The 63,553-nt window shown below is 45.5% G+C and overlaps 2 protein-coding genes across 2 annotated transcripts; both read left to right on the forward strand.

Moving 5' to 3' along the window:
* The first annotated feature begins 24,687 nt into the window (after positions 1-24,687).
* Positions 24,688-32,119, forward strand: LOC137357158 (uncharacterized). The gene is made up of 5 exons (XM_068023259.1): positions 24,688-24,737; positions 27,017-27,149; positions 28,475-28,604; positions 31,531-31,748; positions 31,841-32,119. The coding sequence occupies exons 1-5, from the start codon at positions 24,730-24,732 to the stop codon at positions 32,117-32,119; spliced, it is 768 nt and encodes a 255-aa protein (XP_067879360.1). The 5' UTR covers positions 24,688-24,729.
* Positions 32,120-37,326: 5,207 nt separating this feature from the next.
* On the forward strand, positions 37,327-41,985 carry LOC137357159 (lysine-specific demethylase 3A-B-like). Its single transcript, XM_068023260.1, has 5 exons — positions 37,327-37,405; positions 37,518-37,701; positions 39,591-39,802; positions 41,345-41,488; positions 41,942-41,985. Exons 1-5 carry the CDS (start codon positions 37,327-37,329, stop codon positions 41,983-41,985), a joined length of 663 nt encoding a protein of 220 aa, XP_067879361.1.
* Positions 41,986-63,553: the final 21,568 nt, after the last annotated feature.

Consider the following 63,553-nt stretch of genomic DNA (forward strand, 5'->3'; position numbering starts at 1 on the left):
CATTTTAGATTTTCATCATCCACACAGTGTTCATGGAGTGTGAAACCATTCAGAACATCCTGATCAAGAAGCTTGGGACTGATCGAGCAACAGTCTAACATGCCATGGCATCTGACTGTAGCCTGCCAATAACCAGCCATTTAAACATTCAACACCTACATTTTGAAGGTTTCTCATGTTGGCATGACAGTGGACAGGGACCATGTGCTGTAACTGAATGATGGTGAATCAGCATGACTCACTTGGTGTTGCTGCCTTTTGAGTTTGAGGCTTGTACCACTGAAGGTGTGCTTCTAAAGTCTAGCCTGACCCCTCCAGTGCAGGACCAAGGGAGTGCTGCACTGTTGGAGATCCTGTCCTTGTTGGATCAGGAATAGGCCATTCAGCCCCTCGAGCCAGTTTTGCCATTCAGAGCGATTGTTGCCTGTCAACTCAGGGATTCAAATAGAAAATCATCCAGCAGGACAGCACAGGAGGAGGCCAATCGGCCCATCAAGTTTCAAAGAGCAATTTCTTCTGTCCATTCTTCCTAGAATATTTTCTCCGACAAGCATTTATCCATTTCCCTTTTGAAAGCGACTGGTGACTCTCTTTCTACCGCCCCATCAAGGTGTTGAAGATCATATTGCCCACAGTAAACTCCCATAAACAGCAGTATGATTCTGACCAGGTAATCTTGTTGGTGATTGTTGATTGCAGGATAAGTGTTGGTCTGGACACCAGGGTTAACTGCTGTTCTCTTCAAACAGTGCCATGGGACCTTGTACGCCCACGTGACAGAGCAGGCAGGGCTTGGCTTTAACGTCACATCCTAAGGATGGTCCCTCTATCAGTCCAACACTACCTCAGTGCTGCAATGGGAAAGTCAGCCAAGATTATTTTGCTTATGACGGGGGTGTGATTTGAACCCGCAAGCTTCTGGCTCAGATGCGAGACTTCTACCAACTCAGCAGCTGACAGTGACCTCATGGAAAAAAGTGAGATTGTTGAAAAGGCAAATACTGCCTTTTTTGAAATGGCTACATGGCAGGAATTGGCTGAGTATTTTCTGTCATTCTGTCATTACCATGACAATGTGTGTCACTGTTTAACTTTATTTTTAGAAACCTGTATCTCTGGGCCATCCCTCAGTGCAGGACACTAACAGAGCTGCTAAGAGTTGTGGCATTGTGCAGTGACCCCCAAGCTTCGGTTCTCGATCTGCGGAGAAAGGGGGCGCTGAGGTCTATGGTGGCTTTGAGGGTCTGGCAAATCATGATTTGGGGCAGATGGTATTGTCATGTTTCTAGGTTTCAATATGGTGAGGATAAACTGTGGTATATTTACAGGTCAATTGAAAAGAATAAGTTCTGGTCCTGTGCTCATCCAAAACTTGGTATTTCAAGATTATTCTTTGGTTATCATCCAACTGTACGTTAATTTTGTTGTATCCCCAATGATCTGCTTTTCTTGTGGTGGCATTGCTCAGGAACAAAATAGTACCTCACTGAGTACACCTCTGATCGAAACTTTTTCTGATGTGATGTTGCCACAGCCAAATAGCATGCAGGCGATAGCTGTTTCGTACCAGAGGCTGGCAGATCTCCTGACAGTCCACTGGGGTGCCAGCACTTGTCACAGCAAGTCATTTCATCAGCTAAAAGCTTCCAAGTCTACAAGCAGTCTGTTGGTTAAAACTGGAAAACATCAAACGTAAGTGTATCTTGGTTGTTCATGTTAGTAGGTTGAGATTTACCACAATGGGACCTGACTGATTAATGTCAACTTCTCGTTTTATTGTTAGTGCCATAGAACTTAGTTATTTATGGATCTGTTACACTGCATGGTTTGGGTCATTAGAAATGGCTTGAACTTAGCCCAGAATAAAACATGTTGTGTGACTCAGTGTGGTGTCGGCCGGCTCAAATCTCACTCACACAATCTTTTGATTACCAGTGTTTAACAGTGATCAAAACGTCTGTCTCTGTCTCTGTCTCTCCATGTTTCTGTGTGTCTCTGTCCGATTGTCTCTCTGTTCAAAATGTACTGTCCAATTGGAGGAACATAACCAGTGGGATTAAAGCTGAAGGTGTAAGGTCACAGCCCCTGATAACTGACACCAGAAAGGTGGACAGAGATGAGTGAGATCAGGAAGCATTGATTGGGCCATGCCAAGCATGGGATTTACAAACCTGTAGAGTCGAGGAGCAAGGGAGGATTGTATGAGTTTCGAGAATGTTTAGTTTAGTTTAGAGATACAGCACTGAAACAGGCCCTTCGGCCCACCGAGTCTGTGCCGACCATCAACCACCCATTTATACTAATCCTACACTAATTCCATATTCCTACCACATCCCCAACTGTCCCTATATTCCCCTACCACCTACTTATACTCGGGGCAATTTATAATGGCCAATTTACCTACCAACCTGCAAGTCTTTTGGCTGTGGGAGGAAACTGGAGCACCCGGAGGAAACCCACGCAGACACAGGGAGAACTTGCAAACTCCACACAGGCAGTACCCGGAATTGAACCCGGGTCGCTGGAGCTGTGAGTTTGGACTGATATGTGGGAATTGCAGAGGTTGTGAAAGAGGGAGGTGGAAGATGAAAATGGAGTGAGGGAGGAAGGAAGGGAAGGATAGAGTTAAGGATGTTTAGTTCTGTATGTTGCTTTCAGGGACATTAATGGAAGGCGATTAATGACTTCATCGTCTGATTGTAGGTGTAAAATTGTCAATAGCGGAAGCAGAGCGCAGCTGGTTGCTGGGGATCAAGTTTGTGCTGATAATGAAATAAAAAATGCAACAAGAGTTTGTGGGCACTGCTAATTTGTAGTCACTGTTCATGCATGCACACTCAAGCCTTGTGTTTGTGTTGAGTGCAAGACATTGACAGCTGAGCACAGACACGATAAGTGCCATTTGTGACTAAAGGCACACGGTTGGTGTGTGCCTGGTTTTTGCAAGGCATTTTTATTTTAAATTAAGTATCTGTGCCATTCCTCTCACCGAGTAAAACATCCCAGTGAGCTTCACAGGAACATAATTAAACAAAAATTGACACGAAACCGCATAATGAGAGATCAGGTCAGGTGACCAAAACCGTTGGATCATAAGAAATAGGAGCAGGAGTATACCTTTTGGCCTGTCGAGCCTGCACCCCCATTCAAAGAGATGACGGCTGATGATCTATCTCTACACCATTTTCTGCACTATCCCCATATCCCTTGATGTCATTCGTATTTTGAAATCTATCAATTTCTATCTTGAAGATGCTCAATGATTGAACTTCTACAGCCCTCTGGGGTAGAGAATTCCACAGATTCTCCATCCTCTGAGTGAAGTAATTTCTCCTCATCTCAGTCTTAAATGGCCTGCCCCTTATTTTGAGGCTGTGTTCCCTGGTTCTAGGCTGAACAGCCAGAGGAAACATCCTCGCCACATCTACCCTGTCATGCCCGCTAAGACTTTTGTAGGTTTCTGTGAGATCACCTCTCATTCTTTGAAACTCGAGAGAAGACAGGTCCAGTTGCAGCAATCTCTCCTCATAAGACAATCCCGCCATCCCAGGGATTAGTCTGGTGAACCTCTGTTGCACTCCCTCAATGGCAAGTATGTCTTTTCTGAGATAAGGAGACTAAAAACTGCACACAATACTGCAGGTGCGGTCTCGCCAAGGCTTTATACAATTGAAGCAATACATCTTTACTCCTGTACTCAAATCCCCTTGCAATGAAGTCCAGCGTACCATTTGCTGCCTTATTGCATGTGCATGTTTGCTTTTCATGTATCATGAACATGGCCAGCCAGGTCTCTTGGGACATCATCACTTCCCAACCTCTCGCCATTTAACAAATATTCTTCCTTTCTATTTTTTTTCCCAGCAAAGTGGATAACCTCTCATTTTTCCACATTATATTCCATCTGCCATGTTCTTGCCCATTCACTTCGCCTGTCCAAATCCCCTTGAAGCCTCCTTGCATCCTCCTCACAACTTACATTCCCTCCGAGTTTTGTGTCATCCGCAAATGTGGAATTATTCGAATTGGTCCCCATATCCAGGTCATTTATATAGATTGCAAACAGCTCTGGTCCCCGCTCTGTTCCATTAATTACAGCGTGTAATTTTGAGAATGACCCATTTTTTCCGAATGTCTGTTGACCAATTCTGAATCCATCGCAGTATATTGTCCCCAATCCCATGTGATCTAATTTTGTTTAATAATTTGTGTGGGACATTATCAAAAGCCTTCTGAAAATCACCACATCCACTGGTTCTCCTTTATCTATGCTGCAAGTAACGTCCTCAAAAAAACTGCAACAGGTTTGTCAAACGTCATTGCCCTTTCACAAATCCATCTGGTCTCTGCCTAATCATATCATTATTTTCCAATTGTCTAGTTATCTTATCCTTTATAATAGATTCCAACATTTTCCCTACCAGTGATGTCAAGCTAACAGGTCTGGAGTTGTCTGTTATGCCTCTCGCTCCCTTCTTAAATAGTGGGTCACATTTGCTACTTTCCAGTCTGCAGGAACCCTTCCAGAATCGATAACATTTTGAAAGATAACCACCAGTGCGACTACTAATCTGAGAGCCACCTCCTTCAAGACTCTGGGTTGCAGCTCATCTGGTCCAGGAGATTTATCAACTTTCAATCCAATTAATATTTTGAGTATTACCTCTTTATTGATACTTAGTACTTTCAGTTCCTCATTTTTCCCAGTCCCTTGGTTCCCTAATAATACTGGGATATTTTCTGTGTCTTCTCACTGCATAATACTTTAAACTAGCCCTGTCCCGAGTCGGTTCTTCCACATACTGCTCCAAAAACCCATTTTATATGCACTCCAGGAACTCACCCTCTGAAGCATTAGTGCTAATTAGGTTTGCCCAATCCACATGTCAGTTGAAGTCACCCATTATTACTGTATTGACCATGCTACACGCAGCTCTAATTTCCTGATTTATACCGTGCCCAACAATACTTCTGCTGTTTGGCCTCGAAACAACTCCCACCAATGTTTTCTGCCCCTTGCTGTTCCTCAGCTCCACCCAATGTCTTGCTCCTTCAATCTAAGATTCTGTCTCACTAATGTGTTGATTTTGTCCCTTATTGACAGCGCTACCCCAACTCCTTTTCCCCTCCACCTCGCCCTCCTAAGTGACGAATATCCTTGAATATTCAGTTCCCAGTCATGGTCACCCTGTAACCACGTTTCCAGAATGGCAATTAAATCATACCCATCTCCCTCAATTTGTACCTCTTGCTGCATTCCTCTGAGGAGCCTTCACCAGTATCCAAAATGTGCAAAGAGTTAGGTTTTAAGTAGTGCTTTGAAGGAGGGGAGAGAGCAGAGATTTAGGGAGGGAACTCCAGAACATAGGGGACTCAGGCAGTTGAAAGCATGGTTACCAGTCGTGTGGCATGAATATTGGCCATGTGCAAGAGGCCAGACTTGGAGAAATGGAGGGTTCTGGGGCTGGAGGAAGTGACGGAGATTGGTAGGTGGGTGTGAGGTTTTGGAGTGATTTGAAAACAAGGATGAGATCCTTCAAATGAAGATGTGACCTCACTGGGAGTCGATGTCGGTTAGCAAGTGTAGGGGCGATGGCTGAACAGGACTTGACACCAGTTAGGATAAGAGCAGCAGAAGTTTGGATGAGCTCAACTTGTTGGAGGGTGGAAAATTGGAGGCCGTCCAGGAGAATATTGGAATAGTTGAGTGTAGAGATCATGAGGTTAGTTGGTGTAATTGTGAAAGGCTATGTAGATTACCCCTCCTCCTTGTACCTTGCTTCCCTCCACAGAGCTGCCATTAGAACTTAAATCTCTTGCCAGGCACCATGATTGCAATGACCATCATGTCAGCTGTAGCTCAGTTGTAAGCATTCCTGCAGCCTCGCAGCCCAACTCCAGAAACCCGAGCACATCAGTTCGCTATTGAGGGAATGCTGCAGCATCAGAGGTGCTGTCTTTTGAATGAAATATGAAAGAGGAGTGCAGTTCTCCCTGTTGTCCTGACCAATATTTATTCCTCAATCAGCAGCATGAAAACAGATGATCTGATCATTACTATTTGTGAGATCTTGCTGTGTTAGCCTATAGTGACGACAGTTGAAAAAGAAATTCCTTGATTGGCTAAGAGTTTTGGCACATGCTGAAGTCATGAAAGGTGCCATGTCAATGCAAGTCTGTCTGACTTGGCTCTGATGTGGGTTCGTAGCTGGAATGATGGTACTGTATGACAAAAATGACCAGTGTTACATAGATAAGAACATCGGAATTAAGAGCAGGAGTAGACCCCTCGAGCCTGCTCCACTGTTCAAGAAGATCATGGCTGATCTGATTGTAACCTCAACTCCACATTCCCGCCTACCCCAATAACCTTTCATCCCGTTGCTTATCAAAAATCTATTGAACTCTGCCTTAAAATTATTCAAGGACTCTGCTTCCACCGCCTTTTGAGGAAGAGAGTTCCAAAGACTCACGACCCACTGAGATAAAAAAAATCTCCTCATCTCTGTGTTAAATGGGCGACCCCCTATTTTGACACAGTGACCCCCCTAGATCTAGATTCTCCCACAAGAGGAAACATCCTTTCCACATCCCCCGCCCCCTGTCTCGACCCTTCAGGATCTGATAGGTTTCATCAAGTCGCCTCTTACTGTTATAAACTCCAGCAGATGCAAACCTAGCCTGTCCAGTCTTTAATCATAAGACAACCCACACATTCCTGGTATTAGTCTAGTAAACTTCTCTGAACTGCTTCCAACACATTTATATCCTTTCTTAAATAAGGAGACCAGTACTGTGCACAGTGCTCCAGATGTGGTCTCAACAATGCACTGTATAACTGTAGCATTGCCTCCCTATTTTTGCATTCAATTCCCCTCTCAAGAAACAATAACATTCTATTAGCTTTCCTAATTACGTGCTGTACCTGCATACTAACCTTTTGCAATTCATGCACTAGGACACCCAGATCCCTCTGCATCTCAGAGCTCTGCAATCTCTCACCATTTAGATAATATGCTTCTTTTTTATTCTTCCTGCCCAAGTGGCCACTTTCCCACATTATGCTCCATTTGCCAGGTCTTTGCCCACTCACTTAACCTATCGATATCCCTTTGTAGCCCTATTATGCCCTCTTCACAAGTTACTTTCCTACCTATCTTTGTGTCATCAGCAAATTTAGCAACCATACCTTCGGTCCCTTCATCCAAGTCATTTATATAAATTGTAAAAAGTTGAGGCCCCAGCACGGATCCCTGTGGCACACCACTCGTTACATACTGCCAACCAGAAAATGACCCATTTATGCCTACTCTCTGTTTCCTGTTAGCTAGCCAATCTTCTATCCATGCCAAGATGTTAACACCTACACCATTTTCCGCAATAACCTTTCATGTGGCACCTTATCAAATGCCTTCCAGAAATCCAAGTACAATACATCCACCGGTTCCCCTTCATCCACAGCACAAGTAACTCCCTCAAAGAACTCCAATAAATTGGTTAAACATGATTTCCCTTTCACAAAACTATGTTGACACTGCCTGATTACCTTGAATTTTTCTAAGTGCCATGCGATAACATCTTTAACAAAAGCTTCTGACATTTTCCCTATTAAGCTAACTGGCCTGTAGTTTTCTGCTTTCTGTCTCCCTTTTTGAATAAAGGAGTTAAATTGGCTATTTTCCAATCTCATGGAACCTTCTTCGAATCTCGGGAACAGTGTTTCTGCACCCTCCCCCTGCCCTTTCCCCAGATCAACTTGTCAGTGGATATCAGGTGGGAGTAAGTGAGGGTTTAACCCTCAGCGTGTGTGTATGGCTGCTTGGCAACTCGAGAGGCTCTGCAGTCACTGGTGTGGATTGGCAGAGTGCCAACGAACAACGCAGAGTATATGTACAACTTAAAACTCTGCAAAAGGTCATCTCCCCTTCACCATTTTCAAAGATCCCTTTGCTGTTGTGTAACCTTGGCTGATCAGAACAAGAGCATCTGACTGGTTGCACAACACCTTGCCAGACATGAATCAGAAATCCGGTGTGTCAGACTGTTCACACATCGAGACGTTAGCACTGGTTGCCAAGCACAAGATAGCAGTGGGGAAACAGGCACTCAGGAACCTGTGCCAGCGACACAGTTCCCTTCCGTCTGCTCGCTCCAGTTGTTGCTCGTGCGGCTTTAAGTTTCAATAAGATCATTCTGTCCCGCAGCTGCCTAATAATCTTGTTGACCCACATTTCTGAAGGTGCTGTCTGGAGGACCTGGGGCACAAAGCAGACACACGACAGGTCAGTGGAGTTCAGTCCAGTTAATGTTTAAGCCTGAGCCGTGTCTGCCGTTGAAAGCAAGAAGGGAAGGAATACAACACTTCGGCCCTTTTCTCTGGGAAACTAATCCCTTGTACCTTGTTTGAGCTTGTTTTCAGATTTACGAAGCAGCTTCTTTGAGGCGCAAGGGAGAAGTTTAGAAATGTTGTGAGTTAATTTTTCTGATTGATGCGGTAGTTTAGTATTTGGATCATTTGTCATTCTGTTACAGCTACATGAGCTCAGTCAGCCTACAATAACAGCAGTGTGTCTTAGTGCAGTCCTTAAGAGGGCAAACAGATTCTTTGCTCTCTTAATTTCTCCTCCTCCTCCTCCTCATGCTGTGGTTTGGCACCGTGAATGTTGTTCATGCTCCAATATCTCACCCGACTGTCTAATCCTTAATTGGCCCAGACCACATAAGCTGGCTGTTTGACTGTGAGGAGCATCACAGCCAAACATCTCCAGCTGCACAGCAATTATTGGATCGCAATCTGGAGCAGCAAGCTTGGCGAATTTTGAGCTGACTCTAGTTGGGGGAGGAAGTGAAGCTGAGGCCAATTTGTCATCCAATTGGCTTGACCTTGTTGAGATGAGTTCATTGAGCTTGATTCAGGGAAGGCATGTTGAGCACTTTAGGCTGAGAGAATCAAGGCCACACTGGCTGCTCTATTTACCCAGTCAGCCACTGTGTGATCTTGAACCACAATTGAAATTGGAGAGTAATCTAACATGTTAATATTGTCCCCTATTCAAGGCAAACTGCTTCCCCACATTGCAGTACCCTGACATGCAGGGGGTGTACACTCATGACGATAGACACGCACCTCAGACTTCGAAAAGTAAACTATCTCATTCATGGATTGTGAACCCTTCCATTTGCCTCTCTTGACAGTCAAAGACAAGGCAAACTGAGTCTATTCCTGATAGCCAGTGTCCACCTGCCAACACATCCAACACTTGATTGTTGCTTTGAGCCAAAATTCAATTTTCAGGGCACAAGTTTGAATAAAAGAACAAACTAGGGATAAGGTGTTTCAGTTGGGAGGATTTTGTGTCACCGAAATGATTTCTTGGCATCAGAAGCTATTCGGAAATGGGTTTAATCAGCATCTGTTTGAGTGGAGATCAGAGATTAGGAGATGTGGCCGAGGTCAGTTTCATCTATGAACTGGACTTTTTCTTGTTGCTAAAACTTCTCATGTTCTTTCTTGTTGCTTTGAACTGCTGAGTGGGTGGGTGGATGGCTTTGTGACTGAGTACGCACACAGCAGACGAGTTGATTGAATGGAGCAGGATGAGGAGGAGTAATTGGAGCTTTTAATCAAATAAAGACACAGGCTAAGCATTGGCGTGTGCAATTCCTTTGTTGGAACATTTGTTGAGCATGAAGACTGGATTTGAAGACAGGAGCTTGACAACAGACACCCTTCTGAGCATGCAGTGTGCTCGTTGTGTCCAACCCTTCCCCAGTCCCAAGTGATTCTAAAATTCTAACAGGACTTGACAGTGTAGATGCAGGAAGCATGTTCCCGATGGTGGGGGAGTCCAGAACCAGAGGTCATAATCTTAAGGATTCGGGATAAACCTTTCAGGACTGAGATGAGGAGAAATATCTTCACCCAGAGAGTGGTGAGCCTGTGGAATTCGCTACCACAGAAAGCAGTTGAGGTCAAAACATTGTCTGTTTTCAAGAAGGAGTTAGATATAGCTCTTGGATCTGAAGAGATTAAAGGGTATGGGGCGAAAGCGGGAACAGGTTACTGAGTTGGATGATCAGCCATGATCGTCATGAAGGGCGGAGCAGATTCGAAGGGCTGAATGGCCTACTCCTGCTCCTATTTTCTATGTTTCTATGATTGGTGTCAGAGCTCTGGGAATCCCCAGCACTCTTTCTGTTCAGCATGCCATATGAGGGTAGGGAGAGTTGTATTGCAAGGAGCTGATTCCTGTTAATCATTCTTGTCCACTCTCAGGGTGAGCAAGTGTTGCATTGTACTTGTGCCTTTTGCAACCTTAGGAATTGCCAAAGCAATTTGTGGCCAATGATAATGGTTCCCAATCTGTGAAGTGCAGAAGGCACACTTTTTGGAGTGTACTCGCCCTTGTAATGTAGTAAAAGCGGCAGCCAATTTGCACACAGCAAGCTCCCACAACCAGCAGTGTGATAAATTTGTTTGTGCTGTAGGTTGAGGGATTAATATTGGCCAGGGTGCCAGGCTGAATGTCCCCCCTCTTCTCCAAAATAGTGGCATGGCTTGTTCAGTGAAAGAAGGTACCTCCAACATTGCAGCCCTCCCTCAGTACTGTGCAGCGCCAGCCTACGTTTTGTGTTCTGGTCTCCAGCGAAGTTAACCCGCAGCCTTCTGACTCGAAAGCAAGCGTGTTAGATCCCGAGCGACGACTCTACCAATAAGACTGGCACAGTGCACCAAGGCATTGTTGAGTGTCTTGGTGATGACACATCAGAAATGGTTACCAGATTTAAAAAAAATAGAAAGTGCTGGAAACACTGAGCAAGTCTCGCAGCATCCATGAAGAAAGGAGCAAGGGTTAACTTTTGACCTCAAAGATTAGCAACTTGAAATGTTAACTCTTTCTCTCTCCACAGATGCTACCTGACCTTGGCAGCATTTTCTGTTTTTATTTGCAGCATGAGCATTATTTTGTTTTCGTGTTGTAGTTCTGGGGATTACTCATCCTCTCATGAACCCAGGCTGTCGGATGGAGCTGCAGTGTCTGAGACACGGTGAGATGTGGCTGCATGCACCTTGGTTTGGCACCATTGTGTTCTGCTGGCTTGTAGCCTCATTCAGTGTAGAGCAAAGTGTGTTTTGCTGTGCTGACAGCGGCTCACTGGGAAAGATATTTTCGTGCTTCCTTTCATGTCCTAGATCCGAGAGAGGTTGACATGGTGTGAGGCTGAGAGAGCCGCCTCTTCACGTTGCAAGGCTGATGGCACTGCTGCTAGGTGTTTAAAAGGCCTCGGTCAGTCTCGTTGCTGGCTGGGTCAAGTGGCCAGCTGAAAGGTGAAGATTGATGACAGCTCATACACAGACTGATGGTATGTACATGCCACTGGGTAGGGAGGAAGAACTAGCCTTCAGTATTCCTCTGTAGTTTATGGTGCACAAACTGTCAATGAAGATAGACATGTCATGTTGAACGGATGAAGCTATACCTCATTTAAGTCACTGTTTAAAACTAACATCTAATCAGAGTAAACAGGAGCATGAGCACTTCCATGTGTGTTAACAACATGGTGTGATACAAAAAGTATTCTAGGATTTTAATGTGACACTGCAATGTGCAAAATTCTTAATATGGTGCTCACCTGGCACTGCTCACAGTGAGCTAAAAAAGTGTGTCTCTTGCCTCTCTGTGATCTTGATTGTTGCTCTCTTTCTCTCTCCGTGACTTGTCTGCGTATGTGTATCTCTGTGACTCTTGTTCTGCTTCTGTCACTTAGTTGTACTTGTTAATTTTCCTCCCATTAGTATGGTTGATGGGTAACTGGTGAGCGTGGTGATGTGTTACAAGAGCCCATGCATTGTGCTCGCCCACCAAACCCTGAGAGACTATTCCTTTGTCAGTCCTGTCCCACTCCTCCACATTGACCCCATTGCCTTGTGTCACCATTGGTTTTGGCACATGGTCACCTGTGTGGAGTGGCCCCTTGTACCCTGAGATTTTCCCTCATCACTGTGCACGCCTATCATCCTCTGCCTTTCTCCTATCAACCCTACATCCCACTCATCTCCTTCATCTGCCTTTGCTGAAGTTCAGGTGAATGTCATTCCAACCTGTGTATTTTTCTTCCTCCTGTCCTCCACTTCTGCTCAATCCCGCATTCCCATCAATCCGTTTACTTTCTCTGCTGCTGCTTTGCCCCTTGGCTCCTTCTCATGCTTTGTTGCAATTCCCACTCCCCGAAACTTGGCAACCTTCTTGTCCTTATGCACACATAGATCCTTAACATTGAAAAATGTACAACACACTTCAGAGAGATGTGAGGGAATTTGGACACCAAGCCAAAGCAGAAGATATTAGGAGGGGTTCGGACTTGAAAGGACTGAAATAGGGGCTGAGAATTTGAGGTATTGGGGGACCAGGAGTCTAACTTAGTGCCAGCTGTGAGTTCTCGAAGTCTTCTGCAAGAGTTCATATCACTGGAGGGCGGAGGATGGAAAGCCAAGCAGGAGAAGATTGCAAGAGTCGTGTCTGGTGATAATTATCTCATGGGTGAGTAACTGAGAAGTGGATATGGTCTGAGGAAAGGAGGAGACTGATGCTGGAGGTGGGCCATGTGATCTTCCTGATGAAGGGCACTTGAGGGTGGAAGCTCAGTTTAGATTCAAGCAGGTTGCCAATGAATGTGCACAGGTTCTGGGAGGGCTTGCTGGATGGAGATCAGGAGCAGGAAGCTTGGTTGAACTGCCACTTGCTGACCTGGTGTGTAGATGAGGGTAGTGCAGTTGATGTAGTTTACATGGATTTCAGCAAAGCCTTTGACAAGGTCCCACATGGGAGCAAGAAAGCAAATGCACATGGGATACAGGATAACTCGATAAGGTGGATTCAAAATTGGCTTAGCTGAAGGAGACGGAGAGTGATGACAGACGCCTGTTTTAGTGACTGGAAGCCAGTGTCCAGTGGCGTACCACAGGGATCTGTGCTGGGTCCCCTATTGTTTGTCATTTATATAAACAACATAGATGACTATGTGGGGGGGTAGGATCAGTAAGTTCGCGGATGACACGAAGATTGGCCGAGTGGTTAACAGTGAGGTTGATTGTCTTGCGTAACAGGAAGATGTAGACGGAATGGTCAAACGGGCAGAAAAGTGGCAGATGGAATTTAACCCTGAAAAGTGTGAGGTGATACACTTTGGAAGGAGTAATGTGACACGGAAGTATTCAATGAATGGCCTGACACTGGGAAGTTCCGAGGAACAAAGGGACCTTGGCGTGTTTGTCCATAGATCTCTGAAGGTGGAAGGGCAGGTTCATAGGGTGGTGAAAAAGGCATATGGGACACTTGCCTTTATCAATCGAGGCATAGATTACAAAAGCAGGGAGGTCATGATGGAGTTGTTTAGAACTTTGGTAAGGCCACAGCTGTAGTACTGTGTGCAATTCTGGTCGCCACATTATAGGAAGGATGTGATTGCAGTGGAGGGGGTGCAGAGGCGATTCACCAGGATGTTGCCTGGGATGGAACATTTAAGCTATGAAGAGAGGTTGGATAGGCTTAGGTTGTTTTCGCTGGAGCAGAGAAGACTGAGGGGTGACCTGATCGAGGTGTACAAGATTATGAGGGGCATGGACAGGGTGGATAGGGAGCAGCTGTTCCCCTTAGTTGAAGGGTCAGTTACAAGGGGACACAAGTTTAAGGTGAGGGGCAGGAGGTTTCGGGGGGATTTGAGGAAGAAGTTTTTTTACCCAGAGGGTGGTGACGGTCTGGAATGCCCTGCCTGGGAGGGTGGTTGAGGCAGGTTGCCTCACATCCTTTAAAAAGTACCTGGATGAGCACTTGGCACGTCATAACATTCAAGGCTATGGGCCAAGTGCTGGCAAATGGAATAGGTAGAGAGGTCAGGTGTCTTTAATGCATCGGTGCAGACTCGATGGGCCGAAGGACCTCTTCTGCACTGTGTTCTTCTGTGATTCTGTGCATTGGTCTTCTGAAGTGCCCTTGATTTTTGACTTCCAAGATGCTATATAGAGGAATGTTGTTCAAATTTTCAGTCATGAGCCTTGGATTAGTGCGAAAATAAAAGGAAAATGCTGCAGATGCTGGAAATCTGAAATAAAAACAAGAAATGCTGGTAATACTCAGCAGGTCAGGCAGCATCTGTGGAAAGAGAAGCAGAGTTAACGTTTCAGGTCAGTGACCCTTCATCAGAACCCGAAACGTTAACTCTTCTTTTTCCACAGATGCTGCCAGACCTGCTGAGTATCCATAAATGATTTGGAGGAAAGTATAGGTGGTCTGATTAGCAAGTTTGCAGACGACACTAAGATTGGTGGAGTAGCAGATAGTGAAGGGGACTGTCAGAGAATACAGCAGAATATAGATAGACTGGAGAGTTGGGCAGAGAAATGGCAGATGGAGTTCAATCAGGGCAAATGCGAGGTGATGCATTTTGGAAGATCCAATTCAAGAGTGAACTATACAGTAAATGGAAAAGTCCTGGGGAAAATTGATGCACAGAGAGATTTGGGTGTTCAGGTCCATTGTTCCCTGAAGGTGGCAACGCAGGTCAATGGAGTGGTCAAGAAGGCATACGGCATGCTTTCCTTCATCGGACGGGGTATTGAGTACAAGAGTTGGCAGGTCATGTTACAGTTGTATAAGACTTTGGTTCGGCCACATTTGGAATACCGCGTGCAGTTCTGGTCGCCACATTACCAAAAGGATGTGGATGCTTTGGAGAGGGTGCAGAGGAGGTTCACCAGGATGTTGCCTGGTATGGAGGGCGCTAGCTATGAAGAGAGGTTGAGTAGATTAGGATTATTTTCATTAGAAAGACGGAGGTTGAGGGGGGACCTGATTGAGGTGCACAAAATCATGAGAGATATAGACAGGGTGGATAGCAAGAAGCTTTTTCCCAGAGTGGGGGATTCAATTACTCGGGGTCACGAGTTCAAAGTGAGAGGGGAAAAGTTTAGGGGGGATATGCGTGGAAAGTTCTTTACGCAGAGGGTGGTGGGTGCCTGGAACGTGTTGCCAGCGGAGGTGGTAGACGCGGGCACGATAGCGTCTTTTAAGACGTATCTGGACAGATACATGAATGGGCAGGAAGCAAAGAGATACAGACCCTTAGAAAATAGGCGACAGGTTTAGATAGAGGATCTGGATCGGCGCAGGCTTGGAGGGCCGAAGGGCCTGTTCCTGTGCTGTAATTTTCTTTGTTCTTTGTTCTTTATTTCTGGGGAATAATAATCCCTTACTCAGTTCCCATCCTTGTGACCTTCTGGCTGGTGTGTGGTTCAGCAAAACTGCCAGGTGGGGCATTTGACGAGTGAGGGAAACATGAAGACAGTGTTAGCCCTCCCTTGTTAATGTCGCCACAAGTCCCTCTCCCTCTCTCTCTAACTTCCATTTCATGTGTCCACCCACAGTTGGAGAATATTGTTGATGGTGAATCAGAGTTACTGTGCCCATTGCTGGAGGGCAGGGGAAGTGGGATTGAATTTGATCAATTTTAACCAGGTTTCGACTGAGACTCCAGACTTGGTGCTGAATGCCATCGCCTTGCTTTGTTTAAGATGCTGGTCGTGTGCAGGCTCCACCTGACGTGGCCCTGAGTTACACGGACCTGGCAGGGCCCAGGTGCCATTCCCAACCAGCCCGCAGGGTACACTGAGCTCGCTAATTGGGGCCTGGCAGTGCTATTACAGCCTGGCTGCACATTATCCTGTGGCCGCTAGCTGGTGGGAAGATCATGTGTGTAGGAAGGATTACATCAGTCTGTGATGACTATCGGGGCCAAACAGTTGCTTGGGTGAGGCGCTGGAGGGCTGTCAGCAACACCCCCACCCCGGCAACCTTGCCCAGAGCACTAACAGCTAGGGCCTTGGGGAAAGTAGGGGTGACTGCTTTTTGATGGGGGCAGGAGGGAACAAAGATGGAACCCAGGATTGAGTGGCATATCATTCATCTGAGGCGGTGTACCTTTAAATGGAACGAAATGTCTGCAAAAACACTTCTCACCTACCCCCATCTCTCTTCCATCTGTCACCCAGCTGCTGGTGTGTTTGTGGCCTCGCCCATTTTCAGTACATTCCCTGCAGAGCTAACTGTGGAGTGGCCTGTATTGCTCCTCTTGTGCTCAGTGTGATAGTCTCCCACGGCAGTAACTGGTGCCAGCAGCAACTGGGAATGGCTGATGTCATTACTTCTCTTGTGAGTCAGTCACTAACTGAGACTGATGGTGTATGTGAGGTTGACTGCACATATCTCTTCACAGGGGACGGGTGTGCAAGAGACGCCATTCAGTGGAGATTCTTTGCCACCACGCCTAGCTGTAGTGAGGGCCGTGTGAGAGCTTCCTTGCCTTTTCTGTCTCCCAGGTGCTGCAAGCAGCAGCTGCAAATGCCTGCTCGACTTGGAGGCGAGACTTTAACTGCCTTGAACACCAGAGTTTCTCCGTAACACTCAGAACAAGACACTGAGGAACTGAGATCCTGGAGAGTAGCCAGATTTGTTTACAAGTCCTTGACTTAGGGGAAAGGATCTTCTAACGCTTGAAGGTGGGTGTCCAGCTGCCTTTGCTTAAGGTTGAAAATCTGTTTTTGGCGATGATGGGCCTGTTAACTTCCTCTTTTCAGTCGAAAAACTGTTTGATTTTCAGACGAGTGTTTTTAAAAGAGCACAAGAGGAGGCAGGAAGGACCTCTGTATTATCTGTCTTATCTGAGCACTGCACTCTCTACACGATGCACTTGGGTCTCCATGTAAAGCTTGAACCGATGACTTTTTGACCTTGGATCCTCCCCCCTCCCCTGCCGCCCCCCACTCCGACAACTCAACCAGACTGGGGACTCTATCTCTGCTGTCATAGTTATCTGGACCTGTTAGCAGCGGCTGCTTGTTTTGACCCGGCTAAATTCAGGTCTGTGCAGCGACTGCTGCCTCAAGTCTCAGTCCTCAAGTGGTCTCCAGTACTACTGGTTCAGTGCTCCTTGGTCAAACTCTCCCAAGGTGAGGAAAGCAAGTGGGAAATTCCACATCTTGTGGGTCCTGCCCGTTTGCTCGTGATCCTCCACAGCCCATTGTGGTCTGAGTTCATCTGTCACAGCTGCATGTTAAGACTTACCAGTGTGAGTACACTGGGGTTGATGTGAGGACCTGAATATTGAGTATGTCACCCTGCTATAGCTTGTGTCCAGGAAGCATGATGCTTTTTGTGTCTGCACAGAGCTAGTACATGACTCCGGGTGAAAGTGGGCCAAGTTATAAAAAGCTGGCAATCGATGAAATCCTGAGAGAGAGGAACACTGTTAATCCAGTTAGTTCCTCATTGTGCAATGCTGTATTAAAATCTCTGACAGTGATGTCACAGGGAGCAGCTGGGCTTGAGTTCTGAGTGTCTGTGGCAGGTGAGTGTGTCTGTTTGCTTGTGGGGTAGGGGGGGACGAATATCTGTGCGGGGGTGTAGGCTGGGTGCTTGTGTGTGAAGAGGGGTGGGGGTGTTTGTTTCGATGGGGGTAGGGGTTGCTGTTCCTTTGAGGGTGAGTAAGCTGGTGAAATCGTCCAAATACAGCAAACACATCCCAGTGTTTCCATTGTGGAAATAGCTTATCTACAAACAATTGGAAAATCATAGAATAATAGCAATTTATAGCAAGGGAGGAGGCCATTCGGCCCATTGTGCCCATGCCAGCCTACTAGGAGCCATCCGGCCTAATCCCACTTTGCAGCTCTTGGTCCATAGTCTTGTCGGTTACAGCACTTCAAGTGCACATGCAAGTACTTTTTAAATGTTGCGGGTTTCTGCCTTGACCATCCTTTCAGGCATTGAGTTCCAGACACCCAGCACCCTCTGAGTGAAAAGATTTCCCCTGTAAACCTCCTACTTCATAGCCTAAATCTATGTCCCCGGGAATAAACCCTTCAGTGTCGGAAAAAGTGTGAGAATATCCTGAGGCAGCACGAGGTTGAGTTACATCTGGGAACCAAGAATTAATCAGCTCCAACTTGTGCAGATTGACCCTTTCTGAGCATTAACACACACAGATCTGAGAAATCCTGTTAACTCCCAGCATAATATACACAACAGTGTTATAACGTAGTGCATGGCATGTTGTGTTGACTATGTGGAATGTAACACATGGTGTTCCTGGGGTATTTGATTTCATGAGTGGACTAACTATGAATGCATAAATATACACATTGCATATATCCCATTAACAACATTGATATATCAAATTCACTGGATGTAATACTGCATATTTTATGCCAGAACATACTGTGGAGGAACAGGTCTCGCTAAAACACTCTGAATGGGACACTGTCTGTCAGAATATTCTGCCCAAGAACATGAGCTTTCTGTGTAATGTATATCCAAATGTCTGAGCTCAACAACACAGCGTCTAATTCCTGATTCAATAACCAGCAATATGTGATATGTTTTCCATTGCTCCAAAAAGTGTGCCACTCGCATACAAGAATCTCTCAGCAACCATCCAAATCCAAGTATTGTATTTCGGACCAGATGCAGAAATTGTCAAAATGAAACATGGATCTGGAGCCTGAAGTGGTGACAATTGGCCAAGTTGTTCATGAAGAATTCCGATTCTCTGGGTCTGCCTCTTTAGATCATTTCTCCACAGGGAGTGCTCGAGCAGTACCTTAAAGGAACAGGTGATTTTTGGAAGCCTGCACCCTCATTGCAGGCTGCTGGTCAGCAATGCAACAGAACTTGGTGAATTCCCCTGGGGTGAGAAGGCAATGCAGAATGTGCACTGGGATTCATTTGGTTGTTCTTTCAAAGTGCTTGCACAGGAACAAAGGGCTGAATGGCCGCCTGTGCTGGATCATTTTATGATTGAATGAAGCTAAGACGCATTGTACCCATTAGCACAGTGTTTGCTATAAAGTGTATATGAAGCAGCATTGAGTTCTGCAAACAACTGTTGGCTGTTGTATTCTATATTGATGATCACTCTCGCAACTCATGTGTTCCATGCTGGAATAGTATGAATTCCTCATTCTTTGCATGTTGGTAATACGAATTCCAAGAGCATTATGGTGATTAACAGTGTTCTTATCCAGTATAGACAGTCATGTTCTTCCAATTAACAGCAGTGTATTTTCGATCAGATGATTCTATTCAGTTAAGGTGCTGTGTGTAATTGTCTCCTGTATACAGTAATGGGACAGCCAGTAGCTGATGGTGTTGGACAGAAACACAGATAGGAGCGTGCCCGAGGTGTCCCTGGTGAGTCGGAGAGCCAATGGCAGGTTCCCGGGTGTTGTGTCTCAGTCCTGTGAACATGAGGAAAGGAAAAGAGGATTAACTGATGTGTTGTATTCATTGACTCTTGTCCCTGCCTTCCTGGCTTTGTTCAGAACCTTTGTCTTCATTGTTTTAGAACTTTGCTGTTGTCCCCAATGCTCCTAATACCCCACCCTTCTCCCTGCCCATGCCCTAACTGTGCTGGTTCAGATTATCACACCATGGCTTCCTCCCCTCCTGGCTGGCCCTCTTCAGTCTACAGGAATTGTTCAAACCCAAGGTTGACCTTACAATTTCCTGGTTTACTGTATCTTCTCTGCAGCTCTCTGAACCTTGTTCCTGCTCCTGCCACACCAGCTTTGGCTGTGATACAATGAGTCACAGACCAGGATTGCTGTTCTACCATGCGACTGCAGCTTTGAGATTGCAGATTGCCAACTTGCCGTTCCTTGTGAGAGGAACAACCACTTGGCATGTAAGGAGCCTGATCAGTCATTTCCAAATCACTTCTGAACATAGTGGGCTGAGCCCTTCCCCCTCTCCTCTCGCCAAGTTCTCCCTGCACTGCTCGATAAGCCTGGAAATCACATCCAACAATTCTTCTACTCCACAGTTAATGGCCACCTCAAACACGCTCCTTTTTTTTTCTCACCCATCAATCGACCTCCCCTACCCATCTGGAACAGGAAGTGGAAGAGTTAGTTTCCTTATCTCTGACATGGACTCCATCCATGCAGTTGCTTCTGCTCCCGAGTCGGCTTTTCCCCTTCAGACACTTCTTGATGCAGCCCAATCCCCTGCCATTCTGTGCTATCAACCTTAACCCTGTAGCCCTGGTCTACTGCCTTTGCCAAGTTGATCGTTTGGCTGAAAATGTGAGCTCCTCCTGCTCCCTCAGCCAGTTCTTGGCCCCAGTGCTGAGCTTTTGATTTTGGGCTGATGGATGGTGATGGTGATCTCCTCAGCCGAGGTCTCCTGGTGTGGGAGGTAGTTTGAGGGGAGGTGGGAGGAAGAGGTTTGAGAAGTTGGTCCGCTGTGGAGAATTGGAGCGATGGCTTGTGTTTCATCAGGATAATGGGAGTCATCAGGGAAGTTTGCAGAGGACCGTAGATTTCCACGTCAAACTGCCATCACTGCACACCTCCGAAGCCTGTCTAATGCTAAACCTATACTTGAAACCTTGCCTTGCGCCTTTCACTTTCTTCAGAGTGGCGTTGTTTCCTGTGGCCTGGGAGAGTCTGTTGCAAAAGCTTCCTTTCACAGCCCCTCTACTGTACCGACCCACCTACCTCCCTCGACCCTCTCACTGTCCATTTGCAGGCTGCCACTCAATAAGATAATCCAGACATGGCCTCCGCTCCCATATGTTTGATGTTGACACCCAGCTGTATGCCTCCGGCACATCAACCTTGACCTCTGGGTGTTGCCGGATGCCTGATTATCAAGATTGCATGAGTCACGTCTTTATGCAACTGTGGAGTGGGAAGCCATGCTTTCTGGTTGCTCGCATTGTGTGTAGCAAGCAGCAGGAGGCCTTGTATTAATGGGCTTCCTCTTTTTCTGTGCCATTGGGTGCTGAGGTGAATTCTCGGACCATCTGCTGTCATTTGGTTCTTTGAAGTAAGCACAGACCTTGCTGCTCTGTCAGTGTCAGTACTTCAAGCGGGTACATGATGTACCCAAATTACATGTAGAATACGGCAGATGCTGGAAATCTGAAATCAAAAGAAATACTCAACAGGTCTGACAGCATCTGTGGAGAGAGAAATCGAGTTCATGTTTCAGGTCTGTGACCTTTGATCAGAACTGACAGCTTGTCTATCCACTAATGTTGCCTGACCTCCTGAATATTTGGAACACTTTGTGTTTTTCTCACAGTATGTACCTCGTCAGCTGTGCAGCAGCTTGAAACAACACACATTTCTGAAATGCTGAAGGATTTGGGTATGTCATAGCCTGTGGCTGCCCTTGTTTGCTGCGTGCAACTCCAGTGCATGTATCTCACCTTTGATTACAGGTTCCAACCTGCTCTCTTGCATTTTCTTTTCCATAATGATGTCTGAAAGGTTTGATGGTGTAAGGTGTGGCTGAGGTTTCAGTTGCTGCCACAATGCAGGTTGTTTTCAAACTACTGCTTCAGTTCACATTGTTGCCAAACATACTGCCCATTTTATATGGCAATAGCTCAGGCTCTGGCTCCTGACATTCTTCAAATCATCTTTAAGCTCATGGGCAGAGTCCAAAGTGCATTCTCTCACCCAGCGCATCAACTGGCGTATTCTCCACTTGCTCATTGATGGGCCTTGCCCCACCCTCCCTCATTAACCCATTCTTCTGCTCCACTCCCAGGGTACAGGCTTCATGAAATTCTTTTAGGAAACCCTTATGTTTCAGTACCTCTCTTTGCATCTTTATGGGGCTCTTAATAACCTACCTCTCAGTTCTTCCCGCACTCTACTGAGTTGCTTTGTGCAAGTCAACTTATCTTCACACAGCTTTCGGATACTAGAGCAGTGTTGGTGGTGGAGAGAGGGCCTCACCCAGATGGGAGAGTTTGGTGCTCCATAAACTTGACTGTTTGTTTCAGCTAATTGTTCTGCTATGAATCTCTCAAAACTGGCCTACGACCAACCATGTGGTTTTCAGCGTTGAAATGTACTCCAAGGTCATGGCGAGAGGGCTCCAGTTTGGAGCCGCTGAAAGGCCATGTTGCATCATTCACATGATCCTTAGTTCCTGGTAAAAGGCCTGTGAGGTTGAGAGAGCTATGTCGAAGACAAAGGGTTGGGAGAGATTGCTTAGTGTTCTGCTTTCTAGGGTCATGGAATTTAACGTAATGCCTCACAAAAACAGGACCGTCAAAGAAAGTGAGCAGAAGAGCAGCTGGAAACAGAACTGTCGCAAAAACGAGTGCTAAAAGGAATACCTGCCTTCCCAGAGAGCAGGCCAGGGGACAGAGGGTGTTGGAAAGCAGGGGCGCAGAAACAGCTTGAAGATTTTCACCAACTCGTCAACTGAACAGATGGCCTAAGTGCTTATTGTCTGAGAGATTCCTTGATCAAGTATATTATTTGAACTTTGCATTTCACCCTCAACCCATGAAGAAAGACTGCAAGTAATGGAGGAAGCCAGGATGGAGCCTGGGGCAAAGGCAGTATGTCCTCCCTCATTGCTGGGTTTAATGTCACAGTAATCAGCAACCTTGTGACGCTGTGTCACAAAGGTCACTAAGAGCAAGAACACAGTCTGACTGTAAATACCTCTTACCCTTGGGCTCACCAGCGATCTAATGATGTCCCACAACGAGAGCAACAAATTGAGTACAGCCTGGGCCTTAATTGCTCAAGTGTGACTCAGTACAATGATGAGGGGAACTGCAAATCATTTTCTGGCAAAAAAAAATGCCATGTAGGGAGAATTCTGTCCAAGTTTCCCCTTCTTAATGTCACTGGAAAAGTTGGTAACGTAACAGTCAATTCTTGCACTCGAATTGGGGCTGACTATAAATCTCAGGAGCTGACGAGCAGTCCAATTGTCTGTCCATTGGAGGACTGTGTCTGAATAAGATGGAACTGGCATTTGATGGTGCTAGAACTGGAAGGGCTGCCAAAACAAATCGACTTTGGGCCGAGAGTTTTCAGGAAGTTGGGTGCCCGCATACTGGTAACTGCTGTCCTCTCATGCCCCTGGACTCCTAGCCTTTCCAGGTACGTATGACAAGCTGCAGAGCATAGACTGTGTGAGAGCGTTTCCTTTATTTGACTGAAAACAAAATGCTGAGCTAAGATGGTTTTATTTTGCCCCTTTGCTTTTGTTTGAAATGAAACTTTGTGCTTAATGTTTGGGATTAAAAATCAAATGACAGGCCAGCACCTTATCTCTCAGCTGGGTAATGTATTTAATGGGGCATGTTTCTCTCATTGTTGTGTGCAGCAGACAATGCAAGAAAATTTCATCCAGGGAAATATGTTTTGAGTGGAGGCCGCTGGGTGCTGCTGTCGGGGTTGAACATATATCAGCACAGCAGTCAACACTCGGCAAATGCCAGGTGTGAGATTCAGCACTAGCTTTTGGACCTTTAATTGTCATTAGACACACACAGTTCAAAAAGACAAGCTGTGCTCACAGCATGGGACACGGGCCTGGAATGAGTGGGAAAAAGTCAGATGCCTCTCCCTATTCTCAGCTCTCGTTCTCTCACTCACACACACTGTCTCAATTTCCCTCTCTTTGTCCACAGTACGTGTGGCAGTCGGATTTCTAAGTGTTTCCTCTTGATGCCCCTCAGTGTGGTGGCTGGTTATAATTTTAGCAGAGGCTTTTGACAATCACTGTGAATACTGGGGTATTGGTTACCTTGAGGAGAGCAATATTGAGTTAGCAGTGTATTAGATCACCATGCTAGAATGGGAGATTGCAAAGTCACGCAAGATTCCCATCGACTTCCACGACTGTTGTGTTAGGCTTCTGAAAGCATGCACTAAGGGCTCTGGTGTTAGCGACAAATTTGGTAGTCTTCAACTCAAAATACAAGTCATGATAAAAGGGTGTTCTTGGCCAAAGAATTTTGTCCATGTTGCCATTTTTCTCATGGGAATTTTCCATGTGTGTGAAGAAGCTGTGCTGTCTTTGAGCTGAACTCCTTAGCAGCAACACCCAATGGGAGGCACAATAATGCAATCATTGCAGGATAAGTGCTGTTTGTTTCAAGTCTTTGCTGCCATGTCCTGGATCAGCTGTGGCTCACTATGTTACTGTCTCATCAAGTGAAGTACTGAGGGAGCACTGCACTGTCACAAGTGCTGTCTTTTGAATAAGACGTTAAACCGAGGCCCCATCAGTTCTCTTCAGGTCCCATGAAAATCATTTGAAGAGCAATGGAGTTTTCCCCAGTGTCAAGGCCAATATTTATCTCTCAATCAAGGTGGCTTGGAGATTATCTGGTTATTATCAAATTGCTGTGTGTTTGCTGCACGACAACAGTAAAGGAAGTAGTTGATGGGCTGTGTAGTACTCTTTTTATGTCCTGAGCTTGTGGTACTATATAAATTCAAGTCTTTGCCTCCTGAAGTTTGATTATTGAGGGTTGGGTTAATGTTGTCAGTACCATGGTGCCAGCTTTTCCCTGGCTGTGGATCTGTTGTTCCAGCCACCGCCACACACCGGTCTTGTTACAGAGTTCATAAGGTCCACTTGACTCAGGTGCAGGGCCCTACTGTCACCACCCTGCCAAGTTAGCCACCTCAGCACAGACGACAAGCTGCGCTGTGTGGTTGAGTCTGTTGGAGGAAGAACCCAGGCCTGTTTGTTGGAGCTGTGTTCATCTTTTCTGTCTGGTCTTTCCACAGGTCTGCACAACTCGAGCTGCTGAATGATCTGCATCAAATCAGGAAGGCAGCCCCATCTAGTGGTGGCTTGGAATACACTGAGCCTGCACCCAGTTCTTCGAGCACCAAGATTGTGATGAATGACAAGGTGAGGGAGTATGATAATTGAGAAGATTGAGTGGGGAGAAGTCTTTCACCTCTGAGTCACATGGTGCTGTTTGTGAGTCATGTTTGAGAGACTTAAACAGAAAATTCCAGGCTGACACTCCCCGTGCACTTCTGTGGGAATGTTCCACTGCCAGAGGTGCTGACTTAAAAATGAGACCTGGAAACAAGGCCCTGTCTGACCCTTCAGGTGGACATAAAAGAACCCACTGTGCCATTTTGAAGAAGAGCAGGGGAGTTTTCCCCAGTCTCCAGGCCAATATTGATCCCTCAATTAACATCATGACAGTAGATTATCTGATGATCACATTGCTGTTTGTGGGTACTTGCTGTGTGCATGTTAGCTGCTGTGTTGCTTAGAATACAAGAGTGACCAACTTCATTCGTTGTACAGCGCTGTGGAACCCAAGATCAAATGCACAATCCAAATGAAAGTTTTTTTTCCTCGTTTGCTTTGTAAATATGTCAGTTGATGAGCTGAATGGCTATCTCAATGTTGTGTGACTGACCAAGCTCTTGTTGAGCACATTGACAATTCGTTTTGTTTGTGGGGTACTGCCCAGGATGTTGTGACAAACAGAGCAACGAATCATCAAAATAAATTAATCAAGTTCACCCCTTTGATTTAGTTTAAGTCAAATTGATCATTCACTTCATGGGGCAGTGCCAAGGAAACGAATGGAAGAGCAGGAGGAGGCCATTCAGTCATTCAATTGGATCAAGGGCAGGCAGCTTGGCAGAGGCCCCAAAAGTTCAGTTTTCTGGGAACAGACCTTTCATTTCTTTGTGCGTGGGCTGTTTCCCAATGGTATTTACTTGCTTTTTCTGTTGTAGAGACAGGAACAGCCCTAACTTACACTTCTGCCAATGTTCTTGTTGGCCAGAGGAGCGATGAAGGCCCAGAGGGGCCAGTAGCAGCTGGTCAGCTGATGGTTATAGTCATGGGGAGGCAGGAAGCACCCGTCCCCTGGTCTCCATAATGCATCTCACTGCAGCTGTGTTGGCAAATGCAGGTACGGAGGAGGACAAAGAACAGTACACAGGAACAGGCCATTCGGCCCTCCAAGCCTGCGCCGATCTTGATGCCTGCCTAAACTAACACCTTCTGCACTTCTGGGGCCCATATCCCTCTATTCCCTTCCTATTCATGTATTTGTCAAGATGTCTCTTAGACGTCGCTATCGTATCTGCTTCCACCACCTCCCCTGGCAGCAAATTCCAGGCACTCACCACCCTCTGTGTAAAAAAAAAACCTGCCTCACACATCCCCTCGCACCTTAAACCTATGTCCCCTCGTAACTGACTCTTCCACCCTGTGAAAAAACTTCTGACTATCCACTCTGTCCATGCCGCTCATAACTTTGTAAACCTCTATCATGTCGCCCCTCCACCTCCGTCATTCCAGTGAAAACAATCCGAGTTTTTCCAACCTCTTCTCATAGTTAATGCCCTCCAGACCAGACAACATCCTGGTAAACCTCTTCTGACCCTCTCCAAAGCCTCCACGTCCTTCTGGTAGTGTGGCGACCAGAATTGCACGCAATATTCTAAGTGTGGCCTAACTAAAGTTCTGTACAGCTGCAGCATGACTTGCCAATTTTTATACTCTATGCCCCGACCGATGAAGGCAAGCATGCCGTATGCCTTCTTGACTACCTTATCCACCTGCATTGTCACTTTCAGTGACCTGTGGACCTGTCCGCCCAGATCTCTCTGCCTGTCAATGCTCCTAAGGGTTCTGCCATTTACTGTATACTTCCCACCTGCATTAGACCTTCCAAAATGCATTACCTCACATTTGTCCGGATTAAACTCAGTCCAGGAGAAAGAGAAAGGACAGTTGACCATCCCAGCCACCTTGCACCAAATGCTGAATGGGAACCTGGAAAGAGCAACGGGCTGGCAGCAGGCTGGCTATTTGTGTGACCAGGCATTTCTGGTACATGAGGTCAAGGGGCAGAGGATATCTACATTAGATAGTCACCAATTGGGAGTTCCGCAGAAATGTCTTCACCAAGAGAGTGGTTAAAAGTTGAGCTCACTACCACATGGATTAGTATCGATGCATTACAGGGGAAAGTAGATAAATGCATGAGGTTGAAAGGAACAGCCAGATATCTTGATGGGGTTAGATGAAGTATGAGTGGGAGGAGGCTCTTGTGGAGCATAAACACCAACATGGATCTGTCTGGTCAAATGGCCTGTATGTGCTATAAATACTGAGTAATCCAGTTGAGAGCTTGCTGTTATCCTTGCCTTCAGATCCCCGATGTTCATAGTGTGGGAGCCCAGTGTCATTCCGCTGGCAGTGCTTGGAGACGAGGGTCCATTGCAGTGTGAGGGATGCAGCACCTGCAGAGCACCTTCTGCTGGATGCAGCCCAGACAACAGCCAGGTAAGTATCTGTCCACCAGCCTCCAGTATTCCTTTTCTGGTTTAGTTTTCAAATCAGGGATTTGAGTCTCTAAGAATAGGGAGCAATGCAATCCGATGTAGAATTTTCTGCTTAGCAAGCCAGCAGGTATCAGGTGGAGTATAAGTGTGTGTGTGTGTGTGTGTGTGTGTGTGTGACTGGAGCAAGGTCATTGGATGCAAGGGCTTTATGCAGTTACAAAAAAACATTGTTATTAGACATGATTGCAATTGCCATAAGTAATGAAAACCTAAATTTCTGTGTGCGCCTGTGTGTATGTGTATATCTGTTTTCAGACCTCCATGGCCCATTCTTACCTACTCTGTCACCTCCTCCAGCCCTGCAACTAAGATGTCTACTCTGCTCTAATTCTGGCTTCTTGCACATCACTGTCATGTTTTTTGAACGGCTCTACCCTTGCTGGCTGTTCCTTGAGCTACCAAGATCCTAATCACAAGATTTCTCTTGCTAAACCTCTCTCTTTCTTTCTCCTTTTAGTCTTCTGCTTAAAACCTTCCTCTTGGACCAAGCTTTTGTGAATCTGTCCTTCTATCACCATCTGTGCCTGTGTGAAATTTATTGTTTCCTCTTCCCTCTCTAGACAGTAACTTTGCATGTGTCTTCTATCTCTTCCTTTTCTGGCTTCTATTCCTTTGCCTCCTCTCTTTGTCTTTCATCTTTTACATATTCATTTTTCGACCTTGTAGCTTTCTCCTCTTGCTGCAGAAACTGTGCCTGAATGCCTTAGCAGGCATTTCTCCGGTGAGTGGAAAATGGGTCCATTTGTGAATTGTAGAGTTTACTTGCCCTTGTCTTCTCAGGGAAACCCCATCTGGGTGGGAATCTGGAAATAGGGACATTTTTAATTGATGCCTCTTTTAGTCTGCATGAACAGTCAGATTGTTGTAACTGGGCTGCTCTCAGAAGAGATTTGACAGGGGTGTTCAAAATTGTCAGTGGGTTTTAGAGTTAATAGGAGAAACTGTTGGCAAGGCAAAAACTTGATTGACTCGAGGACAATAGGTGATCGGCCAAAGAACCAAAGACAATACGAGGAAGCATTTGTTTCACGTAGCGAATTGTCATCTATAATGTACTCCCTTTCAGGGTGCTGGAAGTAAATTCAGTACTAATTTTCAAAGGAGAATTGGAGAAATACTTGAAGGGGAAAACTGACAGGGCTATGAAGAAAGAGCAGATGAGTGGAATGAATTGGGTAGCTTAACCAAAGGGTGAGGCCAGGTGCAATGGGCTGAATGACCTCCTTTGGTGCTGTATTATTGTGATGCTGCATTGTGTATTTTCAGAGACAATTCACAAGTCTGCCCATGAACTGTCGGTCTGCGTTTGCAAGGAGAGCCCAGGACCTGTACAACACTCAGAACAACAGAAAAGGCTTCCTTAACTGTGGTGATTCAGCAGAACACTGCAGCAAGGGTATGTCAAATGGAAATCATGGCCTTGCAAATGGAATTGACAGTCACTTAAGTTTTTAATGAAGAAGAAGAAATCGCACTGGAGCCTGAATAGTTCTGTTGGTTGATGTTAGCCCTGCTGACATTGCTCAAGTCTCGAGAGTCTAAATGCAGTCTGTAGCTCTTTGGCTCCAGGCAGTAAAAATGGTCCATGTTTGCACTTGTCAATCCAGCTCTTGATGGGCATGGAGCAGAGAACCAGACTGAAGGTATTCTGCATTCAATTGGCAATCTCCTTCCAAGGCCACAGTGGCTGGTGTGGAATAGGGGAAATATCTCCCACTGCCACACTTGACTCAGTTCCAAGACTGGCACATGAAGCCTGAGTTCATGGAACTTTACTCTGTCTCTGATGTATGTTCTGTCTGACCTGGAGGTGGCTGATGAGCCGAACGTTCAAGATGAAATGCTTTTGTGGTTAACTTGAGAAGGGATGTTAGTCAGGTAAGGGCTGGTGCTGATCAGACTACAATGCATCTGATGCACTTATTCCATGACAATGGGGAAAAGCAGATATATTGAGTTCGGCAGTTGGGTCTTGCTTTTACTGAGAACTGCTTGGTCACCCAACCCGTGTGTAATTTGACATTTTGTAAGTGTCTTGATGAGACATGAAAAAAAAAGCCATGCAATGAGAAAAGGTTGTATGGGACATCAAGCCTGTTTCTTCCACACGCCAAGTGTAATCTATTCAATCACAACTTCAACCTCACAGGTTTCATGTCCTGAGGAAAGTACCCTATAAATAATCAGTTCCCAAAAGTAATGGATCAAATTCCACGACATGAATCAAAGCTAAGAGCAAGCTCCTGTCCTGTCGGCCATTGCATTTCCCCGACAACAGACCAACCATGCAACCCTTTGATGGGTTGCAGGCATGGCCAGTATTTGTAGCCCATCCTTAATTGCACTTCAAGGTGGCGGTGAGCCGCTGCATTTCACAGCAGTGTTGGCCAATAAAATGTCACTCTGTGCCACAGAAGGAGATGTTGGGATAGGTGACCAAAATCTGAGTAAAAGAGGTTGTGTTAGGGTCTAAAGTTCTGTTACAAGATAATAAATACCTGGTTGTTCAAGATAAGGTGAACAGATGTTGGGTGTTTACGTGTGTGTGTGCCTGTGTGCCAAAGCCCGGACCCCTGCAGTTGCCTCCTTGACCCCACCCCTGTGACGCACCGGGCTTTCACCATGCGCAAGATACTACGTAACGGCAAGTTATTGCTGATTAAGCTGTACAATTGGCACCACTGGCCCACATTCAAGGGGTGTTGGCCAAAAAGGAATCCTGCCCAACCATTAATCGGGGTACCAGCCGCAAAATGGAAATAAGAGGTTAGAATTCTCCTGGGTACAACCACTATGACCATGGAAGGGGAAAAAAATAGGATGAAACAGCTGAATGTGTGGGACTGTCACAGTAACCACATTAGCACATTCTATTGCTGGTACCTGTCAAAATGAAGGATGCATATTTGGAAACATGGTTATTTGCGGCACAAAAACTAGCAAAAGAAGAAAAACCTAAAACATTTTTAAAAACAGCTTTGCTGAATTGCCAGACTGCAGAAGTAGAGCATGTGTTTGCTCCTGATAAAAGTGGAAGCAAGAAGACAAAAGCTCAGCAGGCATGTCAGCTTGGCCCAGAATGACTGTCCAGGAGAACTTAATCTAAATAATATATACACACATATCTATACATAATAGATGAAGAGCTAGTCAGCACTGGCTGGTGTGTTGTTTGGAGACCAGAAGTAAGCTGTGACGAGCAATAAACAATCTGAACCAAAGCATCCTAGTCTTAGTGTCGTTTTCACAAACAGGCTTGCAAGTTTCTTCAACAGGTAGGTTTTAAGGAGTGTGTTAAAGGAGCAAAGAGAGGTCGAGGGAGTGATGGAGGAATTCCGATTCTGAGGGTCCACGTTGCTGAAGGCACAGCTGTCAGTGGTGGAACCATGAAAACTGCGGATGCGCAAGTGGCCAGAATAGGAGCAGTGCAGAGAACTGAGTTGTAGAACTGGAGGAGGTCACAGATGGGGAGGGGGGTGAGGCCATGGAGGGATTTGAACACAAGAATGATGCAGGCAGCAGTGTTTTTGAGGAGCTCATTTCATCCATGGCTACCGAACCAAAACTCATGAACAGAGCAGACTGAATGGAGGCAGACAAATATATGTGGCGTGCCAGCAGTGCATTGACTCTGTGACATGACCCTGTGTCACTCTGTATTGATGAGACATTGTGAATCCAATACTTGGGTTTATGGAAAGTGTGAAATAGTTTTGGTCACAGTGATGCCTCATCGTGCCATGATACGTCTTTAGATATTCATTGTGTGGCAAATAACCATGTTTCCACATATGCATCCTTCATTTTGCCAGGAAGTGAATTAGAATGTGCTAATGTCGCTACTGTGATCATAGTGGTTGTACCCAGTAGAATTCTAACCACCTATTTCCATTTTGCAGCTGGTGCCCGAATTAATGGTTGGGCAGGATTCCTCTTTGGCCAACACCCCTTGAATTTGGGCGAGTGGTGCCAATTGTCGAGCTTAATCAGCAACTATAACTTGCCTTTACGTCGTATCTTGGGCATGGTGAAAGCCAGGTGCTTCACAGGAGCAGGTTCAGAGAGGTAATTTCAGAGGTCTGGGCTTAGGCAGCTGAAGACACAGTTGTGATGAAAATCAGACATGTGCAAGAGGCCAGTAACCTAGCTGAGAGCACATAACCTGTAAGAAATTGAATGAAGCATGGAATCCTGGTTTAGATGGGGGAGTACCACAATTCATTTAGTCTCAAGATATTGAGGGAGTTGAGTGTTAAGTATGAATGTGTTTGAGCAGCTGTTAAGCCACTGCATGTATTCAGGTTAACCTCTTCCTTTTCCAGGCACCATATCCTGTCGAGAAGCACAGGTGAAAAATCACAAGAGGAAATTGAACCATGGTGAAAGAAGTGACATCAACTTAGCCAAGCTACCAAGATGGTGCCATAACTCCGATGTGAAACTAGAAAATGACAACATGCAAATGTCGTTGGGCACTGAGCAACTGGATACAAGGGGAACACCATTGCCTCAAAATCAAGACCACAAAATAATGCAGAAGGTAGGATGGGTAATATGTGCTGACAATACCAGTTGAAAATTTCTCCACAGGAAGAATAACTTGTGGGAAACATGACCTTTGGATCTCAGCAGAATCTAGCAAAACAGAATAATGGCCAAGTGGAAATCATGTCAAGTTGTTGCAGCAGTGAAAGGAGATTAGTGCAAGCTTCCTTGATGGGTGATAACAAAGGCTCCATCAGTGGAAAGCCCATGAAATGTCTGAACCATCTGGAGGGTCCTGAGAAGTCACCAGTGGCATTCCCTGTCAATTCCACTTCTAATCCAAATAACCAGAACTGGAGAGCAATGAATGGACTACTTATGAGCCAAGATGATCAGAAAATGGACATCCTGAAAGGCCCTTTGTAAACTGCATTGCAGGTCAAGGGTCACACAGTTCGAAGTTCAAATCGAAAGGATCAGTGAGTTTCCTGAGTCACTCAGGTTGCAGTGAAGCACCTGCCCAACAACTTTGTCAATTTTCATCAACAACTTTTAACAGTCAGCAGTTGAGTCCGAGTTGGCAGCAGAACTTGCAACTCTCTTTGCCTGAAGCCAACAATGCTGATGCATAAAAGAGGAGCTTGATCTGCAATCTGTTGTCGTCGTACCATCAATCTGCAATGTTGGAGGCCACATGGCATCCATTCTACTCCTCAACTGTCTCCAGTGGGATTTCTGGATCGATGCTTGCTCCTAATGTGAACCCAGGCGTGGGATTAAGCAGCTATTCACATTTGCATGATCATTCTCCACACTTCAGTGGCAATCCATCATCTCTTGCCTCATTTTTGACCATCAAACCGCATTTGGACTCCACAGATGGCAGGGGTCTTAGTATCCAAAGCATCTGCAGGTCTCTCGCCAGGCCCAACTAAGTGCAACATACGGCCAGCTCAATCTGTGTCCCCTGATGTGGCAAAGTGTAAACATGGACATGATGTCAGGACCAAGTATGCTGGTCACTCATCCGGGCGATGCAAATAGGGAAAGCACTTTGACTATGGTTGGTATTTGTACACTGCAAACGTGTACATATAGGGGGGAAAACATACTGGAATTGCACACGTCAGTCAGAATATGAAAGGCAAGTTAGGTTTGTGCTGCGACTTGACATTGCAACCAAAATAAGTAGGGAAAACGAGAGCAACTGCTGGAGGGCAAGAGTTTAGGGATGCAAAATGCTGTCACACTGAGGCCACTAATGGGTTTAGTAGTTGTGGGGGGGTTAGATTTTAGAATGCAGAAGGAAAAGTGAAAGGGATGTGCACTGGGCAGAGGTAATTATCTTAACATTTCCAAATCACACTTTTCCCAACAAAAAGGAAAGTGCAAAAGTGCTTCACAATGAAGTGTAGTCGCTTCATTCAAGTAGAAAACCCTGGCATCCAATGTATACACAAGATGCCACAGAAAGCCATGAGATAAATGAATGGAGAATCCATGTTCACTGGTGGTGTTTGACAGGTTTATGTTGACAAGGCCACCAGAAGAAGTGGTGTCTTATTCTGCATTGGGCAGTCAGATCCCATTGAGATGATAGGCGGGGCCTCAGTTCAGTGTATTATCTGGCACATCGCAGCCTGTATGAAATTAGCTGGCTGTGCTAAGGTAGTATTTGTGTACTGTGCAATTAGTCTAAGCTTGGAAGTGAAAAGTAGTCAAAGCTCCCGTTTTTCGTCATTATCCCATGACTCTTGTTTGCATGGACTTTTGAGTGACAAATGGATTGACCTCTGTAGAACTGTAGAATTGGAGAACTTCTAAACCAGGATGATCCAACCTTTTCACGTGGGGGGGGCCACATTACAATTTTTGTCCTTTTGTTTTATAGGGGGTCGGTGAGAAAATTTCAGAAAAATAAAGGGATTAAAAAAATTCATCTTTCAATTTCTCAAAAAAGAATCGTTGTTCATTTTTGTGAAGAAGCTTTAAATGATTTATTGACTGAGATTGTGGTGAATATATTGGCCACTGATTGAGTGTGATAGATGGCATATTTTTGCTTGTACAAGTAGTCATTGTTTGTGAAGACATATCTCCACATCTCAGTTGTAAATGACTGACCCCCTTATTCTCAAACCATGTTCAAGAGTTGCAGACTCTTGAGCGTGGAGTGCGTCAAACCCTCCCAAGACTGTTAAATATTTCCATGAGATCACCTCTCATTCTTGTAAGCGCCAGGGAATCTCGGCCCTACAGATATTTAACTATCCCAGAGTCAGGGAGTGGGGAATGTTACTGCACCAAGCGTAGAGGCATAATTGGAGCCATATGTGCTGGCTTCTAAATGATCAGAGTGACCAGCGTAAGCTCTTGCAATGGCCGAGGTGGTCAGTGTAATCCACAGTGTGGCACTGAACCACTAAGGCAATGAATTTGCCAGCTTTGATCCCTGAACTGCGCTTGTATCAGCCTGGGGAAGGTGGGGCAATCGTGATGGTATACTAGCCCAAGCCTGAAGGGCCTGATGCCCAAGAGTCTGCAACTTCACAAGGAGCAATGAGCAAAAGTACTGAGAACTGTAACTTTAAGCTAGTCATTATCTGTAAAGTAACCATATATCTTCTCTTGTGCTTTTAGAGATGTTTATGGGCATGTTATACATCCTTTTCCACATGGTGTGAAAATCCATAGTAGTACAAGTTCAAGAAGTGACCTTGAGGCCAGATGTACCAAGAGGCCCTGTTCCAACAGAATTTGGATTGTGCTGACCCAATTGATTTCAAGCATGGTAAAAGAGACACTTCAATTGTGCTGGCAGAGGCCAGAGACATGAGGACAGTCTCGGCATTTATGAATGAGCAGAAGACAACATCTGGAGAACCTCCTGCGCTATCTCCAGATGCCAGGCCAACTTGTAGCAGTAAAGATTTCTCGAGATCTGCTTCAGACTTGATGTCGTCACAACACTCTCCCAATTTTACCAGCAAGGCAGGAACTAACACCCAACGCCAACCTTCTGCCAATGACGAGGTGCCAAGGCATCTCGATTTCGGAGCGGCCTTCTTCTACTCAGCTGTTGAGACCATTGCACAGCTTTCTGCTTTGCAGAGACTGCCACGAGAAACTGCACAGAAGCTGAAAGAACAGAAAATCCAATATAAAACACCCCTTTCATTGCTTCAACTGAAAGCTTCAGGCAGCAAAGATAGCTTTGAAGATTTGAGTTGTGGTTACCTGGAAGAGAAATGTGACTTGGCCAAAGTGCAAGCTTTCCCTCTGCTGCTTGCTCCCCCAATGGTGGTACATCACCTTGGTCAGCATTCATTGACAATGCCAACGTGCGAGTCTCCAAAATTCCCTGCAACTTGGGAACTCATTCCACAGGATATCATGAACAAAGATTCCAATGGAAATTTCAAACTAGGAAGACTGGAGCCTGAGAAAACAAGTGACCTTTCTGGCATTTTGAAGAAAGTTTCTAACTATAATCAAATACCTTCTACACCCTGCCCTCCTTCAGCTGAGAAACAAATTGTAGTCGTACCACAGGTGGAATTGAGTGACAAGATAAAGAAAAGCATCTATTCCAGGACTGATCTTAACTGGAGCATAGATCAGCGGGCAAACAGTGGCTGCAAGGCTTTCAAGAAAGAACGTCTTTGCAGCTCACTAACTGCCATGCAAAGCAGTCAAGAATTAGGCCATGAGAATGACGATTTGTCTCCCTTAAATGGTATCTTAAATATAAAAGGAATAAGCTGGGGAAGCAATATCACAGATTAGTGCACACCCAAAAAGTACAAGGCATCCAGGGCAGCAACTCCTTCTCCCGAAGAAGTCTCCAGTGAATGTCTGCTTACTGCTGGGGAGATAAGTTCAGAAGTACTGATGCCAATGCTAACACCGGTCAAACAGTTGGCTGGTCAAGATGCTTTCAGTGCTGGTCCATCTTTGCAGTCCAACCCACACAACTGCCAGGGAAAGCTGAAGAAAGCATGGCTCACATGACATTCAGAACAAGACAGCATGACAAAGCAACAAGGAAGCCACGGTAACGAGACTGTTTCAGGTCAGGTTGGTAGCCAAGGGTTAGAGATGGAACCTGCTCGCATGCTAAATAGTGCAAAGCAGCAGGCAGAAACAGAGAGGAGGCTTGTGGCCAGAAGGAGCTGTGACAGTGAGCACAGTGACCAAGCAGAAAATAAATGCTGCCTCAGGACAAGGCAAGAGAGCAAGCTGACAGATCTGCGTAAGGCAAGTCAGGTCATGCAGCAGGAGAAGGTGACAAATTGTAGTAAGGAGGAGCCAGAAGTGAGAGGAAGCTGAAAACTGGATCAAGTAAATAGCCGTGTGCAGAATGGTATGACTGCTGTTGGTATTTTCTGTTAATCCTCGGTAGAATTCCATAGAAGTAGGCCATTTGGCGCAGCTTGTCCATGTCAGTGTTCATGCTGCACTTTTAGCACTCCTTTATTTGAACTGTCCACATATCCTTCGACTCCTTTCTCTCTCGTGTTTAGCTTCCTCTGAAATTCTTCTGTGGTACACACCTCAATGTGGTCGCGAGTTCAACATCCTCACCACTCTTTGCGCAAAGATGGTTCTCTTCAATTCACAATTGGATTCGTCAGTCAGAACCTTAAATGTCCTAGTTTTGGTCTTTTCCACAAAGGTTACAATATTCTCTAAATCTGCCATATTAAACACTTCATTTTTGAAGTGCTGCATCACATCTCCTATCAGCCATTTGTTTTCTACAGAAAAGAGCCACATCGTGTTTAATGTTTTATGAATATAACCTTCCACTTCTGGTATCATTGTCAATCTTAGTTGCATCATCTCCAGTGCTTCCATATCCTCTGTAATATGGAGACAAGAATTGTACAGTGTATTTAAGTGTGGTCCAACCCAAGTTCTCCATAATGTCTCTTTGTTTCAATTCTATCCCTTCTAAAAATGAAGCGCAGTGCTTTGTTTGCTTTATCTAATGGTCTTATTAACTTGTGCTCTGTTTTCAGTGATTTGTGTGAGATATAATAGTTTGTCTTAGCTGCTTATTTTTCACACACTCTTGCTGTAACTTGTGGATGCAAGTTTGAGATTCTAAGCAATGGTGGGTGTTGGCAGGCGATTTGCTTTGCAGCAGGTGTTGCTGGTTAGAGAACAGGAACGTCGATTGATCCTCTTCCCAATCCAATAGAAAATTGCCAACTCTGGTTGGACGTATTCCTGGAGGTTGTATCAGGATCACCTGACCTCTGACATTATTCCCCCTTCTGCCAAACTTGTTGAAGAAATGGAACTGGATAACACACCATTGTCTTTGGTTAACTGTGCTGCTGTCATTTTCTTCTTCTGGACTGTGAGCAGAAGTCAGTACAGATTAATGGTTAATTCTTGGAGACTCCAGGAAAATGCTGTCATGTTGCCACCCAAAGGGCTGAGGGTGTGTCAAGCCCCACTTTGTGTGGACATGAATTGGAACTGTCTAAGCAAAGAAGATTTGGGGACTTTTCTGCTCCATATGGATGACTGTGTATCAAGTGATAGTTCAACCCAGTGAAACATCAGGGCTAGTCCATTGATGGCAGCAAATGGGAAGTGCAGGAGGAGGAGGGGGAAGCAGTTCGATGGGCTTGAGCCTGTTGTCCCATTCGTCCACCGTAAGGTTGAGGCAAGAGCCAGAGAAATGCCAGAGTAACGTTGCCAGTAACGTTGGAGGGAACAAATGTGGAACATGATCCTATTTATTGTTGGGCCTGGATATTGTTGGATGTGTTGCGATTGTTTATGTTGCTTTATTGTCTCTTGTGTCTTGCAGATGCATTGGATGTGCCATCGCCCATGCTGCTGAAGAGTGCAGGAGATTGCTTCCTCCAGGACATTCCCTGCACTGAGCTTTTCACCAACATCCCTCTCTACCGAGACTGCTGCTCAAGTTGCAGTGGGAAGGGACTAGATTTATCTCCGTTGTCCTTTTCCTGCAGGTTCATGCATCTCCGCAGGTATGTGACATTGAAGAAATGTGGGATGCAGAACGAGTTGTCTGAAATTCACTTCGTGTTATATAAATTATAATTGTTCCCCATCAGTAACTGTCTCCACCACTACCCTCCCTGATGTATCTGACACCACCCACTACATTCATGCTGTCTTGCACAAATACTGTACTCCTGCACAACTTCCACCTATATAGCCTTTAACATTGTAAAAGTTTCACAGGAGCGTTGTGAAACAAAATACAGCAGTTAGCCACATGAGCTACAAGGCTAGTTGACCATAAAGCTTAATCCAAGAGCTCGGTTTTGAGGCTGATTGGAAATGAGGTAGAGGCACAGATAGGTTTAGATAGTGAATTTCAGAGCTTGGCAGCTGTTGGCACAGCCAGCGAAGGCGGACAGATGAAAATAGGCCATGTGCAAGAGGCCAGATTTAGAGCAGTATAGAGATCTTTCTATGCGATTGCAGGAGGTGTAATACCTGCCCTTTCACCACCACCTCTCCTCACAACCCAAGGCCCCAAACGCTGCTTTTAGGTGAAGCTGCAATTTACTTGTACTTCTTTCAATGTCGTTTTCTGTATTCGCTGCTCACAGTGCGGTCCCCTCTAAACTGGGGAGACCAAACGCAGATTGGGTGACTGCTTTGCGGAACACCTCTGCTCATTCTGAAAGCATGACCGTGAGCTTCCGGTCGCTTCCATTTCAAGACATCATCTGCTTTCGTGCCCACATTTCTGTCCTTGGCCTGCTGCAGTGTTCCAGTGACAGGAGCAGTACCTGATGTTTTGATTAAGCACTCAACAGCCTTGTGGGTTCAACCTTGAGTTCAACAGTGTCAGAGCAGAACTGGCTTTTTTTTTAACATATTATGATATTGTTTAATATTTAACCATTTGCCTGTTTTTTTCATGTGCGCAGAGTTGCTCATGACAATGCAATTAACACTCTGTGAACTAATGCTTTGTCTTTCACCAGAAGCATTACACACTCTTTGCCTTTGTCCCAGGACAGCTTTGTTATTTAATTTCTCCTGTCCTCTGCACTATCACACACCTTCCCTTTTTGTTGTCTTCCCCACTAACCTCCTACCCCTGACCCCCTTCACTTGCTTCAAACCTAATTATTTTCAAATCTTTGCCAGTTCTGATGAAAGGTCACTGACTTGAAACGTTAGCTGTGCTTCTCTCTCCTCAGATGCTGCCAGAGCTGCTGAGTATTTCCAGCACTTGCTGTTTTTATTTGAGATTTCCAGCACCTGCAGTGCTTTGCTTTTTTTATGTTTGAGATCTTGGAGGAGATTATCGAGATAGGGAGGGGTGAGGCCAGAGAGGCATTTGAAAACAAGGAAGCAGGCATTGTTGGATTTGGAGCCAATGTAGCTCAGTCAACAGGGCTGCTACTTGGCAAAGGGCACTGCTGTGGCACAAGTGTCCCACACGTGAAACTGAGCCAGACTAAGTAGCATTTAAAAGGAGTTCCTGTTTGTGTAGCTGCTGAAAGATCATCCATTATGTTGTCCAGCTGTTAACAAAGAAAAAGTCAGGTTCTCACTCACTTCTGATTTTTGCACTGAGGAAAGAAATCTTTGTCGGAAGCACTGATTCAGGCTCATGAGTCTGTTGTCTCATTTTACCTCTGCTCGATCTTGTTTTAGTCTGGGGATCAAAAGTTGGAGTGGAGTAATTTTGAATGAAATTGCATGTCTGAGTTTGATTGCTGCTGATGAAAAACCTCCTGTAGATCACTGTGCTGGACATGGGGATGTGTTCGAGAGGGCTGCTGGGGCTCAATACAACAGTCGCCCAGCACTGGGCAAGAACCTTCAGAAGAATTCTTAACTGTACAGGCAAGAAGTTGTCCCTTATTAAATGTGTGTCTGTCTCTGCTGTCAGGTTGTCCATCAGTAGAAATGGCGGTCTGAAGGTTTTTTCCACAGAAGACCAGGTGAAAGAAGAAATTGTGCTGCAGCCAGCGGCCAGTGCCACAGAGACTGTTCTTAATCCCGAACCCTCTCCCTACATCTTGGGACACGTAGGCGATCCATTCTGTGACATCGTGCTGGCTGAACAGCGACCGCTGGAGAAGATCACTGAAAGCTACGATGGTAAGATGGTCAGGAACCACGATGTCTCTGGGATTTAATGCAAAATTGCACTCAGTGCTAACTGAAGTTAAATTTTGCCTCGTCAAAATGCTGAGAGACCATAGACATGACGGAACGGTCACAAAACGGGGCCAGGCCATTTGGCCTGTAACAGCTCTGCTCCTTCCTTGCAAGAGCAACTTATCTAGTACCACTCCCCTGCTCTTACCATGAAGACCAGCAAATTGTTTCTCTTGAGGTAGTTACCAAGTTGACTTTTGAAAGCCATGATTGAATCTGCCTCAACCACATTCCAGATTGGAATAATTCAGTGTGAATTAAAAATAAAGTTTTTCTTCTATTCACTGTTCGATTTGCCAGTGGCTTCAAATTGGTGTGCTCTGGTTCTTGACCCTTGCACCAATGGGAACAGTTTCTCCTGATTGTCTCTGTCCAGACCACTCAGGATTTGAAATCAAATTTGTCTCAAATCTCCTCTCAACAGCCTGAGCTTATCCAAAACTATATACGAAAATGAAGTCTCTTATCTCAGGAACTATTCTCGTCAATCTTGTCAGAAACCTCTCCAATGCATTCACATCCTTCCCAAAGTTTGATGGCCAGAATTGAATGCTGTTTTACAGTTGTTTGTCATAACTTGCTTGCCCATTCCACCAGCCTGTCTCTGTCCTCTTGAGTCTGGCACTTTACTGCTCACAGTTTACAATAATTTCTCATTGTGTGCCATCTACAAAGTTTGAAATTGTTCCCTGCACACCCAAGAGTAGGTCATGAATCTACATGAAGAAAAGCAGTAGTCCATGACCTGGGGAACTGCACTGTAAACTTGCCTCCAGTCTTAACAGAATCAGTCAGCACTAATCTCTCTGTTATAAAACAAGAAATGCTGGAACCACTCAGCAGGTCTGGCAGCATCTATGGAAAGAGAAGCAGAGTTAACGTTTCGGGTCAGTGACCCTTCATCGACCCGAAACGTTAACTCTGCTTCTCTTTCCACAGATGCTGCCAGACCTGCTGAGTGGTTCCAGCATTTTTTGTTTTTATTTCAGATTTCCAGCATCCGCAGTATTTTGCTTCTACTCTCTTTGTTTCCTGTCATTGAGCCAACTTAGTCTGCATGCTGTCCTTGTCCCTTTTATTCCATGGGTTCAGTTTTGCTGGGAAGTGTAGCACATGGATGTGCCCATCAAATGAGTGGCCCATGAACAGGCTCCTCAGTCCTTTATGGGTTGTACTGATGTCATATTTTGTTCCTACCTTTTTCTCAAGGCATTGCCTCTTGCTGGTTGCACTTTCGGTCTCCCATCTGTCATGCGAGTGTTCTCACTGCGTGTGTCAGCATAGTCTGAGCAGCTGCAAGCTATTTGACCTTTGGTGCTGCTCAGCCAAGGTCTGTATAAAAGCCTTTCCCAGCAAGCATGATTGGTCAGCAATGGCAAGGTTTCTGAGTTGAAAGACAGTGCTTGCAATGCTGCAGGTAGTGTCTCAAATGAATGGATCACGATGGTTCAGGCACTGCATTTACCAACTGTATTTCCACAGGTTCCATTGCCTTCAAGGTGCCATTTGGAGAGAAGGAAGAGACGTGTGACAGTTGTCACTGTGCGGTATTTCACATTCATTGGGTGTGCCTGAGGTGTGGCTGTTTTTACATGAATCATAAAAAAAGCACCAGGACTGGAAAAGGTGAGAAGTCATGTGTGTTTACATGTCTTTTGTGTGAACGTGTGCACCCATGCATGCACTTTCACTGCCAACTCAGCTGTGGTCAGTGGGTAGCACTCTGACAAGGCAGTCAGAGAGTTGTGGGTTTAAGTCCCAGACTGAGGGACATGATGGTGAAATCTAGGCAGTGCATTACGAAGGGAGCGCTGCATAGTTGGAGGAGACCTTCAAGCAAGGCTCTGTCTGCCCACTCAATTGGATGTGAAATTTTGCACAGGACTATGCAGAGAAGAGCAGGAAAGGATTGCCCAGCATTCTGGGCAAAATATATCCTTGAACTAACATGACGGAAGACAGATTACCTGGTTGTGATCGCTGTTTGTGGGATCTTCCTGTGCATGACCTAAATCACCAAAGTGATGCCACTTTAAATGTAATGAGTTGGTTGTAAAGCACTTTGATTGTCTTTTTAAGTTGTGAAAGGTGATGTAAGAATGCAAGTCTTTTTCAAAGAATAATGCAATGGAAATTTCAAAAAAAAATGTTCCAAGAAAGGATTAAAATTATGACGGTGGGAAGAAGTTTTTTTTAAATCTTGTAAAAGTACTGAGTGTGCATGAAAGGCTCAGGGCAGGATGGAGCAGATTGCATATCATGATCTAATGTTTGTGGCAAGAATTGGGTTGTTTCGGTGATTCCATGAATCACGTTTCAACCTCATAGTCCCTCGTGTAGTATTTTTATGATGCGACTAGTCTCCACTTAATACAATTTCATGAGGAAAGCACCATGCTTTTCTCAGAAGTTGCTGCAGTTTCAGCCATGTGTTTTGTTTGCTGCGGTTCAAAGCCACTATTGAAATAGGCTGGGCTGTCATGTGCTCTTCTGACGAAAGGAAAGTTGCTGTCAAATAAGCAGTTTGTTGTGACTCATGTCAGAGGTGTGACAGAAGTCATTGGCTAACATAATGGTGGCGAATGCGATTCAGTGTGGAGATTGTCGGGGCAAGTGAAGAAATAGAAATATAAGGATGCATCACAATCAGATAAGAGCATGCCCAATCTACCTCAACATGACTTTCCCATCCTATCCTCATAACTCTTCATACCCTTCATGTGCCAAAATCTCACGTCATCAGTCTTAAATATCGTCACCAACTCAGCATCCACTGGAGGGCCTGGCTAAGAGAAGGAAGGTGTCATTGTTCATTTCTTTGAAAGTTGCAGGGAGAGTGTGTACAATGGTTTTTTACAGCTGCAGATAGAAGGAAGGTTTGGAGAATTGAAATCTGCACTGACCATAGTTCTATGAGTGGGAGAGTTGTAAGCCCTTCTGGATTTGAGCAAAACAGTCCATTTAACTCTTTTCCACACTTGTTCTTGTAACCTTGTCAGCTTCCAAATTTTGGATTGCTCGGCGATGAATCCGAACTCACTCTGTCATTGTTATTGTATTTTCCATGGTTGGCTGACAGCTGGGTAAAAGTTTGGGAACATGTCTCAGGAATAACAACCCGAAGATCTCTTCTTTCAATATTGGTTGGTACTGAATTTATTACAGGCCTCCTTTGTTAAAAAAATAAATTTGAACAAATTTATTGTATGAAAGATGCACAACTGAATATCAAATAATGATCTGACCAGAAAGAATTTTCATTTATGTAGCACCTTTCACAACCTTGGATGTCCCAAATTGCTTCAAAGCCAAGTTTGTAGTTGTGAAGTGTATTTACTGTTGTCATGCAGGATCCCCTGCCAACCCATTTATGTACATCAAGATGCCACAAACAGCCTGTAGTTCATGACCAGAGTTAATTAGTTGTTGGAGGGATAAATGTCGGTCCAGAAACTAGGAGGTAAACCTTGCTCGTGTATGGAATTTTTTTCCACTGGCCTGAGTGTAATGTGGATGCAAGGATGGCAGCTCTATATGTCCTGCATGGGTGTGCCAGTCTGTATTATTTGCTCCAGTCTCAAGTGGGGAGAGTGCTACCACTGAGCCAAGATTGACATTGCATTGCACATGGCATCGTACATGAGAAGAGGTTTCATCTTGTTCCACCTGAATGATGGCGATCTTAAGCCGAAGTAATAGCCTTGTATAATAGTTTAACATTGTCAGTGTTCCTGGTATTTTTTCCATTGAGCGAGTTGGTGTTGCCTTAAGCTATGATCTTCTGAGTTCCAAACTGACACAAACAGATTCGCACAGCTCCATGAAATATCCTGGGATTCCTGGATTGGAAGTAAAGTAACTTGCTGGCATACACATAACTTGCCAAATCTTTGGCAGGGCAGGCAGAGAAAGTGATTAAAAATGCAGGTGGGATCCTGGGCTTCATAAATAGGGCATTTAGTACAAAAGCAAGTGAGTTACAGTGAACCCTATAAAGCACTGGTTTGGCCTCAACTGGAGTTTTGTGTTCAATTCGAGGTGATGCACTTCGGGAAGCATGTGAAGGTTTGACATCTTTGCAGGGATGGAGAAGTCGAGGAGGATCTGCGGTTATTCTCATAAGAGGAGAATGTGGAGAGGAGATTTGATAGAGGTGTTAAACATCATGACGGGTCTGGACAGAGGACACTGAGGGAAACGGTTGGCTTTGGCAGAAGGGAAAAGAAGTAAAGGACACCATTTAAGGCCCTTGGCAAAAGAACAAATAGTGACTTGAAAAGATTTTTAAAGAGAGAGTGCTTTGAACCTGGAATGCACTGCCTTAGATTTACTTGTGACTTTGAAAGAGGAGTTGGCCAAGCTGTCTGTGTCTGTTTGAATGTGGCTTAGCTCCTGCCTCAAATTTGGTCGAGAACTGAAGGAAAGTACTTAACTTCAGTATCAAGTGAAACTTGGTCCGAGATTTTGCTGAAGTGTAAGATTCTGCTCTGGGCCTCAGCACAGTCAGGCAAGATGATGAATTGAAGTACCAGAACATGTGGAATTTTACCAGATTGCTTCTGTACTGATACCACTTTTCTGCAGAGGGCAGCTTTTTCATGCATGCCCCGTATTGGGTCAGGGAGTGGGTGGCGACATGTCTTTATGGACTCGGCTGCCCCTGTGGAGCTTCCCTTTACGACGTTAAAAGGCCTCAACAGACTGCATGCTCACCTGTGACTCATGTTGAGGCCCCAAAATGTGGAAAAGCTTCCTGACAGCAGATCAGGATGGGGACCAAGTGCAAACCTTCCGATGGATTGTTGCTGGGATTCTTGTTGGTGTTGGAGAGGTGCCCATGGTGGCTGGGAATCTTTTTTTTCCCATTCTGCTACCACTGGAGCTGGAACTAGGGAATTTTGCCCCAATTGCCTTTGGGTTGATGATGGAATTTGGAGGGTCAGTCACGAAAGCCCACTTAAAAAAAAACCCTCTTTCCTTGTTTTGAATGTGGCTCTTTGTACTTGAGTGTTGTAAATTTCTGCTGTGGGAAACAAAATCTGCCAATTAACTCATTCACTTCAGTTGAACCTACTAATATTGCATGGTTTTTTTTTGGGTTTGTGGAATCCAAATCTAGGCTCTGATCTCGTCACAGTTTTGTCATTCTATTGTTTAGCGGCATTAGAACTGTTTTTCTTGTGCAAGAGGGTTCAGACAAGTGGGAGATGAGATTATTTTCTTTTTATGTGTTTATGGGATGTGAATATTGCTGACTTCCTGAGCAGCTGTAGTGCACGTGCTACACTTACACCCACAGTTCTCTAACAGAGTGAGTTCCAGGATTTGGAGCCAGCCACAGTGCAGGAACACTGATGCATTTCCTGATCAGGATGGTGTGTGACTTGGAGGGAAACCTGCAGGTGGTGTTCATATGCTGACCTTCTCTGAGGTGCAGAGGCCATGGCATTTGGAAGGTGCTGTTGAAGGAGTCTTTGTGTGTTGCTGCAGTACATTTTGCAGGTGGTTCACAATGGTGCCACTGTGTGTTGCTGGTCGAAGGAGTGAATGTTTCAGGGGGTGGAGGGGGCTGCTTTGTCATGTGTGGCGCTGATTGAGTGTTACTACAGCTGCACTCAACCAGACAAATGGGGAGTCTTCTGTCACACTTCTGACTTGTCCTTTTGTCGATGTTGGAAAGGCTTTGTCAGTCAGGAGGTGAGTTACCCAGTGTCTGATCTGGTCTTGAAGCAACATTATTTATGTAGCTGGTAAGTTGTCATATTTATTTAAAATGGTTGGGAACATTAAATTTGTGAAGACCTGGTCCTGAATTTACAACAGATTGGGGTTTTTCAGGAAAATTCTGACAGTTGAAGATTAATGTTATTCGACAAATATTGCTGTTTTGTAGAGAAGATAACAGAATGTAGGTTTAATTAGGCAAAATGTGACGTCATTTACCTTTGTATTCAGAAAGGGGAGAGGATCTGACACCTTGGCTGAAATGCGTCAAGGGACAAAATCATGACAGGAAGAGCCTGCGACCCACACAGCTGCTTCCTAATGCTGGTAAGACCTTCACCACACAAGTTTTCTTGATTCAAATGGCAATTTAGGCAGTCGGGTTTCAGCCATGCTTTGTCACTTATCATGCTGTCTTGAACCTACCATCTTGTGCCTCTCTTTCAAGGTTGGCTGACACTGAGAATGGTGTGTTTTGTTTTTTTTGAGCACACTGGCCGTTTGTGGGATTGGAAATGACATGCTTCTTGGCAGCACTGGGAGTAGTGTGGCTCAGGTGTGAGGCAGGGGGGTTTATCTAAATATGCAGGTGGTGAGACATCCAATTATGACATGGTGGTTTCTAGTCAAGTTGAGTGGCTGGGTTAGTATGTTGGTTGAGGTGGCAGGTAGGGAGTTGATGCATTTTGTGTTGAGTGTGTAAGCAGCAGCAGCAGTCCTCCTGTCCCCAGGAGTGTCCAGGTTCCAGTGGTCGGAAATGGACTTGCACTCATGCAGAACTCTGGTGCACCTATCCTAACTTGCACTACGTCCTATTTGATCATGGTGCCTGTGCTCTCTGATCTATATTGGTTTACAGTTAAGCAATGGCTCGATAGTAAACTGGCTTTCTTGTTTTCTAACCTGTGCAGCCCAACAACACTTGTCAATATCAGTGCTTCTCAAGTTGTGGCCTCTGGTCCCTCCCTGTTTTGAATTGCTGGACCATTGAGAACCATGTCTTCAGCTGCTATGGTTCCAAGCATTAGAATCCCTCCCTTGAATCTTTTTATAGCCCTGCTGATGCTCCTGAAAAGCGACTTATTTGACCAAGCTTTTGGTCAGCTGCCCTTATAGCTCCTGATGTGGCTTGCTGTAAAATGGTGGTTGTTTCATGCTGCAGTCAAGTGATTTGCAATGTTCTACGATGTTGAAGTTTGTCCAAATATAAGTAGTTGGATGTGACTCCATGTGACTGGTGGGTGTGTAGCTTTCTTGTCCTTTCCTTGCAGGCCATTGCATTCAGCCACATGTTTGTTTGGGGAGGGTGATGACTCTTCATAAGACAGAGCTGGGGGTAGCCTGTTCATGCAGCTAGTAATCGAACTGAAGGCAGCTGGTGGCTCCTTTGCAAGTAGGGGGTGAGAGTCGGATGAAGTGCTTAATATAATACATCCTGCACCGCCCCAGCACCCTTTTTTTTCCCATTTGCAAACTGTCAATTGGCGGGGGCTGTCCTTTGGTCTGGGTATTGCTGGTACCAAACTGTTAATTTGCAGTAAGCGCTGCAGGTGGGTCTTGTTGCACAGTGGGGGCAAGGGCTGGATCAAGAGTCTCTTAGCAGCAGCAGCAAGAACCCCCCCCCCCCCCACACCCAGTGCCCGCTGCTTCCCACTTGTCACATTTTAGATTGACACAGGAGCTAGACAGTTTTTTCAGCCTTGGTTCCCAGACGACAGGTGATGATGCCCAAAGCCCCACACAGCCTGTGCAGCAACCGCACCCTTAGGTGGTTTAATAAGTGAGACATATTTGACATACTCTGCTCCATGGAACCACATTCCAGGAAGAGCTGAAGCATGAGGGAGGGGAGAAGGGGAAATGTTTTAATGCACTCTCCATTTACTTGATTATTTTTGCAGCCTTGGTTAGCTTGTCTGACAAGATGCACAGCAGGAAGAAGAGATTCGGCATCAAGTCAAACTGCGCTCGTGTCGAAGGAGATCAGAACTGGCTTCATAAGACAGCTGGTGTGAGCAACAATGCCAAGGTAACAACGGACTTCAAACACTGATAATTACAGACTCCGCTGAGCAGCATTTATTTCCGGTCCATCCACAGCTTTTCACATGAGCTCGCATTCGGACCGAGGAGGGGAAATAGTGGCTTGGTTTGGCATTGGGGGCTGGCTGTGAGGCCTGCTGTGGTTAGAAAGCTTGCCAGCTCTTGGCGTTGGAGCTGACGGTGAACAACGGTCATTCATGCAAATGACCAAAGGCCAGTGTGGGTCACCTTCAGGAGATGGGGGAAAGAAATGGGAGGTGTCTTGAACACTCAACGATGGTGACACTGTGTTAAACAGTGGTAGTTTTGTGGCAAGTTATGACTGGGGTTTGTCTTTTCCTGACAGATATTCATTTGATAGCCCGTGCATGACTAATAGTTACTCAATGCTGCTGATTTTCAGGCACAGATTGAAAAGCAAGTGGAAGTGACAAGTCCCTGAAGCGTGGAGAGGAGTCCACCAAACATGCACCGACAGTGGAGCTTCGCCAAGAGTCAAGTAAAAATTGTGTCAGCTCCAGCTCCCAATCACCACTGCACTGTGTGACAGAACTGGCTGCACAGAAGGCCAAACAGAATGCAACTGGTAGGGAAGTCAAACAAGCAGACTTCCATGAGTCAGGAATCAGTAGGAAATAATGGTTTGAAATCCTCAATGGGTGATGTCTCCGCAATGGTACCTTCACTTGCTATTATTCTCTGCAATCTAGATTGCAATCTTCATTGTACCTCTACTGGGAGTATTTGTTGGCGCAGGGTCGAGGGAGTTTTACATTGTATCTGTACATTGTAACTCCTAGTGGAGTTACAGATGGCATTTGCTGACAGCATCCATGTGGAGCAACTCTCACAACAACATTCATCCACTTCAGTCGACTTGATGCTGACCAAGACTGAGCTCACCAGCGTTCCTAATCATTAATGCTTCAAGCAGTAACTCACACTATTATCATGCACAGGAGAGAGACAGAGTTATGTAGAAATCTTTTTCCAGTGTGTCCCGATCTTCCTGTGCTGGGTCTGCATGAAACAGGATGTGAACAGTGTCATTCAGGTCCCAATGGATGTGGCTGCTTATTGAATTACCATCATCCAACCTAACCCCTGCTAAAACAAAAGAACCTTTTTGTCATCAGCACAATTAACAGCACTTCGATCCAAGATACGACAAGAACTGCAATTCCTCAGCAGCTTCTGTATGAATACGTCATGTAGACAATTCCTTGTGTTTCTGTGTTTCTGGCCCTTCGATATGCCACATAATCTACTTCTGTGAGATTACCATGGAAACAATCAATCAATTTCATGCTATTGCCAGCATCCTTCAGAAAACAAACTTTGACAATATTCCTTCCAAAAGAATGATAAATGGATGGGTTTGATTTCATGAACAAGACTGAAACGTCCAATCAGTAGCCCTCCAATCCCTCAGCCATCCTTTGTGTGAACTGACAGTGTGAACATGAGCAGGCCATTAAATCATCAGATACATCAAAGCCAAACCCCTTAACACACCCACCCAATATCCAGGAGGATTTTCCCAAACAGAAAGCAGTGCATACATTTACAGGAATACTGTACTCCATACTTATCCTCCCCAAACCACACATCATGTATTCACTATTCAACCCTTACTGTCTCAAAGATCAAACACAACCTCATTGACTGATCAATGCAGTGATGGTCTCCAATCACAAAAGAAATCTCATGAAAGTATCTGCAGCTTTGTCTTACTGTAAAGCACAACAGTAATCCATCTTGGAATATTACAGCAACTCAGGAACGAGACTTGCAGCTTGAAACATTCTTGACGAGACAAACTAGAGAAGACTAATCTGTATCTAACCCGTGCTGGAACTGTCCTGGGACAGTGTCGAGGGAGCTTTACTCTGCATCTAACATGTCATGTACCTGTCAAGATTTTGTGAAGGGATACTACAGGGAGGTTTACTTTGTATGTTTGCATCCTGGTTCATGCGGACCCAGCACAGGAAGATCGGGACACATTGGAGAAAGGTTTCTACATAACTCTGTCTCTCTACTGTGCATGATAATTGTGTGAGGCACTGCTTGAAGCATTAATGATTAGGAACGTTGGTGAGCTCAGTCTTGGTCAGCATCAAGTCGACTGAAGTCGATGAATGTTGTTGTGAGAGCATCCATGTGGAGCAACTATCAGCAGATGCCATCATGCAGATGATGTCAAAAATATCAAGGAATGTGAGTTTGCCATTGTGGCTGGGATAATATTGGCAAAGGAAAATTAGTTAGATAATGGTTTTTGCAACCCTGTCACATACCAAAACACTTAATTGGTCCTTTGAGAATGTTGTATTGACTGTTAGATTGACTACTGTGTTGAGTCACTCATTTAGTGTGGGTGGGGGAATGGAAAGGGAGTTTGAATTGGTGGTGCCCTGTGTGGCGAGCATTGTAGCCTGTGCTGACCTGAAAGTGAAAGGCAGGCCCATACTGACTGAAGGCTGTTGGATATCATTGCCGATTTCAGCATGAGGCGAAAGAGGGATCAATGGCTCAAGGTGAACCACAGGAAGCATTGTTGGTTGACGAGAGATGGAAGCTGTGCTTATGAACCCAGAGTCACAGGGCAGTCTTATCTGATTGTTAGTATTAGGCTGTTTATGCTACAGGGCTCCTTCTGATGTTCTGAAGAAGTCATTGACCTGAGAGGTTAACTCTGATTCTGTCTCCACAGATGCTGCCAGATTTGCTGAGTATTTCCAGCATTTCTTGTTTTTATTATTGGAGATTGTTCTTGTCAATATTCAAGGTTTGCATGTGTTTGATGGTGTGTTCATTATGCTTTGTTCCCTTATCGGGCAGATAGACCATTGCATTCATAGTGACATATGTAGCAAGCATTATGTTGGCTTTTAGTTTATAAATTTCCTTTGTAACCATTGTTCTGTGAATGACCTAAAGTGCAAAGCAGAATTATGAGTCCCATTAAATAGGTAGAGAAGGACAAAATGTTGAAAGAGGTTGTTTTGAAAGATGGTTGTCATGTAGCCCTTGTGTTTTCTGTCAGTATTGGTGACTTTTCTTTTGTGCAGTGCTCCTGACCAGCTTGGAGGAAGACATGTTGGATGATGCAGTATTGTGAAGATAGATAAACTCAATAGAGAGGGCTGGGGCCCTCTGGCATATCTACAGTACACAGGATACAGAGAGGATCAAAGATTTCCAGAAAAATGTATGTTCAGATATTGAGGGCTGTTACTCAAGGTTAATAGTTCTGGAAGCAGCTATGTGGATTTTAGAATATCTAGTGTGAGTGAATTGCTTTCTAGACCGGTGCTCCCAGTTCACATGTGAAATGGAGTCTGCAGAGGATGCTGGACTTGTAGTATCAGGAGGAGGAAGGTGAGACCGGTTTGTGAGTTGGTGTCGGGGTACAGCTGTCAGCCTGCAACGTCATGAGTATTCTAAGATGAGGACTGTTTGCTGTAGTTTTGGGACGATATAAGGAGTGGGGTCAAGTAAAGTTCCAGGTAGGTGGAAAGGGGTGTGTGTCGTTTGCATTGTTGAGGTGCAAAGTGAATGCTGTTGTCATGTGTTGAATTGAAGATCATGAGCTAGCACTTGTGTGTTTTTTCAGGTCAAATGATTAGGCAAATTCTTGCAGGTGAAAAAACCTGGCTCCTTATACTAAATCATGGTAATGGTTGTAAGGTGACCCACATAGGTTCACTCATGAACAAGAGATAGAGAGCAACAGAGGGAAGTAGTTTGAAGTTCAGAGTGAGCAAGGTGTGAGAGTTTAGTAAAGTCGTTTTTCTGTGGACGACAGTTTCTTTTAAAGGTGCAGGCCTTGGTGTTTGCAGTCTTCAACTTGTTGAGCTGTTTTATCAGTTTTGTTAAAACTTCAGACTGGGGGTTGATGTGACTTCAGGTTCTCTGCAGCAAGTGGAAATGTATAATTAGCAGCTTGGCTTCATCTCTTATACAGTCCTTGTCTGCACTGCTTTCTGAAGAGGTTGGATTGATCTGTTTATGTACAGAGGGTTATTTTTGATAAAAGTTGATCAGATTAGAATTTTTAGGAGGAGATTTGTGGTGCTCTCCTGTGGTGTGAGCAGAATAAGTACTAAGATGTGGAGACCATTGCTAGTGATTGTGTCAATGGGGATGTTTTTGTTGAAATGGTCCTAGTTCACACCTATTCAATTTTTGGGTTTGTGCTGTGAATGTGTGAGGATGTAGAATGTTTTGTTAGTTGATGACTGTTGATGTGAGTCTTGAATGCAGTGATGCTCTTGTCAACTTGAAAGGGGTTTTTTGCAGAGTTCTGACCATTCTTGTTGACTGGTGTTTTGATCTCCAGTGTCGGAAGGGTCATGTGATTGATACTCCGAGTGTGACTGGTTTCAGTGACCATGTTTTTCACTATTGTGTCATTTTTGTTGTTGAATAAAAGATCATTCTTCCATTTCATGTTATCACAGCTTGCTCTGTGCATGACATTAGTGGATGTACATGTGCATACTGCCAGTGTCTTAAGTTTGTACTGAAGAACTGGCAGATTGTGTGAATTGAAGATTACTTGTTAATGTGAGGCTTCTGATGTTAACTGGTAGAAGATAATGGAGGTAGAGAAGGTCTTGTTGGCAAGAATCAAATTTCAGCTCTGAATTCTTGTATGGATCATTGTCTGTTGATGTGATTGTTTGAAACATGGTAGGCTGATGGAGAAAGTGAAGGCGCATGGGGTACAAGGTGTACTAGCTAAATGGATAAAGAACTGGCTGGGCAACAGGAGACAGAGAGTAGCAGTGGAAGTGAGTTACTCAAAATGGAGACGTGTGACCAGTGGTGTTCCACAGGGATCCGTGCTGGGACCACTGTTGTTTGTGATATACATAAATGATTTGGAGGAAAGTATAGGTGGTCTGATTAGCAAGTTTGCAGACGACACTAAGATCGGTGGAGTACCAGATAGTGAAGGGGACTGACAGAGAATACAGCAGAATATAGATAGACTGGAGAGTTGGGCAGAGAAATGGCAGATGGAGTTCAATCAGGGCAAATGCGAGGTGATGCATTTTGGAAGATCCAATTCAAGAGTGAACTATACAGTAAATGGAAAAGTCCTGGGGAAAATTGATGTACAGAGAGATTTGAGTGTTCAGGTCCATTGTTCCCTGAAGGTGGCAACGCAGGTCAATAGAGTGGTCAAGAAGGCATACGGCATGCTTTCCTTCATCGGACGGGGTATTGAGTACAAGAGTTGGCAGGTCATGTTACAGTTGAAGAGGACTTTGGTTCGGCCACATTTGGAATACCGCGTGCTGTTCTGGTCGCCACATTACCAAAAGGATGTGGATGCTTTGGAGAGGGTGCAGAGGAGGTTCACCAGGATGTTGCCTGGTATGGAGGTCGCCAGCAATGAAGAGAGGTTGAGCAGATTAGGATAATTTTCATTAGAAAGACGGAGGTTGAGGGTGGAACCGATTGAGGTGTACAAAATCATGAGAGGTATAGACAGGGTGGATAGCAAGAAGCTTTTTCCCCAGAGTGGGGGATTCAATTACAAGGGGACAAAAGTGAAAGGGGAAAAGTTTAGGGGGGATATGCGTGGTAAGTTCATAACGCAGAGGGTGGTGGGTGCCTGGAACGCGTTGCCAGCGGAGGTGGCAGACGCGGGCACGATAGCGTCTTTTAAGATGTATGTGGACTGATGCATGAATGGGCAGGAAGCAAAGAGATACAGACCCTTAGAAAATAGGCGACATGTTTAGATAGAGGATCTGGATCGGCGCAGGCTTGGAGGGCCGAAGGGCCTGTTCCTGTGATGTAATTTTCTTTGTTCTTTGAATCTGCAGTTGAGCTGTCTTGCAGTTCATGGGTGATGCACTCCTGATTCCTGCAGCAGCAACTTATCAAGTCAGTAATTGGGGTCCTAATGTGATGAATTTATGTTCATAACTGCTCGTGAAGAGTTGATGAGAAATTGGCAGAGGATTTGGGATAGCTTCTTATTGTGTTGTGAAATGGTGCGTAACCATAATGTGTACCTTGTATTCATGTGTAATATTTCACCACAGCATGTGAGATTCTGATTCCCATCAAGACCCATTTCAGGATGGGAATCTGGAACAGAAAACATACTGAAGGTGCAGGTAAGAGGGCCAGGAGGATGAATGTTACACAATTCATTTGAGTTTTCAAAGGGCACAGTAGATTGGTAAACCACAAGTTAAGTGTCTATTCTACAGGGGAGGGCAGCAGGAAAAGAGCTGTCAGTTAGTCTAACATCTCTCAGAATCCATGATGAAGGAAGTAGCAGCAGGACATGCTTGTTGTCAGGTGGGTAATGGCCAATTTTATTGAAGTGAGGAGTGACTTAGTGAAAAGTGGACTGGAAACAGCTACTTGAAAGTACATAAGTGTCAGAACAGCGGAAGGCATTTAAAGGGCAGATTGAAGGGTTCAGAGTAAAGATGTTTCCACAAAGAACAAGGGTGAGATGGCATAATCTAGAACAGCATAGATGTTAAGGAGTTTACAGGGTAAGATAAAGGCAGAAAAGGAAAGCTTATTGCCACACAGCACCGCATACTACAGAAAGCTGAGAAGACTACAGAAAGTGGAAGGGTGAAATCAAATGGGAATGTAACGAGGTAAAGCGAGGGATGAAAGAATATTGACAAGCAAAATGAAGGTGAAGCTGCAGATGTTTTATCAATACATCAAGAGCAAAGGATAACTGAGTGTAGGGTGCATAAATGACCAAAACAGTAACCTATGTGTAGGGGTGCAAGATGTTGGTATAGTTCTCAGTGGATACTTTGTCAGTATTCAGAAAATAGGGGGATGATGCAGATATTGTATTTTAGGAGGAATGTGAAGTATTGTATGTGATAAACATAGGGAGAGAGGATGTATTGAATGGATTTGAGTTGTTGAAAGTTGATAAATCACCAGGACCAAAAGAAATGTATCTTCTGCTGTTAAAAGAAGGAAGAGAGGAAATAGCAGAGGGTGTGACTATCTATTTCAAGTCTTCACTGGTTAAAAGTGCAGTGCTGGAGGATTGGAGAATTGCTAACGTTGTACCTCTGTTTAAAAACGGAGTGAAGGATGGAATATTTACAGGCCAGTCACTGTCAGCTTGGTTGTGGACAAATTATTGGAATCTATTTTGAGATATAGGATAAAATGTCACTGAAGGCACAGGTTAATCAAGGACAGTATTTGTGAAGAGAAGATCTTATTTGACCAATTTGATTGAATTATTTCCAGAAGTGACATGGAAGATAGATCAGGGTAGTGCAGTTGATGTGGTCTAAATAAATTTTAGCAAGGCTTTTGATAAATTCAATGGGATCCAGGAAAATGCAGTATGTTTGTACAAAATAGGCTCAGTGGCATCAAACGAAGGCGAATGGTTGGTTGTTTCAGAGACTGGCGGGCTCTTTGTCGTGGTGTTCCACAGGGCTCAGTACTGGATGCACTGATTTTTGTGGATGACAGAGATTGGCTGTGTGGTAGCTAGTGAGGAGGATAGCTGTCGGCTGGAGGAAGATATTGATGGTCTGGTCAGATGGGCAGAAAAATGGCAAATGGAATTAAACTTGGAGAAGTGTGAGGTGATGCATTTGTGGAGTACAAACAAGGCAAAGGAATGCATGATTAATGGGAAAATATTGTTAGGTGTTGAGGAAGTGATGGATTTTGGCTGGAGTGTGCACAGATTGATAAATTGGTTAAGCAGGCATATGTAATCGTTTAGTTTTGCAGCTGAGGTTTTGAAATTGAGCAGGGAGGGTATGATGGACTTGTTGAAATCATTGATTATGTCAGAACTTCAATACTGTGTACAATTATGATCTTTTTACAGAAAGGATTTGTGAGGATTGGCAAAATGTGGAAAGATTGGATAGGATGTGGTTGTTCTCCTTGGAACAGAGAAGGCTGAGAGTATATCTGATTGACATGTAGAAAGTTTTGAGTGTTATAGTTTAAGTGGAGGTGAAGGGTTTATTCACCTTTGCAGAGAGGGCAGTGACGAGGGTGCATAGGTTTAAGTGATCATTAGAAAAATTAGAGGGGAGATGAGCTAAAACTTTTTCACCCAGAGGGTGGAACTAACTGTGTGAAAGGGTAGTTGAGGTTGAAACCTCAACTCATTCAAAAGGAGTTTGGATGTATATGTGAAGTGCTGTAATATGCAGGAGTATTGAAGAAATGCTGGAAGGTGGGATTGGAACAGACGGATTGTTTTTCAGCAGGCACAGAGATGATGGGACAAGTGGACTCCTCAGTGTGTTGAAAGTTTCTCTGTTTTTGCAATAGTATAATGGTGTGGATTGTTTGTAGTGTTCACAGGAACTGTTCATTTTCCTTGTTCCTTATGTTCTTGCCTTTTATTTTCCAAATAGCCAGATGTGTATGTTTTTTGTTAAAAAACAGTTATTGTGGACAAATGACAGAATTGTCAGTGTGAGAGGAGGGCATTCCTGATGTTGTCAGTAGTGGCTCTGTTCGAGAAATTCACTCAGCCTGAAACTCCTGTCTTTGGGGAACCATGCATATTCTTCCTTTTCATGTAAGTGTCTAAATTGTCTCTTCAGTGTTTTTATCAAATGTGCCTTGTTTTCAAACAGTGTCATGGAGAATTTGTTTGGTGGCTGTGTGAAAAAGTTTTTCTCATGTCACAAATAGATGAATTAAGTGATTCATGACAACCTTTGCCAGCGCTGATGACGTCATTGCGTAAATTTTTGAAAGTGGGAGGAGGAGAGGTTGCATTGGGCATTTTCTCGCACTTCATCGGAATTATTTAGTTGTTTTGGAGATTTGCTTAATTTTTATTAGGCAGAGGAGATTGTTCCAAGGTAAGTTGCTCTGAAAATATTTCCATTGTCTGGGGCAACGCATGTGCTCCAGTTAACAACATTTCAAATAAACAGTCACCTCTTTCCTCATCTGCCTTTGAAACAACCATGCACAGCCTTGTGAGACTCTGCAATTGCAAGCTGCTGTCTGTTAAGCACTTGGGGAACATTCAGCAGGAAGAGACTGAGCACGAAAAGAAACCAGCAGGCTGTGTTCAGTGGTATTTCAAATGTGAATGCTCTTGCTGTGTACACAACTGGTGAGGTGGGAGTCCAGCCATAGCATTCTGCTTTCAGGCAAAGGTAGGTAAGAGTGAAAGAAATGTAAGGTGATGATAGTAGCAGGCAGGATTAAATGGGAATGGATGGGAAGATGCACAAGTAGCATAACCATTAGCAGGGTTTAACTAGGCTAAATGGCCTGCTTTATGTTCAAAGGCCAAATGAAATGTGATTCTTTTTCCAGCAACCTCAAAGCATTCATCTTTTCCCTGAGAGCAGCATTGAACCATCACGAGATGTGGGCAGTTACATCATTCTGTTTCCTACAGCTGAGTTGTGTACGAAGTGATTCATTAGCATCAGTACATGCCGATATTGCAGAGCAGAAAGCATGTGCAACAGTAATTTCATTGGAGGGAGGGAAGCTCTGACACTGATCTTATATTATTTCCTTTTATGTAAAATGTGCCCTTGAGAATCTAATGTTTGACACTTAAGGACAGCATTCAAGCAAAGGAGGCAGGGATGTGCTGATTCCTGCATTTGAGGTGGGTAATAAGTGCTTCATTGGTGTCTTCTTTGCAGAAGTTAAAAAGGTGGACACAAGAGTAAGTTCAGTGGATGGATTGAGGCAAGCTCTGATTAGCTTTATTTATTGTTGTGTAAAACATGTTGTTGAGAACAGAATCTCTGAGACATAAGTTCAGCCTTCAAGCAACTGTATCATGCTGTGGAAAGCAATCGAGCATTTATGGATGAATTGGGGAACATTAATAGACTGAGTTCAGACTTTGTTTTTTTACACAGCATTCATGTATGCATTCAATGTGGTTCCTTATAGAGACAGGGAGACAGGGAGACAGAGAGACTTAGAGACGGTGAGACGGGGAGACAGGGAGACAGAGAGACAGAGAGACTTAGAGACGGTGAGACGGGGAGACAGGGAGACAGGGAGACGGGGAGACAGGGAGACAGAGAGACAGAGAGACAGAGAGACTTAGAGACAGGGAGACAGAGAGACTTAGAGACAGGGAGACAGAGAGACTTAGAGACAGGGAGACAGAGAGACTTAGAGACAGGGAGACAGAGAGACTTAGAGACAGGGAGACTTAGAGACTTGGAGACGGGGAGACAGGGAGACAGAGAGACAGAGAGACAGAGAGACAGGGAGACTGAGAGACAGAGAGACTGAGAGACTTAGAGACAGAGAGACAGAGAGACAGGGAGACTGAGAGACTGAGAGACAGAGAGACTGAGAGACTTAGAGACAGAGAGACAGGGAGACAGAGAGACAGAGAGACTGAGAGACTTAGAGACAGAGAGACAGAGAGACAGAGAGACAGAGAAACTGAGAGACTTAGAGACTGTGAGACTGAGAGACTTAGAGACGGTGAGACAGAGAGACAGAGAGACAGAGAGACTTAGAGACGGTGAGACGGAGAGACGGTGAGACTGAGAGACTGAGAGACTTAGAGACGGTGAGACGGTGAGACTGAGAGACAGAGAGACAGAGAGACTGAGAGACTGAGAGACTTAGAGACAGAGAGACTGAGAGACAGAGAGACTGAGAGACTGAGAGACTTAGAGACAGAGAGACTGAGAGACTGAGAGACAGAGAGACTGAGAGACTGAGAGACTTAGAGACAGAGAGACTGAGAGACAGAGAGACTGAGAGACTGAGAGACTTAGAGACAGAGAGACTGAGAGACTGAGAGACAGAGAGACTGAGAGACAGGGAGACTTAGAGACTGTGAGACTGAGAGACTGAGAGACAGAGAGACTGAGAGACTTAGAGACAGAGAGACAGGGAGACAGAGAGACAGAGAGACTGAGAGACTTAGAGACAGAGAGACAGAGAGACAGAGAGACAGAGAGACTGAGAGACTTAGAGACTGTGAGACTGAGAGACTTAGAGACGGTGAGACAGAGAGACAGAGAGACAGAGAGACTTAGAGACGGTGAGACGGAGAGACGGTGAGACTGAGAGACTGAGAGACTTAGAGACGGTGAGACGGTGAGACTGAGAGACAGAGAGACTGAGAGACTGAGAGACTGAGAGACTTAGAGACAGAGAGACTGAGAGACAGAGAGACTGAGAGACTGAGAGACTTAGAGACAGAGAGACTGAGAGACTGAGAGACAGAGAGACTGAGAGACAGGGAGACTTAGAGACTGAGAGACAGGGAGACTTAGAGACTGTGAGACTGAGAGACTGAGAGACAGAGAGACTGAGAGACTGAGAGACTTAGAGACAGAGAGACAGGGAGACAGAGAGACAGAGAGACTGAGAGACTTAGAGACAGAGAGACAGAGAGACAGAGAGACAGAGAGACTGAGAGACTTAGAGACTGTGAGACTGAGAGACTTAGAGACGGTGAGACAGAGAGACAGAGAGACAGAGAGACTTAGAGACGGTGAGACGGAGAGACGGTGAGACTGAGAGACTGAGAGACTTAGAGACGGTGAGACGGTGAGACTGAGAGACAGAGAGACTGAGAGACTGAGAGACTGAGAGACTGAGAGACAGAGAGACTGAGAGACTGAGAGACTGAGAGACTTAGAGACAGAGAGACTGAGAGACTGAGAGACAGAGAGACTGAGAGACAGGGAGACTTAGAGACTGTGAGACTGAGAGACTTAGAGACGGTGAGACAGAGAGACAGAGAGACTTAGAGACGGTGAGACAGAGAGACTGAGAGACTGAGAGACTTAGAGACTTAGAGACAGAGAGACTGAGAGACTGAGAGACAGAGAGACTGAGAGACTGAGAGACAGGGAGACTTAGAGACTGTGAGACTGAGAGACTTAGAGACGGTGAGACAGAGAGACAGAGAGACTTAGAGACGGTGAGACAGAGAGACTTAGAGACGGTGAGACAGAGAGACTGAGAGACTGAGAGACTTAGAGACTTAGAGACAGAGAGACTGAGAGACTGTGAGACTGAGAGACTTAGAGACGGTGAGACTTAGAGACGGTGAGACAGAGAGACTGAGAGACTTAGAGACTTAGAGACAGAGAGACTGAGAGACTGAGAGACAGAGAGACTGAGAGACTGAGAGACAGGGAGACTTAGAGACTGTGAGACTGAGAGACTTAGAGACGGTGAGACAGAGAGACAGAGAGACTTAGAGACGGTGAGACAGAGAGACTTAGAGACGGTGAGACAGAGAGACTGAGAGACTGAGAGACTTAGAGACTTAGAGACAGAGAGACTGAGAGACTGTGAGACTGAGAGACTTAGAGACGGTGAGACTTAGAGACGGTGAGACAGAGAGACAGAGAGACTTAGAGACGGTGAGACAGAGAGACTTAGAGACGGTGAGACAGAGAGACTTAGAGACGGTGAGACAGAGAGACTGAGAGACTGAGAGACTTAGAGACTTAGAGACAGAGAGACTGAGAGACTGAGAGACAGAGAGACTGAGAGACTGAGAGACAGGGAGACTTAGAGACTGTGAGACTGAGAGACTTAGAGACGGTGAGACTTAGAGACGGTGAGACAGAGAGACTGAGAGACTGAGAGACTTAGAGACTTAGAGACAGAGAGACTGAGAGACTGAGAGACAGAGAGACTGAGAGACTGAGAGACAGGGAGACTTAGAGACTGTGAGACTGAGAGACTTAGAGACGGTGAGACTTAGAGACGGTGAGACAGAGAGACAGAGAGACTTAGAGACGGTGAGACAGAGAGACTTAGAGACGGTGAGACAGAGAGACTGAGAGACTGAGAGACAGAGAGACTGAGAGACTTAGAGACAGAGAGACAGAGAGACTGAGAGACTTAGAGACAGAGAGACAGAGAGACAGGGAGACAGAGAGACTTAGAGACTTAGAGACGGTGAGACAGAGAGACAGAGAGACTGAGAGACTTAGAGACAGAGAGACTTAGAGACAGAGAGACAGGGAGACAGAGAGACAGAGAGACGGGGAGACAGGGAGACAGGGAGACAGAGAGACAGAGAGACAGGGAGACGGTGAGACTGAGAGACAGAGAGACAGAGAGACAGAGAGACAGAGAGACAGAGAGACAGAGAGACAGAGAGACAGAGAGACAGAGAGACAGAGAGACAGGGAGACAGAGAGACAGGGAGACAGAGAGACTGGGAGACAGAGAGACAGAGAGACAGGGAGACAGAGAGACTTAGAGACAGAGAGACAGAGAGACAGAGAGACAGGGAGACAGAGAGAGACAGAGAGACAGAGAGACAGAGAGACAGAGAGACTTAGAGACGGTGAGACGGGGAGACAGGGAGACAGAGAGACAGAGAGACAGGGAGACAGGGAGACTTAGAGACAGAGAGACAGGGAGACAGAGAGACTTAGAGACAGGGAGACAGGGAGACAGAGAGACAGGGAGACAGAGAGACTGGGAGACAGAGAGACAGAGAGACAGGGAGACAGAGAGACTTAGAGACAGAGAGACAGAGAGACAGAGAGACAGGGAGACAGAGAGAGACAGAGAGACAGAGAGACAGAGAGACAGAGAGACTTAGAGACGGTGAGACGGGGAGACAGGGAGACAGAGAGACAGAGAGACAGGGAGACAGGGAGACTTAGAGACAGAGAGACAGGGAGACAGAGAGACTTAGAGACAGGGAGACAGAGAGACGGGGAGACAGGGAGACAGAGAGACGGGGAGACAGGGAGACAGGGAGACTTAGAGACAGAGAGACAGAGAGACAGAGAGACAGGGAGACAGAGAGAGACAGAGAGACAGAGAGACAGAGAGACAGAGAGACTTAGAGACGGTGAGACGGGGAGACAGGGAGACAGAGAGACAGAGAGACAGGGAGACAGGGAGACTTAGAGACAGAGAGACAGGGAGACAGAGAGACTTAGAGACAGGGAGACAGGGAGACAGAGAGACAGGGAGACAGAGAGACTGGGAGACAGAGAGACAGAGAGACAGGGAGACAGAGAGACTTAGAGACAGAGAGACAGAGAGACAGAGAGACAGGGAGACAGAGAGAGACAGAGAGACAGAGAGACAGAGAGACAGAGAGACTTAGAGACGGTGAGACGGGGAGACAGGGAGACAGAGAGACAGAGAGACAGGGAGACAGGGAGACTTAGAGACAGAGAGACAGGGAGACAGAGAGACTTAGAGACAGGGAGACAGAGAGACGGGGAGACAGGGAGACAGAGAGACGGGGAGACAGGGAGACAGGGAGACAGGGAGACAGAGAGACAGAGAGACTTAGAGACAGAGAGACAGGGAGACAGAGAGACTTAGAGACAGGGAGACAGAGAGACGGGGAGACAGGGAGACAGAGAGACGGGGAGACAGGGAGACAGGGAGACAGGGAGACAGAGAGACAGAGAGACTTAGAGACAGGGAGACAGAGAGACTTAGAGACAGAGAGACAGAGAGACAGGGAGACTTAGAGACTTAGAGACGGTGAGACGGGGAGACAGGGAGACAGAGAGACGGTGAGACGGGGAGACAGGGAGACAGGGAGACAGGGAGACGGAGACAGGGAGACAGAGAGACAGGGAGACAGAGAGACTTAGAGACAGAGAGACGGTGAGACGGGGAGACGGGGAGACAGGGAGACAGAGAGACAGAGAGACTTAGAGACAGGGAGACGGTGAGACAGAGAGACAGAGAGACAGAGAGACAGAGAGACTTAGAGACTTAGAGACAGAGAGACAGAGAGACAGGGAGACAGAGAGACATAGAGACTTAGAGACAGAGAGACATAGAGACTTAGAGACAGAGAGACAGGGAGACAGAGAGACAGAGAGACAGGGAGACAGAGAGACTGGGAGACAGAGAGACAGAGAGACAGAGAGACAGGGAGACAGAGAGACTTAGAGACTTAGAGACAGAGAGACAGAGAGACAGGGAGACAGAGAGACAGAGAGACAGGGAGACAGAGAGACAGGGAGACAGAGAGACTGGGAGACAGAGAGACTGGGAGACAGAGAGACAGAGAGACAGAGAGACAGGGAGACAGAGAGACTTAGAGACAGAGAGACAGAGAGACAGAGAGACAGGGAGACAGAGAGAGACAGAGAGACAGAGAGACAGAGAGACAGAGAGACTTAGAGACGGTGAGACGGGGAGACAGGGAGACAGAGAGACAGGGAGACAGGGAGACTTAGAGACAGAGAGACAGGGAGACAGAGAGACTTAGAGACAGGGAGACTTAGAGACGGGGAGACAGGGAGACAGAGAGACAGAGAGACAGAGAGACTTAGAGACGGTGAGACGGGGAGACAGGGAGACAGGGAGACGGGGAGACAGGGAGACAGGGAGACAGAGAGACAGAGAGACTTAGAGACAGGGAGACAGAGAGACTTAGAGAGACAGAGAGACAGAGAGACAGAGAGACTTAGAGACAGGGAGACAGAGAGACAGAGAGACAGAGAGACAGAGAGACAGAGAGACAGGGAGACAGAGAGACAGAGAGACAGAGAGACAGAGAGACAGAGAGACTTAGAGACAGAGAGACAGAGAGACTTAGAGACAGGGAGACAGAGAGACTTAGAGACTTAGAGACAGAGAGACAGAGAGACAGAGAGACAGAGAGACTTAGAGACAGAGAGACAGAGAGACAGAGAGACAGAGAGACAGAGAGACTTAGAGACGGTGAGACGGGGAGACGGGGAGACAGGGAGACAGGGAGACAGAGAGACTTAGAGACAGGGAGACAGGGAGACAGAGAGAGACAGAGAGACAGAGAGACAGAGAGACAGAGAGACTTAGAGACGGTGAGACGGGGAGACGGGGAGACAGGGAGACAGGGAGACAGAGAGACTTAGAGACAGGGAGACAGAGAGACAGAGAGACAGAGAGACTTAGAGACAGGGAGACTTAGAGACGGTGAGACGGGGAGACAGA

This window comes from Heterodontus francisci, chromosome 47 (genome assembly GCF_036365525.1).
Source record: "Heterodontus francisci isolate sHetFra1 chromosome 47, sHetFra1.hap1, whole genome shotgun sequence".
Classification (NCBI taxonomy): domain Eukaryota; kingdom Metazoa; phylum Chordata; class Chondrichthyes; order Heterodontiformes; family Heterodontidae; genus Heterodontus; species Heterodontus francisci.

Bases quoted from the DNA above. Each gene is read 5' to 3' on its own strand.
- LOC137357158 (XM_068023259.1), top strand. The intron at 27,150-28,474 runs GTAAGTATCTGT...GTGTATTTTCAG, and splicing joins GCAGCCCAGACAACAGCCAG to AGACAATTCACAAGTCTGCC. The intron at 31,749-31,840 runs GTAGGATGGGTA...GGATCTCAGCAG, and splicing joins ACCACAAAATAATGCAGAAG to AATCTAGCAAAACAGAATAA.
- LOC137357159 (XM_068023260.1), top strand. From the start codon at position 37,327: ATGGGCTTGAGCCTGTTGTCCCATTCGTCCACCGTAAGGTTGAGGCAA. The intron at 37,702-39,590 runs GTATGTGACATT...CTCTGCTGTCAG, and splicing joins AGGTTCATGCATCTCCGCAG to GTTGTCCATCAGTAGAAATG. The intron at 41,489-41,941 runs GTGAGAAGTCAT...TGTCTTTTTAAG, and splicing joins AAGCACCAGGACTGGAAAAG to TTGTGAAAGGTGATGTAAGA.